We start from the raw sequence: 61919 nt of genomic DNA, 5'->3' as shown, positions 1-61919 counted from the left end.
CGGGGCAGGCGTTGGCGCTGCCACGGCAACGGGACGGGGCGGGCGCGGCCCGAGGGCCCCGGGGGTCGTGCCGCTTGGCGTCCGTTGAAGCCGTTGGTGGTTCAAGCGAACGGCCTCGGAAGGTGCCGGTCACCCGGCGGGCGTTGCTGGGCCGATGGCTTCGGTGGCCGGGGCGTGCCGGTCCCCAGCAGGGCCCGGGCCTCTCCCCGGCGCCGCCCGCCTCTGGGCACCTGAGAGGCGGCGGGCAGGGCAGTGGTCACACAGGCCCTGCTTTCCTAGAGATCGGGAAAGAACACAGCAATGGCAGGAGCCGCTGCATTCGTTGTGGCCATCGTGCCAGAGCCCTGCCCGGCTGCCCCCAGCACGCCACACAGAAGACACAACGCCTTTAGTTGAACGCCAGGAAAAAAATAAAATACTTAATTGCCACTCATTAAGCACGTGGGATGGCTGCTCGCAGCATCCAGCTCGTGCAGTGAGAAACGCTTAGGCCCTCTGGAAAAAAAGAGGAAAAAAAAGCAGTATTTGATCTTGTGGCCCTCAAACGCATACACAGGAGCAAAATTAAGGTTACTCATATCGGTCTGGTCTGGCATTTCCTGCCTTTGGAGTGCTGCTCTCTGCCGTGTCCGTGTCTCCCCGGGCAGACAGCAGGCAGGCGGTACCTGCTGTGCCCGGACCCCACGCCAGCCCTGGCCAGAGCCCCTCTCACCGCACCAAAGGCCTTCCCATTGCTCCCTGGCTTTTTCCTGTCCCCTACTCTGTTTTAATACTGCCTCTTACTCTCCATCGTCTTATGCTGGACATCTTTTCCCATAACCTTGTTTACCTGATTTTTCTCTTCGAAGCTGTGTGTTAAAAACAGGTGCTTGAACTGACCTGAGTCTCTAAACCTCCTGCCGGGACAAGGTACTGGAGGAGCACTCTCGTTCTTCAGGGCTACAGCCAGGTCCTGTGCTCATCAGCTGAAGCTCCACACCTCGGTCGCTGCCCAGCTTAGGCTTTTTGTCACAAATTGGCAGGGGTGTTTTTGCAGAGAGCCACCTCCTTCACCCGTGAGCACCTCCTCCCTCGCAGAACATCACTCACCTTTCCCACGGAATGACAAAGCAGCCCTGTAATAAATACATAGATAAATATGCAATTCGTTAATTAATTTAAACTTTATATTCCCGGAGCAGGCAGGAATTAAGTCTGCATGAGTAATCTAATTCTAATATTTTCATCTTGGTAAGGTTTTCTTTTCCTAAGCCTACAAAAACGTGCGTGCATTCTTTGCCCTCTACAAAGGCAATAGTGGTGCTAAAAACTTTATGGATCTCTGCCCCTTGAACTAAGAGAAGGGAGATCCCCTCCCTCAGAGCTCATCCATATCAAGGAGTTACAAGTTCCTATTCCGTGGACCTATTGCTTGTTCTCCTGGCTTTCTCTTTCATTGCGGCGTTCTCCCTCTGCCAGCTGAATAAGAGCTTTATGCACAGATCAAACATATGTGGGACACTGGTACCGAGTACTCAGCACTTGGGAGGGAAGGGAAAAGTTGGCTGTCTGACCGGTGTAGATCCCTGACAACGGCAGATGCATCACCAGCCAAGAAACAGACAATCACTGCCCTGCCAGCGCTGATAATAGTGCCGGGACTGTGTGTGGATTTAATGAAAATGTTACGATTTTTTATTAGTCACAGATTAAAATGGTTCAGCGCCTAGTCTTTAATGGAAATGTGGTCATGACTGACTGCACTTCAAACAGCGGGGATAAAAATAGGAGTCGTACTGCAGATCGATGCATTGGCAGAACTAAGCAGGGAGATTAACACTGTCATATGCCAGACTCTAATGCCACCACACATACAGTTTCAATAAAACTGATTTTAAAAATAAAACATAGAACAGTTTTGAGTGGAACTGCATTGTTTTCAACATTCAATCCAGTGAGAACACCAAAAAAAAATCTTGCCAGAGGTTATTGCTGCGCATGAAATAGTGACAGAGCTAGAGAAACAGTTTTCAAGCACTCTGTTTAGAGGCTGAAGGGATACCTGCTGACTGTCTGCATGTACTTTCTTCCCGTGATGTTTTTAATCTTGATGGACTACCATCTGTACCAGAAATTGGTATTAAGCTTAATGGCAAGACTGCAATCTATCATTTTTTTATTACGCCTAAAATGCACATATAAGAAAAACTGCACTGAAAAACATTAAAACTTCCCCACGACCTTGGTAGCTGAAAAGACTACATGCTAAAAGGCATAGGAAAATTAGATGATGATTTGAAAATGTGCGTTAGCCAGGAGAGAGGGGGCACATGCATTAGTAACAAATCTACAAGAAAATTGTTATTATAGAGGAAAGCTGACCCTGAATTGTACTATGTCATCTTTAAAATGACATAAATAATAAGGTGAAATAACCAAATGAAAGGAGCAAATTCAAATACTAAACCACCATTTTAAAAATCTGATTAATTTGCCCATATTTCTGGTTTTATCAGATGTCTATGATAAATTTTGTAAGCTTGAAGTGCTGTTTGCAGATAAAGGGAAGCATAAAGGATTTCTTTGTGGGGGAAAACATGGACCCAAATGAAGTTAATGCTGAAGGAGGCCTTCTGTACAAGGTTTACTTCATTTTGACTAATGCAATTTAAATTCACATTGTTAGGTTGGTGGTTTTGGTTTTTTTTGGTTTTTTTTGTTTTGTTTTTTTTAAGACCATTTGCCCCGAGTGTTTACAGAGAGATGTGTCCTAATGGCTGGCAGCGCCGTGCGTCACGCCGCCTGGAGAAATGAGAATGGAAACCGAGTGCTGTGTCAGGCGGGTGTTTCAGCTCCTCTCACCTGCCCGTGCCCAGGCACACTGCTTGTCCACGTTTCGGATCCCCCACAGCTGGGGCTGTGGGGATGCTGAGCTGTTGTGCTGCAGGTGTAGGAGGTGGCAGGCATCGGAGCAGGGGATGCCGGATCAGCAGCTGTCTTAATCACAGCACGTTCTGCTGGGTGAGGAAAAAAAAAAAAAAATCCTCAAGAGCAGACAAAAGGTAGCAAAATGGGCAAGATAACCGAGTGACAAGGGACTAGAGCCACGCTTTTTGTTGTTAGTGAAATATAGATCGGTTCGCATGCGTCAAGCTTCCCTCTATAGCTGCAGCGTGTACATTGCACCTAGGTTGTCAAGACCTTCATACTAAATCTACTAATTCAGACCGCCTGCTGCGACTTCCTAAATGGTATGAAACATCCTGTCTATCTGCTTCACGTAAAGACTTCAAGTAAAGAAGCGAAGAGCTCCTTCTTTTGCAGGCAACCTTCCTGGCAAAGTCACGGTTAGTTCTGCCTTTAATTCCCAGGAAATGAAACCACTGTCCTAGCTGACCTTGGGGAGGTCATTCTAAATACCCAGCTTGATGGAACTGAAACCTCCCCCCTCCCAGCAGCTAGATGTTTGGCTCATTTCTGTTTTCCTGCTTTTCTTTTCAATAATGTTTTTAGAGTGACTGGTAAGGCATAATTTGCATTTCTCCCATGGTTTTACTGAGTATTGTAATGCTGTGCACAGGCAGGTTGCACCAAACTTCAACAATGAAATCGTGGCCGTAGATAGCACCTCTTGCATTCAGACAAAATAAAAAAGATACAACAGCACTGACAACAAGAAACCAGGAAAGAAAATCTTTCGTCTTCATTCCTATAAGAATTTTCTTATAGAAAACAAGGCCTCACTGACATACTGAGCTCAAGCACGGTTATAATGTAATCTTTCTGTTCCAATAAAAGGAACAGCTAGTGAAAAAAGAGCTACCCAAGATCTCATTTTCAAGAGCTGTAACAGCCTAACATTTCCCAGTTGCGGATAGGAGGTCTGGGAAAGACAGAAGAAATTTCTGAGGCAGATAAGGCCAATTTTCATGGATGCATTCAAATAACTGGAGCCTATTTCCCAAGCCTCCTCCCTGCTTGGGAGACAAAGGGAGTAAATTTACTGCAACCAACATTGATGAAAGTTTAGCCAGACATAACTACAGCAGAGCCAGGACCAGGCTGCAAGTAAAGATAAAGGCTGATGCTGCAACAGCACCCGCTCAGGAAGCTGATAGCACAGATGGTCTCATCACCAGGGAATTTCAATCTCAAATTATAGGTCTTGGTGGCAACATCATCCTTTGCCATGGACATCTACATATAAATTTCATAGCAGTACTTTATCAGAGAGGCTTTGTGAATTCTTACCCTTACTCAGGAAAACTCAGGGAAGAAAAAAAAAATCTTACCCTGACTGAGGAAACTCAGTTTCTTTACAGTACTGTTGAACACAGCGCGCAAAACTGTACTTAAAAGACACAGCTTTAAACAAAAACACTGGGTTTTGTGAGATGTTTGGACCTGAACCCCAGTTTGACCTGACCTGTGCAACACTGCAGGCTCAGATCTCCATTCTTAGAAACCTTACGGGCGGGTATTTAACTCCATTCCTACTACTAACACACCTGATAACACACTCAAGTGAACTGGTTTCTGAACGTTCTCCAAATAGGCACCAAAACACAAAGTTTGTCGGGTCCACCAAGGGCATGGTTACAGCAGGACTAGACCAGCACTAGAACCTTGTTTAAAATGAACTGCATCCTGGAGAAGCAGGGGCAGCCCTAGCAAAGGTGGTACAGATCAATGTGTTGGCAAAACTACATCGGGCAGCTTGCCTGAAAGCTCGCTGCTAGCAAGCTTTGTCAGTCTCTTGCTGCTCTTGGACCTGAAATTAATAGCAGTAAAAAGAGAGCTCAGATATCTAAAAGCAGCTACTTGTTCCCATAAAAGCCTCAGAGGGAGCACGGAAAATTCCCATGGGAGAGCATCTATTCTGTGCCTCTTAAGTACTAGTTTACAAAACATCAGCCTATTTATAGTATTCGTCTAAGTGTATACTTGAACTTGAAAGTGTTAGCACCTTTCTTCTATAATCTATATTTAGCCATGGTAGTCTAACTGTCATGGTAAGCAAAGCAGGTTTGGTGGGAGCAAATCCTAATAAGGTATCCCCTAGTATTGAAAAAATCACTGAGTCACAGCTGTAATATTTAAACTATAATACCATTAAACAACAGCTCATAGGAAACCACTGTGGAAACCTGTTTCCAGTATCACTGCTGTTTTCTGTGACAAATTTATCTTAGTGCCCAAGCCACAGCAAAGCCCATTTTTTTCAGAAATGTCATTAATTCCTTGCCCCCGTTCTCCAAAATTTAAGATTCATGTTTTGACTTAAATTTGAACACCTATATTTCATCTTTATTTCAAATACTATCTGAGACTGTCCTGCTGTCTGGTATAATTAACATTTTGTTCAGCCATCTTACTTTGGCCATCAGCAGCATACATTTTATAAAACAATTATTCAGCACATCAGCTCCTGAAAAAATGTTTGCACAGATCTAAAAAAAGACAGTATTCAGAAGAAAAAGACATTGGACTCATGTGTTCAGCTAACTCAGAGAATAATCACTAACTGTAACAGGTAACACAGCATTCTCATCAGAGTTTCTGAAGCTGTTTCTACTTTTTATTTTAATTATGTGGCTTTAAAGTGGGACACTAAAGGTTTCAGCAATCAGCACCTGATCCTCCAAACTAAGAGTCTGTGGAATGGGGGTAAAGGCACTTTTCCAAAGGCTGTCTGAGCAAGACAGCTCTCAATTTATCTGTATTTATCTATAATTAGGCTATTAGTAGTGCTGTGGACTATCAACAGTATCTCATCAAATTCTAGGCTTTAAGGCTTTTCTGAGACTACATTTTGCAATCAAAAATACTGGCAAATGAATATAAGCCTAGAATTTATTTCAAATAGCTAACGTGCTCTCCATTTAGGAGCTTGTTTCCTACATTGCTCTTTTACTTGATAGTACATTCTTACTTCTCCCATGTCTGAACAAATCAAACTCTCCCATGACTGAAAAACATATAATCAAATTTTGTAGTTGTGCTGCTCCAGAATAAATAGACTTTAATTTAACTACATATATTTTAATAATGATATTTTAATTATATATACATTCAGAAAGAGAGAGAGAGGGCAAGAGCAACTTCTGGAGTACTTAGCTGTATACTGAAAAGATCAAGGCATAGATGTTGCATGAAAAATTGTACAATACAATCTGAAAACTATTCAGATTTGTCAAGCCTTGTGAAAAAGGATAATCTTCCTATCTCTTAATGGTGCAATCCAACATAATAGTTTTGGTTAACCAGTCATTCTGCTACCCTTTTTTATTTAGCTTCAGCTAAATAAATCCAGGCCCCTAGGAAGAATGGAAAGACAGTGAGGTCTAACACTTTACACTTCCTCAGTGCTCTTTGGGATATTTTTTCAATAAATTAGCAACAATTTAACATGAAGCTATTAAATTATATAATGAAGAATGACTTTAAAGCACAGTGCTACTCCCTCTGGCTTCTTATAGAAAATACTTTTTCTCATCAGATAAACTTGTATCACATTAAGTCAAAAGGCAGTCAAAGGCATTGAGAAATAGAAATATTCATCACGTAGGGAGCACTAAACATTGAAAGTATCTTCACCCAAGAGCTCAGCTTCACTGAGAAAATTCCCAGACTTGCTTTTCAAAGGCAGAACCCACAGACGTTACCTGAGGAACCAAGCAGACGGCTGCAGGTTTGTTCATTCTTCAGAGCATACTTTTGCAGTAGGCAGGTAACACAAAGTTTTCCAGAAGACAGTAGCACACAGGGCTAAATAGGCTTCCAGGGAAGACCCTGGTTCAGGGGAGGGGAAAAAAAATGATACCATAAATTTGTGTTGAATACTGTCTTTTTCCCCTGAAAAAGGAAACCCTGAAGAGAGGAGGTGTTACAGCCCTAACTATTGCTACGATGAGTGATCCCTTCAGATTATTATATTCCATCTATTTCAGATATAAAAGTTAGCAGCACAGCATAAAGCCCCTTTTCAGAAGGGAAAAGCTGGAGATCTCCAAGCATCAGCAGGAAAGATGGTCCTGAAAACAACAGAGAAGAGAAAAACCGTTTTTGATTCCCTAGTGTTTTCAAGGGTTATTCCAAGGATCACCATCTCTTTCAGAGATGATACTTCTGTGCAGGCTATATAATGCAATGTAAAGTGTTTTAAATAAAGAAACCAGCCTGAAAGCACTTGCTCATTGGACATAAGTAGCCTCAGCTGCCTGAAAGGGAAAGCTGAAGGCAATTCCAGGATATTTGGAGGCAGTCCAAATGAGTTTCCAAAAATTTACAGGATTCTTATATAGTTGGACCCTCTTGCTAACCCTGTCTTTATAAAAGCAATTTTTATTTTTATTAAAATGAACGTGTTTATGGGAATCAAATTGTTTGTCTGAGTATCCTCAAATATGGTTCTCATTAGCAAGGTGTTACCACAGCTTTCTTGACTAGTAGCTGGTATTCCTTTGGGTAATATTAACAGCTGCAATCAGAGACTGTTAACTATTACCCAGATTAAATAGCTTGTCATTCAGATTTATGTAATTGGGGGCAGGAAATAAGAATGAATTCCATTCTAGCACTCACAGGTCAAGTATTTATTGTAGCTTAGCTAGTATAATGGGCTTGAACCGTGTCATAAGCTTGAACAAAAGCAAGATAACATAACATCTCTTCTGCAGCTCTGCTCAGGTCAGGTTCTTCACTGTTTCTATTAAGCAAAGCAATGAGCCTACGCATGTTATTTTACAGAATTACCATCTAGCAGAAGCAGTACAAGCAAACAACTTAACAAACAAAAATTTCTCAGCCAGAACATCTCCTCAATTGCCATCTCCAGTTGCTTTACCATGCAATAAAACTTATCCCAATTCAGCAGGAAACCTCAAGACCCGTGTTATTTGTAGAAAAAAATGCCTAGAGTTATAGCACTCAATCAGCTGTGTGAATATTAATAGTGCTGAGAGCCTTAAATGTAGATAGGCCTCAAACTTTGCAGACTTGCTCAGTGTTATGCTCGTCAGGCTTCCTGGGAGCGTGCCTCAATGACACAGAACCGAAAACGGCTGCTGGAGCTGAGGAAAAGCTCGTACTGGTTCCTGACGCTGCTCGTGCTGCAACTATGCACCATTCAGCAGCAGAATTTGGGAAGGGGGGGTGTTAGGAAAACCCACAAACTCCTGTATACAAGGCTGCAGAGGAAAAGCAGCATTCCGAGGCCGAGCATGCCGAGCCTGGCCAGGTGCACGCCAGCAGACTGCATCCCTGCCTTCCCCTGGGAGCCTGGGCTGGGCTGCAGCAGGAACCTCTCCTTCAGCCTCCAGTTTGGTGTGTTAATGATGCTGCACACAAATCCTGATGCTCCCTAGCAACTGCTGCCAGACCGGGTGTAGCCTTCTGGATTTTTGTTAATGCCGCTAGCAACAAAAAAGCCATCATTCTGCTGTCTGATCAGCCAGGTTAGCCAATCTGAAAAGGTATAAACAGTCACAGAAGCTTGGCTTTTTCTCTCAAGAATTGAGGAGAAGTGAAAAATGCTTTGAAATCTCAGACCCTGCTTTGGGTACTCTTTATAAAAAAGTCAGGTCTTTCAGGATTTCTTTGTGGGGGAAAACATGGACCCAAATGAAGTTAATGCTGAAGGAGGCCTTCTGTACAAGGTTTACTTCATTTTGACTAATGCAATTTAAATTCACATTGTTAGGTTGGTGGTTTTGGTTTTTTTTGGTTTTTTTTGTTTTGTTTTTTTTAAGACCATTTGCCCCGAGTGTTTACAGAGAGATGTGTCCTAATGGCTGGCAGCGCCGTGCGTCACGCCGCCTGGAGAAATGAGAATGGAAACCGAGTGCTGTGTCAGGCGGGTGTTTCAGCTCCTCTCACCTGCCCGTGCCCAGGCACACTGCTTGTCCACGTTTCGGATCCCCCACAGCTGGGGCTGTGGGGATGCTGAGCTGTTGTGCTGCAGGTGTAGGAGGTGGCAGGCATCGGAGCAGGGGATGCCGGATCAGCAGCTGTCTTAATCACAGCACGTTCTGCTGGGTGAGGAAAAAAAAAAAAAAATCCTCAAGAGCAGACAAAAGGTAGCAAAATGGGCAAGATAACCGAGTGACAAGGGACTAGAGCCACGCTTTTTGTTGTTAGTGAAATATAGATCGGTTCGCATGCGTCAAGCTTCCCTCTATAGCTGCAGCGTGTACATTGCACCTAGGTTGTCAAGACCTTCATACTAAATCTACTAATTCAGACCGCCTGCTGCGACTTCCTAAATGGTATGAAACATCCTGTCTATCTGCTTCACGTAAAGACTTCAAGTAAAGAAGCGAAGAGCTCCTTCTTTTGCAGGCAACCTTCCTGGCAAAGTCACGGTTAGTTCTGCCTTTAATTCCCAGGAAATGAAACCACTGTCCTAGCTGACCTTGGGGAGGTCATTCTAAATACCCAGCTTGATGGAACTGAAACCTCCCCCCTCCCAGCAGCTAGATGTTTGGCTCATTTCTGTTTTCCTGCTTTTCTTTTCAATAATGTTTTTAGAGTGACTGGTAAGGCATAATTTGCATTTCTCCCATGGTTTTACTGAGTATTGTAATGCTGTGCACAGGCAGGTTGCACCAAACTTCAACAATGAAATCGTGGCCGTAGATAGCACCTCTTGCATTCAGACAAAATAAAAAAGATACAACAGCACTGACAACAAGAAACCAGGAAAGAAAATCTTTCGTCTTCATTCCTATAAGAATTTTCTTATAGAAAACAAGGCCTCACTGACATACTGAGCTCAAGCACGGTTATAATGTAATCTTTCTGTTCCAATAAAAGGAACAGCTAGTGAAAAAAGAGCTACCCAAGATCTCATTTTCAAGAGCTGTAACAGCCTAACATTTCCCAGTTGCGGATAGGAGGTCTGGGAAAGACAGAAGAAATTTCTGAGGCAGATAAGGCCAATTTTCATGGATGCATTCAAATAACTGGAGCCTATTTCCCAAGCCTCCTCCCTGCTTGGGAGACAAAGGGAGTAAATTTACTGCAACCAACATTGATGAAAGTTTAGCCAGACATAACTACAGCAGAGCCAGGACCAGGCTGCAAGTAAAGATAAAGGCTGATGCTGCAACAGCACCCGCTCAGGAAGCTGATAGCACAGATGGTCTCATCACCAGGGAATTTCAATCTCAAATTATAGGTCTTGGTGGCAACATCATCCTTTGCCATGGACATCTACATATAAATTTCATAGCAGTACTTTATCAGAGAGGCTTTGTGAATTCTTACCCTTACTCAGGAAAACTCAGGGAAGAAAAAAAAAATCTTACCCTGACTGAGGAAACTCAGTTTCTTTACAGTACTGTTGAACACAGCGCGCAAAACTGTACTTAAAAGACACAGCTTTAAACAAAAACACTGGGTTTTGTGAGATGTTTGGACCTGAACCCCAGTTTGACCTGACCTGTGCAACACTGCAGGCTCAGATCTCCATTCTTAGAAACCTTACGGGCGGGTATTTAACTCCATTCCTACTACTAACACACCTGATAACACACTCAAGTGAACTGGTTTCTGAACGTTCTCCAAATAGGCACCAAAACACAAAGTTTGTCGGGTCCACCAAGGGCATGGTTACAGCAGGACTAGACCAGCACTAGAACCTTGTTTAAAATGAACTGCATCCTGGAGAAGCAGGGGCAGCCCTAGCAAAGGTGGTACAGATCAATGTGTTGGCAAAACTACATCGGGCAGCTTGCCTGAAAGCTCGCTGCTAGCAAGCTTTGTCAGTCTCTTGCTGCTCTTGGACCTGAAATTAATAGCAGTAAAAAGAGAGCTCAGATATCTAAAAGCAGCTACTTGTTCCCATAAAAGCCTCAGAGGGAGCACGGAAAATTCCCATGGGAGAGCATCTATTCTGTGCCTCTTAAGTACTAGTTTACAAAACATCAGCCTATTTATAGTATTCGTCTAAGTGTATACTTGAACTTGAAAGTGTTAGCACCTTTCTTCTATAATCTATATTTAGCCATGGTAGTCTAACTGTCATGGTAAGCAAAGCAGGTTTGGTGGGAGCAAATCCTAATAAGGTATCCCCTAGTATTGAAAAAATCACTGAGTCACAGCTGTAATATTTAAACTATAATACCATTAAACAACAGCTCATAGGAAACCACTGTGGAAACCTGTTTCCAGTATCACTGCTGTTTTCTGTGACAAATTTATCTTAGTGCCCAAGCCACAGCAAAGCCCATTTTTTTCAGAAATGTCATTAATTCCTTGCCCCCGTTCTCCAAAATTTAAGATTCATGTTTTGACTTAAATTTGAACACCTATATTTCATCTTTATTTCAAATACTATCTGAGACTGTCCTGCTGTCTGGTATAATTAACATTTTGTTCAGCCATCTTACTTTGGCCATCAGCAGCATACATTTTATAAAACAATTATTCAGCACATCAGCTCCTGAAAAAATGTTTGCACAGATCTAAAAAAAGACAGTATTCAGAAGAAAAAGACATTGGACTCATGTGTTCAGCTAACTCAGAGAATAATCACTAACTGTAACAGGTAACACAGCATTCTCATCAGAGTTTCTGAAGCTGTTTCTACTTTTTATTTTAATTATGTGGCTTTAAAGTGGGACACTAAAGGTTTCAGCAATCAGCACCTGATCCTCCAAACTAAGAGTCTGTGGAATGGGGGTAAAGGCACTTTTCCAAAGGCTGTCTGAGCAAGACAGCTCTCAATTTATCTGTATTTATCTATAATTAGGCTATTAGTAGTGCTGTGGACTATCAACAGTATCTCATCAAATTCTAGGCTTTAAGGCTTTTCTGAGACTACATTTTGCAATCAAAAATACTGGCAAATGAATATAAGCCTAGAATTTATTTCAAATAGCTAACGTGCTCTCCATTTAGGAGCTTGTTTCCTACATTGCTCTTTTACTTGATAGTACATTCTTACTTCTCCCATGTCTGAACAAATCAAACTCTCCCATGACTGAAAAACATATAATCAAATTTTGTAGTTGTGCTGCTCCAGAATAAATAGACTTTAATTTAACTACATATATTTTAATAATGATATTTTAATTATATATACATTCAGAAAGAGAGAGAGAGGGCAAGAGCAACTTCTGGAGTACTTAGCTGTATACTGAAAAGATCAAGGCATAGATGTTGCATGAAAAATTGTACAATACAATCTGAAAACTATTCAGATTTGTCAAGCCTTGTGAAAAAGGATAATCTTCCTATCTCTTAATGGTGCAATCCAACATAATAGTTTTGGTTAACCAGTCATTCTGCTACCCTTTTTTATTTAGCTTCAGCTAAATAAATCCAGGCCCCTAGGAAGAATGGAAAGACAGTGAGGTCTAACACTTTACACTTCCTCAGTGCTCTTTGGGATATTTTTTCAATAAATTAGCAACAATTTAACATGAAGCTATTAAATTATATAATGAAGAATGACTTTAAAGCACAGTGCTACTCCCTCTGGCTTCTTATAGAAAATACTTTTTCTCATCAGATAAACTTGTATCACATTAAGTCAAAAGGCAGTCAAAGGCATTGAGAAATAGAAATATTCATCACGTAGGGAGCACTAAACATTGAAAGTATCTTCACCCAAGAGCTCAGCTTCACTGAGAAAATTCCCAGACTTGCTTTTCAAAGGCAGAACCCACAGACGTTACCTGAGGAACCAAGCAGACGGCTGCAGGTTTGTTCATTCTTCAGAGCATACTTTTGCAGTAGGCAGGTAACACAAAGTTTTCCAGAAGACAGTAGCACACAGGGCTAAATAGGCTTCCAGGGAAGACCCTGGTTCAGGGGAGGGGAAAAAAAATGATACCATAAATTTGTGTTGAATACTGTCTTTTTCCCCTGAAAAAGGAAACCCTGAAGAGAGGAGGTGTTACAGCCCTAACTATTGCTACGATGAGTGATCCCTTCAGATTATTATATTCCATCTATTTCAGATATAAAAGTTAGCAGCACAGCATAAAGCCCCTTTTCAGAAGGGAAAAGCTGGAGATCTCCAAGCATCAGCAGGAAAGATGGTCCTGAAAACAACACGGAAGAGAAAAACCGTTTTTGATTCCCTAGTGTTTTCAAGGGTTATTCCAAGGATCACCATCTCTTTCAGAGATGATACTTCTGTGCAGGCTATGTAATGCAATGTAAAGTGTTTTAAATAAAGAAACCAGCCTGAAAGCACTTGCTCATTGGACATAAGTAGCCTCAGCTGCCTGAAAGGGAAAGCTGAAGGCAATTCCAGGATATTTGGAGGCAGTCCAAATGAGTTTCCAAAAATTTACAGGATTCTTATATAGTTGGACCCTCTTGCTAACCCTGTCTTTATAAAAGCAATTTTTATTTTTATTAAAATGAACGTGTTTATGGGAATCAAATTGTTTGTCTGAGTATCCTCAAATATGGTTCTCATTAGCAAGGTGTTACCACAGCTTTCTTGACTAGTAGCTGGTATTCCTTTGGGTAATATTAACAGCTGCAATCAGAGACTGTTAACTATTACCCAGATTAAATAGCTTGTCATTCAGATTTATGTAATTGGGGGCAGGAAATAAGAATGAATTCCATTCTAGCACTCACAGGTCAAGTATTTATTGTAGCTTAGCTAGTATAATGGGCTTGAACCGTGTCATAAGCTTGAACAAAAGCAAGATAACATAACATCTCTTCTGCAGCTCTGCTCAGGTCAGGTTCTTCACTGTTTCTATTAAGCAAAGCAATGAGCCTACACATGTTATTTTACAGAATTACCATCTAGCAGAAGCAGTACAAGCAAACAACTTAACAAACAAAAATTTCTCAGCCAGAACATCTCCTCAATTGCCATCTCCAGTTGCTTTACCATGCAATAAAACTTATCCCAATTCAGCAGGAAACCTCAAGACCCGTGTTATTTGTAGAAAAAAATGCCTAGAGTTATAGCACTCAATCAGCTGTGTGAATATTAATAGTGCTGAGAGCCTTAAATGTAGATAGGCCTCAAACTTTGCAGACTTGCTCAGTGTTATGCTCGTCAGGCTTCCTGGGAGCGTGCCTCAATGACACAGAACCGAAAACGGCTGCTGGAGCTGAGGAAAAGCTCGTACTGGTTCCTGACGCTGCTCGTGCTGCAACTATGCACCATTCAGCAGCAGAATTTGGGAAGGGGGGGTGTTAGGAAAACCCACAAACTCCTGTATACAAGGCTGCAGAGGAAAAGCAGCATTCCGAGGCCGAGCATGCCGAGCCTGGCCAGGTGCACGCCAGCAGACTGCATCCCTGCCTTCCCCTGGGAGCCTGGGCTGGGCTGCAGCAGGAACCTCTCCTTCAGCCTCCAGTTTGGTGTGTTAATGATGCTGCACACAAATCCTGATGCTCCCTAGCAACTGCTGCCAGACCGGGTGTAGCCTTCTGGATTTTTGTTAATGCCGCTAGCAACAAAAAAGCCATCATTCTGCTGTCTGATCAGCCAGGTTAGCCAATCTGAAAAGGTATAAACAGTCACAGAAGCTTGGCTTTTTCTCTCAAGAATTGAGGAGAAGTGAAAAATGCTTTGAAATCTCAGACCCTGCTTTGGGTACTCTTTATAAAAAAGTCAGGTCTTTCATAGAATCATAGAATAGTTTAGGCTGGAAGTGATCTTAAAGATCAATTTAGTTCCACCCCCACTGCCATGGGCAGGGACACCTCCCACCAGACCAGGTTGCTCAAAGCCCCATCCAACCTGGCATTGGACACTACCAGGGATGGGGCATCCACAGCTTCTCTGGACAACCTGTTCCAGTGTCTCACCACCTTCATAGTGAAAAATTTCTTCCTGATATCTAATCTAAATCTCCCCTCTTCCAATCTACCCTCTTAGTTTTGTCTCCTGACTCGGCAGCAGCTTCAGAAATGCAGGCTGGGCTTTACCCCGTGCCGTTGCAGAGGACAGGGCACCGAATGTGCCATCTCTGGGGGGTCCCTCTCACCTCCACGTGGCACAGCCCTGTCCCCACCCCAACTGCCATACCAGCTTTTTGTGCAGCCTTAAGAAAACCAAATCAGAAATAACCCCTTCTTTGGAGGTTGGTTTTGTAGCTCAGTCAGTTAACTGCTCCTTTTTTTCCTATGATGTGGCGATGCTGGGGGCTGGTGCACTGTCTACGCTGGAGAACAAGCAGCTGAGGAAGCAGGAATTTCCCAAATCCAGGCTGCTGTCAAACCTAGCGTATGGCAGATTGTGTTTCATAGAGCCTCCCAAAGGCTTCGCTCAAGTCTGTTAAATGGTTGTTAAAGCAAATGTAAAATAGAAGCTCCTGAACAGTTGGCAGAAGTCACATTGACCTTACTAGGGCTAGGACTTCACCCATTTAAATAAAAGCGTAATTAAATATTTCTTCTGGTGTCATCGTAAACTTACCTGTCCCTCAGCTGCCATAAAGCCTTCCAAGCTGGATATGGCTTGGCCTTCTAATGTGGAAGATGAAAGACCATACGTTTCTTAACTTTTACTTTCCAGCAGGAAGGAAAGTGTGAAACTTGGTTCATTTTTTCCTGTCGGTCACTTAGATTTTAAGCACTTGATATTCAGGGCTGAGTCTCTGAGCCGGGGGGGAAGTTTGTGCCGTGAAATTTAAATCTGTTCCATGTCCTTTGGATCTGAGTTTTAGTTTCACCTCTGCTTTTTCTTTCAGTGTTCGTATTCCACACACAGTGCTAGCTGCTTTTTGTTGTTATATTTGCTGGAAAGTCATTGAATGTCTTCTGATAAACACTGAATTATATGCTTACATCCATGTTTGTGCTTATTTCTGAACTCTGTAACCATAGTTCCTAAAAGTTTAAATACATCAACAAAACACACAGCATTCACTTTCTTCATTTTATCTCTCTCCACTTAGTAAAATTCAGCAAGGGATGCAGGTAAATAACGCGTTGAGGATTACAAAGGATTTCAGCAAAACTGGCTGCAGAGCTCAGCTTTGGCAGGCAATATTGTGATGGAAGAACTACAAGCATTTTGTTTAAGTTGTTACATTGAAAATAGACACCCTTTAAAATCTTGTTGCATAAGAACAGCTGATAATTGTTTACAAAGTATAGAATAAGCTAAAATTTTTAAGTAACTCCTTAAGTTTTTAGTCAGATAACTAAATGTGATGCTTTATAATAACTGTAGGAACCAAGGAAGAATTTTTATTGTTATACACCCATGGAATCTAGATATACTGCAGGAGAATTTATTCTTTGAAGCAGTAGGTATTTGTCACGGATGGAGTCGAGATGCTGAACTTGATGAACAAATTGCTTAATCACATATTTTCCTACTTTTTTCCCCCCTTCGTCTGTCTCCCTTTACCAAAAGTAGGTTACAATCTCATCTATCATTTTTTAAATGAAAATATTTTATTAAGATCCATCTATGACAATTCTAGCTTTAGAAGCATAGTAGGGTTAATGCATTAGGCTTTCACTGATGAAGTCCTAAATTCTGTTTCAGAATAGTTCCCATGCAGCATGAATTTCATTATTTAAGTCTGGTTTCTAATGGCTATAATCAGTAGTCTCTGTTTTAGGGAAGACCAGAACTGAAGCGTCAGACATTTCTGCCTTTTAGGTTGTCAAAGGAAAAACAAGATTTCTACCAAACCAAATGCAAAGAAAATCAGTAACTGAAAACACTGAATGCTTGAAACCTCTCTCACTCTCTACTTTTTCATCAGCCATGAACTTCCTACCTATAATCATAGTTAGATACTGGAGCCGCTAAAGAATTCAGGTGCCTGAGAACTGGGTAAGGCAGTGACCAACCTTTGAAGCTTTATCTGCACTGACATCAAAAGCTACTCTTCAAACCATCCTTCACCTGAGCCAAACAACAGCCACCTGCAGTAGAAGTTCTGATATCTCAGCCCTTGGGAGCAATTCAGCCCAGCCCCAGGAACGGGTATCACCTGGAATGACCTTGCCCACCAATTTGTTTTGGTGTGGTCCTGTTACGCTGTAGACTTCAAGCAGTAGTGCCACAGCTTTGTGTTCCTGGCTCTCAGCTGTGGCTTGAGATTTGAGATAAACAAGGAAATAAAAGCAAGGCTGAGATGCTGTGGGCTCCTTGCTGCTCGTGGCAGTATGATGCCAGTTCCCATGGCTCTAAGATAAGATGCATATTAGTGAGCCTTGGGCTGACCAAACCCCAAATAATGGCTTTTTATGAACCTGTTGCAACTTGCATCAGAATTATGAGTTAGGTGTGTTGATCTTGTGTGGTGCCAGGAAAACAACAGAGCCTTTGGAGGTTCCTTTTAATAAGGTATGTTGGATTAGAAGGAAGCTGTTCTACATGAATGCTGAAGATGGATCTTTCAAGGTCTCTTTTTTCCCCATGTTCTTGGAGTTGTTTTCAGTTGGTCTGCTTTTGTGTTAGTGTAACAAAGAGCCAGGTAAGAAATTGGACATTACCCAGTACTGAATGTTTCTGTTGGTCTGCTCTCTGTGGCTCCTGGCTCAGCACACAGGTTTTCTGGACTGTTGTTCAAAGGCCCCTTTGGGGGTCAATTAGACTGTGATGTGACCTAAAGGGAAACCAAAAAGAGAAGACATAAGGCAACAGATGTCCTATTGCCTAGGTCGCTAGTGCTTCAGAGCGATGGTTAGACTTCTAATGTGACAAATAGTGACTGCATCATATTGTTATTATTCATTGTTGCTACTAAATGTTTCTAGCTGCCTGGTGTTGCTTGAAATTGGGTATTTTGAAGTATTTCAGCGGGGGCGGGGGGAGGCAGAGAAGAACAATTTTATGTGTATACCTAGAATCCATTGTGCTCTGATTTGTGTAGCCTGAAATATATTGACAAAAAGGTATCTGTAGCAAAACATTTGTTCCAGCTCTGCAAATTGCAGGAACAGCTCTCTGATCCCTGAAGGTATTTACTGAGTCAGAGGGAGAGATTTATAATGCTAACTTCAATAGCACTGCGCAGATTTACATCAACCAAGGAGACTCTGTGTGCTTTTTAGCCTTATCTGCTTGACAACTTGTCCATCTTCTCATGTGACTTGACTGTTTTCTGTTCTTAGGCTCTAGTCTTCTGCACATTTGTGGGTGTCATGGTAACTGAGGAGCAACCACATGCACAGGCTAGCAAAAAACCCAGAACTGCTGAAGGTTAAGAAATAACTGGAAGGAATATTTCAGTAATGTGAAAATAAAAACAAGGAAGACACTTCAAACTGATCTTTGTGGGTCTTTTTTTGTAAAGTAACAGTAAATGAATAGCACAGATAGAATGTCCAACAGTGATGTGATGATTCAGTTAAACATGTTGGCAAGCAACAGGTTATGGGTTCAAATTTGGGCAACTTCTGCCTGCGTAGGAAGGAGGCTGGAGGCAGTAAACTCTGGTTCACAATTTAAATCCTGATAATCTACTGATTCTAGATAATCTAAAGATAAGTGGAAGACAAGGAATGAGCTTTGCCTATAAATCCCAGATTTTGGACCTTCATCTGTGGTGATATCTTCCATCTATACCCATGTGTCCTCAAAAAAATAACCTCTTTTTGAAATGCAATGAAGACTGTGCATGGGAGGTATCTTCATAACTGCAGGACCTTAGGGATGTTAGAAACTCTTGTAGCTGTGTTTTAGTCAACAAATGTCTCTACATTAGCCAACTGCTGATGGTGGTTCAGAGTTCCCATGTCATGGAGGGAAAGTGAGATTTCTTCTTCAGAAGTCTCAGAATAACAAATGCATCCTTGTCCTAGGTTAGTTGTCCTTTTTATTAGAAACGCTTCTTATTTCTGCTTTGCATTGGTCTAGCCTCAGCTTTCATCCATTGAGTCTTTTAATATAGACTACAGATTCAAGAACTTGCTGTGGTAAATATCTTCCGGTGTTGAGAAATGTAAAATGCTACCATTTCAACTGGAATGTGTCACATGGCAAAATAATACCTGAAACATAGTATCATTTTTTTGTATATAAATAATTCCTCACTGAGACAGTCTTGTACTTGGAGAATTACAGGCTTTGCGTAAGGCACCTGTCTGGAAACATCCTCTAACAGCACCCAAACAAAGCCTTTTAGAGCTGTAGGCACTTCCATTGCTGAAGAAACATTTACAGGAGTAAGAAGGCTGAAGAGCCTCTCCCAGGTGCTGTAATAATCCCTTTTCTCTTTCTCTGTTGGTCACTTTTCAGGCTGGACAATTTGAAATCACTGTGGTGTTCTGGTTTTCTTTCACAATAAAATTAGTTACTGCTCTGCTTGCTTTCTATCAGTCACTAGAAACTACCTCTATCTATATGAAGGAAGCTATCACAGTGTGTAGATGTCATCTAATTTCAGTGTCTTTTGTATGGAATTAGAATTTCATGAGACAGGAGTTGGCTTCTTTGGCTCTTGCTCTTCCTCTGCCTCTTCTCCTGGACTGTTACACCAGGGTCTTTCTCGCACACTTTCTTTTGGATGCGTACTTAGTCTTGGCTTTCCATCCCTCCCCATCCCACTATTTCCCTTGGGTTAATTGTCTTCAACAGTAAAAGTGGACATATTTGCCTCTACCTGAAGCACATTGCTTTAGGCATGATCTTGGGATTGAGAATATTTATGTGTAACTGGGAAAAGAATAGCAACCCTGTTGGCTTTATCTCAAAACTAATGATGAATACAGGTCTAAACATGCTTTCTGCGTACAAAAATCATCTTCTGCCCCCCTCCCGTGGCTCTGTCTTTTGGATGCTGCTGCTGCTGTGAAGCTGAAATGCTGTCTCTGCTGCTCTTAGCAGCCCTGCAAAGTGTGAATCCTGTCGGTAGTTCTCGGGGGTGACAGATCAGGTGCTGAAGCAGTGGGGTCAGGCGAGAGGAGGAGGACGGTAGCTCACCCTGGGAAGCTGCATGGCTGCCCAGGAGAGCAGGGTGGGAGCTGGGGAACCACCACGACACAGCCTGGGGAGGTGGGGGGTGTGTGTGTAATGCCTCCATCGCCTTTGCCTCTGAAAAAGTAAAGAATTGAATTTTTGGTTGCGGTATCCTTTGTATGGGTGGAGTGAATGATAGCTTTAGGCCATACTTCTGCTTCTCCCCAGTTCAAATCCAGGAGGAGTAAGACCAGGCCCCAATATAACCTGGCACAGACTCGATCCTGCTCTGAGTTATCCCCTGTGGAGGTGGCAGAAGCTCTCTGCAGCAGCCCTGTGCTGTTCCTGTGTGGGGAACCGGGGTGCAGGGTGAAAGGGGAAGGAAAACAGAGTAGCAGATTATCCCTGGAGGAACTCTGTATTGTATTTCCAAGGCAGTCAGGTTGGTAACCAAGGATGGAGGTGCTTATGTGGTAATGGAGTAAATACTATAAACGCAGTTTAGAATGGATGGGACGATGAAAGCAATTAATTTATTTTATTATTTTTAATTTCAGCTTTATTCAAGTGTAAAACATTTTATATGCACAAATGCAAGAATATGCAGGCTGAAAATAAAAATGTGGATTTTCATATTAATCTGAAAGAGGTTAAAGGCTTCTTGCTGGAAGAATCACTGAGGGAAGTGATCTTTTTTTTTTTTCTTTGAAGCAAAAGGATGCAGGCCGTGTGTGTCTAGGGTCAAGGATTGTGTTATGAAGGCAGATAGAGAAACACAAGGAAAATAAGGCACAAATTGCATGCAAGAAAATGGCAAACAAAATCATAAATTTGGGGTCCAAGGTAAGACAAGGGTAATAAGGTGGTGAGCTACTGGGAATAAAGTGCCTATGTGCATGGATGTGGTCAAAACTCTGAAAAGGATTTCTAGAAGAGAGGAAGAAATCATTAAGTTCTTATATTTGGCATTTTGAATAGACTTGGAGGAGGAAAAAAGACATAGATACTGGGTAGGTCAAAGAGCTGATGGCTATCAAGTTACAGATTGCTTTGATCCAGTTCCCTGATGTAAGGTGGGAAAGACCCTAATAAGAAAACTGTAGATGTCCAACCAGTGTGTCTCCTGTGTGGACGAACTCCCTGCCGCTCTGTGCCTTCACAGTGTTTCATGAGTAGGGGGGCAGATGAACAGAGACGGGATGCCATGAGCTGGGCAGGGAACTTGCCAAGGCCTGCTTGTCAAGTCATTATTTGCTGCAGGGATGGAGCCTGAGGTGGGGAGAGGGACCGACTTTGGTGTGGAGGCACTTGCCAAGAGCCCACCCGCTGCTAAGCCCTTGGAGTGGTCCTGCCTGGGCATGAGGAGGGGACAAGGGGGCTGCTGGCAGGTGCCCGGGGTCGCATCAGGGAACAATGCGACCCCAGAGCTGGCGTAACTGCAGGGTCAAATGTTATTGGTTTTAAACAACAGTTTGGGCTGGCTGATTTTTTTGGCCTATGTTTCCCAGAACTACACACGTTTAGTCAACTTTCCCATTTGATAGATAATGATGTGGGGACAGGGGGGAAGTGAATCACTGAGGCTAAAGGAAAATGTATTTAAAGGAGAACAATAATGCCATATATAAACAATTTGTTGCCCTGTCACTTAATAGTTCATCAGCCATAAAGCAGCAGCTTGGGATCTGTGTAGACTGAGAGCAATGGCCTGTCTATACCTAAGTTATTTCAGGATTAAAAAGGGCTTCAGGATACTTGTGTGAGAGTCATAGAAAGAGTCCTATAGAGATGAATGGTAGCTGGACTGAGGCCAAAACCATCACATGCCTCTTTGTAGTGGTTGCATAAACAGAGGATGAGTAGATCATTTCCCGCTCTCTTCTTCTCTTGTTTAAGTTTTTTCTTGTCATAGATAATTATAAATCAAAAATAATGAACTTCCCCTTTAATGCATTTGAAGCTTTGGCATGAAGTGATGTAAACAAGTTCTGAGGTCTAGTGTGCAGGAGCATTAAACCTAATTATTAACAAATGTATAAAACTTGATAAAAAAACTGAGGCAGCAGTTTAGGGCTGGTGTTATTGTATATTAGTATTTGTATAGTATTAGTAAATAGTCTCCTGTGGCTAATCCCATCTTCATAGAATAGACTCAATCAGTGCAAAATACGTAGAACAAAAAGGAGCCAGTTTATTGTGCTGCCTGCCTGGACCTACGAGTCCTCCCCCAGACCTCAGCTCTTCCCGTGCTCCTGGAATGCACAAGGATAATACTTTGATTCATGCCTCCTTCTGGTTTTTGCTTTCAGTTCAGCAATTTGGCTCAAGCGAGGTAACACAAGGATCTGTCCTCTTTAGACTGTAGTCTTTTATGACTTGACTAGTTCTGGTTTTATTATATTTTTTAAGTTTTCCTACAAGGCTGCTCATGATACTGAAAATTAAAATGAATTATCTGTGGTTAAATTAACTGCTACCAGTATGTTTAAGTATTTAAATTACAGTAAAGAGGGATTTTTTTGTTTGTGTTTTTTCTAAAAAAAAAAACCTTGCCTGTGAAGCTAACTAATGCATGGCTACACCAATCCTTGTTTTTCCTCTAGGGTTATAGGCTTCTTATTTTATATCTACTCTATTTCTCCTTGATTACCCCTTTTATCCGTGTGCTCTGACAGTCGCTGCTCTACAGACAGCGATGCTCTTTGCACGTATCCCTGTAGCACTGTCATCCAAACACTGGATGAACCAGCTTCAGAGGGCTTTCCACTTTACTGTCTCCATGAGTCCTGTTTTCCCTCTTTGCAGTTTGTGAATAAAGCATTAAACCCTTTGACAGGTCTGGCAATATAGTGACTGAGAGAAGCCAGTCTTAAATCAACTTGCTCCTGAAAGTTGCTGTCTGACTTCTTCTGCATTAAATTTGTGTTCAAACACCATACTGCCTAGCAGATAAGAAGTATCTATTTTCCCCAAGGAAGATGCTTCTAGTTATTCTAGGGGTTGGAAATAGTGTGTTTCTTTGCTTTCTTAAACTGCCCCTATTGTGCTACAAAATACCCCTTAGATTTATTTTAAAATCATGTAATACTTGGGAAAGTAAATGCTGCTGTTAAGGACTGCAAGGTTGGCCCTGACTGTTTACTTGAGAGGAGTCCTATTTAAGTTGGAGGAGAACTGTCAAAATACAGATTAAGTTGAATTTTCTGTGTTTCGAGAAGAGTCTTCTTGTATCGTTTGGATTGGTCTGCAGGACTAGTATCAAATAAGACTGAAAAGGTCTGGCTGAAGATCATGCTGCTCTAGTGCTTCTTACGCTGCTTCTTTCTGCAGAAGAAGCTTGGGCTGTGGGTGATGTTCCCTCAGGAGGAGTCTTCCCCTGGTGGTGGCACTGCCCAACACAGCTTCATGCCCCGTGGCCATCACCCTCACAGCTGATCCCAGCAGCACAGGGAACCATGTCACTGCCCCACAGCTCCAGTGTGCCCTCAGGGGGATGAGCAATAACTAGGGTCATGGTGCTCCCCAAAAAGTGTTGGGTACCTGTTTGTTGGGGTGAGAGCGGTTGCCTTGTAACCCACCCGGGTTAAACTCCAGGGAGCAAGCCAGCCAAGCCAGTGTGGCCTCCCACTGCCACCAAGACCAACTACCCCCAAACCCTGGCGTCCTTTTTTGGTTCCTCCTTTCAGTCCCAAGAAGTGCAGTTCAGCAGGGAGTATGCACTGCGGGGAAAAGCCCTCCTGCAGCTGCAGGTCAGGATTCCCTCCTGGGGGTGGCACTCGGAGTATCATTCCCAACCAGAGCTGGCTGTGACTAAGGCAGAGCAAAGCGGGGGAACACTTTGGTTCATCGTGATACTGTGCCCAAATACATATATATTCAGGAAATCTAAACTAGGGCTTTTTGGCAACATTATTCCATCCTGCACATAATTCTCTCATTTCTCATGGTTTACTGGACGTTTCCCTGCAGGGAGTGCTGCTTGCTCTGTTCTGCAGGAAACGTGTGAAAGCAGGACAAGCTGCAGGCACTTCAATCCAGGAAGGGTGGATGCTTATTCTTAGTACCTACAGCCTAACTGCAGTACGCTGAATAATAAAAGTTACAGCTAATCCACAGCGAATGGTAACCTCAGAGGTCTGAGGCTGATAAATTATTGCTATCATTACTTCTACTGCCTGAATGCATTTGCTGCAGACATTGGAGGGACTGTAAAGTTTTATGTTTTCTTTCCAGGTGTTATTTGAACCTGTTGTAAAAGAATGAAAATTTTTCAACAAAAAGCCCTACTAGCATCCCTGAGAGTAGAAAGTCAGTAAAACTAAACTACTATGTTTATTTAAAAAAAAAAAATTAAAAAGGAGGGGGGCTGAATCTGCTAGAATTACTTGAATAAGAAATTAACAAAACTGCTGCTTCTGTTGGGGAAACCTCCTAGTTTTGATACCTTGTCATACAAATCCCAATGACAGCAGCATAACATGCTATTTGCTCCATATTTCAGGTTATAAAATAGAACAGAAGTCTGATTACAACAAGCAAATCCCATGTATATTAATGAAACCCGTCAAACCTGGTAAACATCAGAGATTGTAAGGCAAGTCTTCAACTTCTGCTCTGTATGTGTGCATTATAAAAGCATATAGATCTCTTCAGCTTATGAAGAAAGTAAAAATTGAGATTATGCTGCCTGATTATACTGCCTTCCCGGTGCTGACAGTAATGTATGCAACTTCATTAGGTATTGCTTCCCAAAATTAAATATGTAAGTTCAAACTCAGATTTGATCTTAGGTTTCTGTCTTGGTATTTTAAGTAATAATATCTGGGTGGGTATTTTTGTAGCAGGCTTTATTTCCTCTGTTTTAAGGAGCGTAAGTCTCAAACATTAGCTTCTCCTGTGAATTGAAGTAAGAATAAATAAAATTTGAGTTGATTGGAGGCAAGACAGAAAGTTAATTGAACTGTATTACTCCACTTCTGAACTTTATATTGGTACTTTATATAGAAAACCACTTTTGTTTCAAAGCTTTCTAACAAAATATGTTGAGAAGTCCCCTTTCAGTAGTTTTTAAAGTTTTTGTAGAAGTTAAAAATCACTGAAGTGTCTGTAGTTAGAATTGTTTGGTTTTGAGAAGAATCATCCTTTTCATGAAAGAGCTGCTAGTCAAAAGGTGTCCTGATCCTTCTATTGAGGCATCTTCTTTATTTTTTTTAATTAAAATTAGCTGAATGAGCTAGATGTATTTATGTTGCCTTTTAAATAAAAGTTATAGCAATCTAATCTCTTCAAAGAATGGGGAAAGGAAAGAAACTTTATTTTTGTGCCAAAACCTTCTTAGTGTGTCTCAAATGGCTTCCTGTGTCTTTCAGGTGCCTAAATTAGCAATATTTATTTCTCTGGTTGCCAGAACCAATCTGACAATTCTTAAACTACAGTTATGCATGACTGGTGTACAAATAACCATTGAAAATGTGCTAATAAAAAAATGCAATTTAATATACAAATAAAAACCTGTAGGAGAGTGTGGATGGGACTGTAATATCTGCTTGGGTGCTCGGAGGGTTGTGTAGCAGCAGGGAAGTGCTCCCAGCCCTCAGCTTGTGGGATCCCGCCCAAAATCAGGCTGATCCAGCATAAAACCTGACCCGAAGCAACCACGTGCTTTTCACCACAGAGTGAGTGCTTGGGATTTGTCCTTTGCCCATCCCTCATCCCGTCTCTGTTTGCCAATCCAGCTGCCCCGTGACCCCTCCAGCCTCCCTAGTGCACCCTGGAGGAGCCCCTGCTCTGGGGGGGCAGCACGAAATGGGGCATGAGGTGTCAAAACAGGTCCTCGGGCTCTGTAGTAAAGTCCTCTTTTGAACCTCCCTAGAGGGCGCCCAAAATACGGATTTATTTTTGTTGTTGTTTTTAAGAGTCTGCGCTTGTACCAAAGACAAGTTTCTTGCTGATGTGATGTTTAGGGGAGAGAGAGAGGGAGAGAACTAGTTTCTGCCTGGTCATTGCTACGATGCTCTCATATTGAGGTTGTTTGAACATTAAAGACATTACATAGAATCAAGACTGGCTTGAGCTTTCTGGATACCCCTGGGCCATTCTGCTCCCCTCTACTGAAACTGCTACAAATATGAGTGAAAGTAATGCTCTGCTTTACTAATCTGTTCTAAAGCTCTATCTAGAAATATGTCTCTCTTTTTTTATCGCTCTATCTAGAAATATGTCTCTCTTTTTTTCCTCTTCTTTTTCCTTTTTTTTCCTTTTTCCTTATATCCACTGAAAATTATTTTAGCAGCTTTATCAATTTGGAGACTCTCATTTTGGTGCTTAACTGGAATAACCTGAGAAGTGATTGATCATTAAAGAAAGATGGCTACAGACACTCAAGGAGAAATCAGAGGGTGTTTACCAATTTCACTGGAGCCAGAATTTGACTATTGATAAAGACAATTCGGAATAGCCACTCAAAAATATAAGGAAATATAAAGCATCATATTTTTGCTTAGGTAAAATTAATTTCAAAGCTCTTCAGTAATTTGGCAAGGGTATTGAGCTAGCCTTTAGGCTTTCTTGCCTGAATTTTAGCTAGCTGATGAGAGTAACATATCAACATACCATATATATCTTTGTGTATCTTCTATGGCTTGAGTAATCTTGACATCAACAACAAATAATTAGCACCCATTGACTGGAATGGATTAGCAGGACTATGGGGAAAAAGAGGACCTGTAGACACTCAAACCTGCTATAAACCTTTATTAGAAAAGATTCTTTAAAATCTCAAACTCTTATATACAGTTGAGCAATACTATGACTTTTAGATATTTAAATTACAAAATAATTTGAAAGAACTATTTGATAAAACAAATGCACATACAGCAGTTTCATATACAGAAAGTAAACAAAATTTGGAGATTTTTTTATAGCCCTCCATCAGACTTAGCATTGCAAAAATATTTACTTTATCTCATAGATCAATAGCTAGCTATGGATTCATGACTTACGACTACTTAGAAACTAAAACCAGGATTCTTTTTTGCTGAGATTAGCGTAAGGGTTACGTGCTTGAGAAGTGCATGACTCTTATGGTCTCAATCAACTGCTGCTAATTACACTCTTATGGTCTCAATCAACTGCTGCTAATGCCAGTAACGTTATGTTTGTAACTTTAAGGACAGGGTATTTCTATTTTGTTGAAAAATTCTGTTTAGATACTAGTTTTCAGCATATGTAGAAAGGATACTGGTTGATAATTACCCTTTTTCTTATGCATATATCTCTCAACCAATTCTTCCTTTGGCTTTCCTGTCTTCTGTAGGACAAAAAGTGCTCACGCCATAAATTAGATGTCAAATTGCCTTGAGCAGTGCTGGGTAACTACTAAAACACTGGAGGTAACTGGAAGAAGAGGGAACAGCTCCTTAGGGGTCATGTTTGCTAAACATTTTAGAGAAATACATAGTGCATGTGACTTTCTATTTGTATAGTTTTTGCTCAGTTTCTAATGAGGGATAATAACTTGAGTTATCAGTTGGTGGTAGGTGTTGCAGGATGGTGGTGAGATGGGCCAGCTCAGACCAGGCTGCTGCTGAGGGTATTACAGCAGAGATACAAATACTCTGTAGTGTATGGCAATATTAACATAATTTTTAAAATCTGCTAGTTTCTTATCTGCTGTCTGGTTGTCTTGCTCTTTGTGGAAGAGAGGACTTGTCTGTGTGCATAACTTAGGGAAAATTAAGGTGCATCAACAGAAGGTGTGAAGGTAGTACTTCTAAACTGGAATATTACAATGTTTTGGCTGTACTAATACAGGAGTTAAAAGGTCTAAATCCCCTGTAATTCAATCCACCTACAAGATTGAAATATTGAGATAAACTGTGTGCAAAAGGAAACGCCCAGGAACTGATGACAAGTGTAAAACAAAGAGGAGTGCAAGGGGCACACAAGTAAGCAGAGGAGTGGAATCTCGAATGGGGTGAGGGAGGAGAGAAGCTGGGGCCACACTGGAGCTGTGCCCACGGACTGGGGCTCCACGGAAAGACTCGACTGTTGCCAGAGTGAGTGGATGCTGGGCGGTGGCCCTGGCAAATGCAGAAATCAATGTTAAAATAATGATCAAAGGAAGAGACCAGAGGGGTGAAATGGGGCAGCGTGGAGCAAGGGTGAGGTATCAGATGGAGTGATCTCCTAACTGGAGCTGTGCCCACGGACTGGGGCTCCATGGAAAGACTTGATTGTTGCCAGAGTGAGTGGATGCTGGGTGGTGGCCCTGCCAAATGCAGAAATCAATGTTAAAATAATGGACAAAGAAAGAGACCAGAGGGGTGAAATGGGGAGCGTGGAGCAAGGGTGAGGTATCGGATGGAGTGATCTCCTCCATAGCTTAAGGCTGGCATTTCTGTTGGGAGGGGAAGAATAACAATGTTGTAAAAATGTTTAGGGGAAAATAGAAATATTAAAAATTGTATTTGTCTAGCAGTAAGGGAAACTACTAGAAATATCCATAACTATATTGAAATGCAAATTATTTGACAGGTGGGCTGTTTCACACAGGGAGGATAACATTTGATGAAATACAACCTTTTTCAATGGTAACTCAGCAACTGTGAGACTTTTTGTTTTTAAAAAGATAAGATAACTTATACCCAAAATTGACCAAGTGTCCAATCAATTATTTTTTTTGTATTTTGCAATGCTTAGAAAGTTCCAGAAGAGGAAAAGAAATTTCCTGACACGCCAAATCTTGAAGACGGTAAATGGCATAACCTGGATAATTATAGAGCTCTCACCTAGACATTAGTTCTGGGCAAAATTGATTTTAAAGCTTGACGTAGAAACTGATTAATCATGAACTCTGGAATAAGAATTAATTCTTATTAATTTGAGTTTATGGAATATGCATTCCCTTAAGCTAAACTTAAATATTTTTTTTTTAATGAAACTAAATCTCTGTGAGAAACTTATTAGGAACTGTACGGCATTTTATCTAACAAAAGGACCGACTGGTATTAACATTAATCCCAAACAAACAACAAAACACGCATGACACAGCCTCTTCTCAAATGCCATAGCAGATTGAGTTACTGCATTATGCTATTGTAGCTGCTATGCATAGCTAGGACAGGGTGAAGGATCATCAGCGTGTCAGAACTGACTTTTGCTATATATTGCCATTTTGGAGGGCACTGGGTAAATTTCAAAAGTAAAAAAAAAAAATAATAAAATAAAACTTTAAAAAAGGCAAAGCTTCCAGTTCTTCTTTGTTCCAGCTGTGCTTCAGGAGCTGTGCTTCAAGGAGAAGGTGGTGGCTGCTGGATGCGGAGCTGCGTGGCCCGAAGCATGGAAGGGCAGGAGTCACCGCTTGGACACTGATGCTGCAAACTGCTGGGTCACCATGGGCTTCTCTCCAGCCACACAGCTGGTAATGGTCTCAAAGTACATATTTTTATCTTCGACTGTTAAAGAAAACATTTCTGTTTTGAGCGTCCTCAGGCTACCGCTTTGCAAACTGTAGGAAGTCTCAGCATAAAATCTTTGTTGTAAAAGAGTTGCTAAAAAGGCTGCTACCAGAAAATATTCACTTCCATTTTTAAAAAATTTCCTATATTTCAGTCTTTCACTCTTCCCCCTAGTGACTGCATTATTTTAAATCAACACTCTAGAGAATGAGTTTACCATCAGAAACGTGTGGAAATATAAAAATTAAAAAAAAAATAAAAATTCTTGTGGAAGATTAACTTAAAACATTTTTTTTAACGTTAAAAATCATCCAAGCAGGGAGAATTAATTTACCATCACTCAAGATTAAATCCAATATTTGCAATAAATTGTTTTGGAACAGTGAAGGAATCTTTTACTCTTTGAGGAAATTACTAGTCAAGTCATATTCAGTAACAAATGAATATGGAGAGCTGTAAACAATTTTTCCTTTTAGAATTTGGCACATCCTCAATTACTCACAAAGCTGAACCCCCCTCTGTATCTGTCAGCTGTTAGTGACACTTAGCTGTCATCCCAGAGGCTTGGAGTGTTTGTTTGCTCTCTTTAACCAAGCAGTGCCTGATAACATATTAGTGAAATATTTGCAGGCAAACCAAAACTGATCATATTAAACATGCATTGAGTGGGAAGAAATTATACATTTAAAAGGAAGATGAGGATGGGTCGGATATAAAATTTTAAATAAGGCAAGGGAAGCTTTGCACAGACAAGTATCCACTTTCATGTGTGCATTACATATTTAAACTACACCCATAAGAGACATGCCACCTAAAATCAATGGATGCAATTACAATATTCATATTCTCACCTTGAGGTATCTCAGGAGTCTGAAATTTTTTTTTTCAGTGTAATTAAAGTTGACCAGGCATACTTAGAAGTCAATGTCTTTCAGATATTCCAAGCTCAATATTCAAAACCAGAAGAAGCAGAAATCTTATTGCATCTGAAAACCTTGACCAAGCAGTTTCGCGTAACACATACTCATCTAAATAGGTGTTTGGTGTGAGTACTCAATTGTTAGTTTTTCAACCTTTCTTATTTTTAAAATAGAAATATTTTCAAGTTGAATATTCCTGAAGTAGGTATTTGTTAGAGAACAGCACCCAGCAGGGTGGAGGCTTAAATAGTAAGAGCTAACCCAGGGTACTAACCTGTGGAGATAACGAATTGAAAGGCAGTGTAAAATTATTTTTTTTCACTTTTACAGTGCCTTTAATTTGAAAATCAAACAGCACGCTACAAAGACCATGCCCTTGCTGGGCTGCAGTTGCTTCCATCGAATCCTCTGAAAGGCTTTTCAGCTGCTCTGTCTGTCAGTCCTAGTCTGGTACCTCCCCAGCAGAAGTCCTGTGCAAATCAGTGCACTGTTACCAAAAAGCAAATTGAAAAGCAAACATTGCATAAGCATGAGCTTCACATCCAACAAACCAGGGTAGTCCAGAATTATGGATGCTGTTTATATCTAAGAAAAAAAAAGGGCACAAAAAAAAATACAAAGAAACCCACTGAACTTTGGACAGAAGTGGTTCTGCATGATACACAGCTGAAGAATTAGACAGAAAGGACTATTTCAAGAACTTTTTTTTGGGGGTGGAGGCTTCTCTTCATTTGTGATTAATCTCATTGCGGAAGTAATTTAGATCAGCCCCTGCTCTTACTGTAGTGCTTTTCCTTTTTTTCTTTCTTTTTCTTCCTCTTGGTGATGTTTCCTTTCTGAAGATGGTATGTGGCAGGACAAAACAAAAGCTTTTGCTTCTCTGGCCTTTTGAGATGAATTATATTTAAATCCAGTTCATCCAATATCTGGGGGGAGTTGGGGATCGTTCGCTTGTGCGCCACTTCCCTTTAATCAGTTCTTTGCTGTTCTGACTTCATGATTCACCATCGCTGCGTATACATGGAAAAGAAAAAAACAGACCAGTGTCATGCTGTTGGGTTAGTTGTCTCGGCAGGAAATAATACACAAGAGTATCTCTGCAGTCCGTGAGAAGGTGTTATCAGAAAATGAATGTGTCAGCCATGCAATGTATGAAACGACCCCATCTGTGGTGCTAGATGCTGGCACAAAGGGCTGCTCTGATTTCTCTGCTGGTTAGTGGCCACCCAGCGCCCCTTCTCCTGCTCCCAGGCCAGGACTGAGCAAAAAAAAGTGTCCTCTTTCCACAGGGGAGGATAATTTTTTACAGATGGAATTTGTGTATTAGAGCTGGCCTCGTAACAGGTGAATTTTCTTTGTCCTGCTGGTTTCTGCCTAGCACTTTGGTGTTTGTGCCAACATTAAAAATGCCACATTTTTAATCAGCTGTTTAGACTTCAGTCAGTATTAACAGCAGGGCTTTAAACCACCTCTGAAGTTAAAAGGGCTACTCATAATATTTTGCATTTTTTTAAGTATCTTGCCAAACCGAAGCACAGCCTGGGAAAGGAGTATTTCTTTTTGTGCTGACTTATTCCCCCTGCCCCAGAACACCTCTCCATAAGGAGGCAGAAAGACTAGGAGGGTGCCCAGCAGCGCCCAAGGAAAACCAACCCCCCTCAGGAGGTGTGGTAAAGCAGGGGGAGGATTGCTTCATGGCACTTGACAGCCTGCAAAGACTCACGCTGTAAGGGGACAGGCTGTGCTTCTGTTTTGCTGGGGGAGTAAAGATCCCCAGAGAAGAGCCTGGTCTTCACCCCCTTGTGCTCCACAGGAGCATCAGCCCTCACCTGCCCGCTCCCTCCTGCATGCACAGCACGGGAACCCCAGCCCCAGCGAGGCTGGGGAGGCTTTGGGGTTCTCTGCTCAGGCACAATCAGGGTTTTAGCACTGGGTTTCAGAGGCAAGATATAGTATTTTAAATATATATATTAAAGAATTTATATGTACATATATATTTTTAACTTAGCTTACGCATAAGGCAGCTGACCTCCGCCTACAAAGGAGCCCAGGCTGTCGTATTTTGCCTCTCGTGCACAAATCTGCAGCCTTGATGCTCTTGAGTACAAATTTTTGTCATAATAATAGCTTATTTCATTTTACTTCATAGTCTTTAATTTTTCTTGCCTAAAAAAGCTGCTGAAAACACCTATTTATCTGTATGTAGTTCTCTCTTTGACATTATTTGTTCAGCTAAGAGTTTGGTCAGGAAAGCAGCCGATATTGGTCTGATAAGGTTCAATTGCAGAAGTAAACAGGAAACAATGATTTATTTTTGTTTATCTGGAAATCCCACCACCTCAGATAGCTTTTCACTTTGAAATGAAGCATGTTTCAAAATTTCATGTAAAATGAAATTTGAAAAAGTAGTTTTGAGTGAAGGGAAACACTTAACCTAGAAATATTTCCCCACCACAGGGTTCTGTTCTTTAAACCTTTTAAAAATTTTATATTAAAAAGTCACTTACTCTGAAAAGTAGTTTTGGAACAACTTTCATTCTGAAAATGTCAAAATGTCATTATTGAAACCTTTAGTCTGAGATTTTATCAAAATCAATTCATCGTTCAAAACATTTGGGTCTTGATGAACTCCCCCCAGCATCTTTATGAAGCAGGAAAACAACACTCAGCCAGCTGTGTTCAGTGAGACCTTGAGATGTTTCCTATATTGAAATGTCATCACTAAAATGTAAAAAAGGAATTACCATAATCTGAGAAGAATTTTGCCCAAGCAAAGCAGTCTTTCAGAATCTGAAATTGAACCTAATAATCTTGCACTTTGTATTCAACTAATATCCTTTGTCTGAGCAACTATGAACATTTTGGAGATAAATCCTCCCTTTTTATTTGCATTTGTTTGCCTTCCTACAATGTAATGGCATAAATTTCTCTATGGTGATGCTAAGATACCAGTCATGAGGAAACATGGTTAAATAATGTGTGTACCCTCACTTGGACTGAAGCATACTTATCTGAACAGGGCTGTCTTTTTGCATCAAGGCTTAAGCCTCACCGTAGTGCTTTGAAGTGACAATATCTCTATTTTACAGGGGGGGAACTTGAGGTAGGGTGTAGCCCAAAGGTACCTTTTGCCAGTCAGGAGCAAAAACCCCCACCTTCTGATGGGGTTAATGCAAATCTAGCACAAAAGCACTTTAGCAAGGAGCACATTTAAAGTGTTGACTCAAGCTGGTAGGTCATGATGATTTTTTTTCTGAAAATGAAACGTTTAAGATTTGGAAAGTAAACTTAATGCTCAGGGTGTCGCTATCCCTAAAAAGCCTTTTATAGTGCGACTAACTTCTGCTGGTGTTAGCATATGGCTCAAGCATGCTTTGTCCTGTGCTCCCTCCTATAGTCAGTGGTACGCTCAGCAAATCTGTTTGCAGAGAACCAGTGTGCGGCTGCCTCTCCTTAACAATTTTCCCCTTCTGAATTATCATTTAGAGGCTGGAAGGGAAGACCCAGATGGCTAGAGAATTCAGCATCTTTTCCAGCTGCTCAGGGTAAAATTATTGTTGGTGCTTGTACCTGGAACCTAGGATCTAAGTATTTAAATAACAAAAAAGCCAAAACCAACCAAACAAAAAACCCCCAAACCACAACAGAACAACAATGATTTCTCATGCAATAGGTGTAAGCAGAAACCTTTTAAATACAAATAGCTGCTGTGGAGAAGCCCCATCAAAAAGCTGCCCTGAAACTGCAGCTTTGGAGCAACTGAATTGCAAATTCTCCAGCAGCAGTGGTTTAGCATCACTGCTATTTCACTCTTGAGCAAGGAAACTCAGAAAAGAGGGAGCCCAGGTCATCTACAGTGGGAGGTGTAGCTTTGTTAGACATGTTGAGCTGAGTTATCCAGTGTCATAGGAAGGGGAAGAACTAGGTCCTCCTCCTGCCACCCCTCTCTGCTCCCAGCCTTGCCTACTTGCATCCACTGCTTCCACTGCACCAGGGATTTTCTCGGCACACAAGATGGTTTAATCATTTGTTATCGTAACCTGACACAGAGGAGCTGCTTTGCCCACTCCCCAAAATGCAGCTGCCACACAAACGTGCAGGCAAGGGTGATGTACAGCCTCTTGCTTCCAGAGGAACCAGGATTTTTAATTGGTGAAAATGTGAGTTTGAGAGGGGTTTAAAGGGTTCTGGTCAAAACCCTCAGGAAACCAGCTAGAAAGTTTTTCAAGTTTGCAAGCTGTTCATTGCAATTCCTCTGAGATCTCTGCTTGGAAGGGGAAGATCCTTTGGGTTTCTCCTGAGGTCTGACAAGCTCCTGTCTGGCAGGTCACAGCTCCAGCCAAAACATCTGGCAGGGGTTCTCAGGGACCTATAGGCACCTGGTGGCAGAGGGGAGCTGGGTGTCTGTGCCGGTGAGGAGTGGCAAGGAAGCTATGCTGAATGCTTGTATTAGCACCTTAGGAAACTGTGATTAAAGTCTGATCAGCGAGTGAAACTCCATCTGTGCCATCTGGTTGTCTGTCTCGCACAGGTTTACAACTGCAAGATTATTTAGTGGTGCAATTCACAGGCAGGAACCGGTTTAGAAATAAGAGTGTCAAACCTTTTGTTTAAGTTGAAATCAGAGTCCGTATATATATAAAAACTTTAAAACTTAAATAGACCAAAGAATTACTCTATTTATAATTATATATTAAAAATCGGATTATTTGGAATGACATTGACAATATTTCTTCAAATAATATAATGAATTAAAAGTACCTTGGGTTGGCAATTGATTCTTTTTCTTCTTCTCTGACAGTAGGCAAACATTCACAGTCAGCTGAAAAAGGGTAAGAAACGAGAATATAGTTACTCTTGGCTGTTCTACATTTATTTCAAAATTGCACCAACTTTTATCATGCAGTCTCTCTAGAACGTAAAACTGCGCATGCTCTTCTGCACCTTTTTATCTGTAAAATCTGCATGGTCCCCATAGCAGAAATGTTATGTGTTTTAAATCCTCCTTCCCTTTAATAGGTGTTGCCATAATTTCTTTAAATATATTTCAGTTGTTTATGTGCACCTATACAAATGAACTACTTTTAAGGACTGTTTCCTATAAACTGCTATAGGGAGGACTATTTGTTAATCTTCCACTGCTTATCATTGCACCTATGCCTCATAGTCCAGCTGGAAAACCTGTACATAAACTATTTACTTCCATCTGTCCACAGAATTTAAAAAAATATTTGACAGCACAATTTCCCAGTGTACTATACGCACTGTCTCTATTTCTCTGCTGCTGCTTAGCACATGTTTTCTGCTCGAGCTTACAGACCATGAAGGTCAAAACCCCATCATGTGGAGCACTGTGCTAACGCAAAGAAATGCTCCAAAGAGTTTTATGTCCTGAAAAACAAAGCATCCCTAGGAGGTCAGGCAAATGAGCCATTTGCACGTAAGGCAAGGGAGCAGGAATGAAAAAAATAGCAAGGCTTCAGCATTTCCTAGCCAGTGAAAAGCTGTTAGCAGTTCAAAATTGGGCCTGGGTTAATTCACATCTTGCCTAGGACCTGCATTTTTTGAGGAGATCCTTGAAGGGCTCTTAGACATTTTGATCAGGAGATTTCAGTTGGGAGGAAAACGGGAAAAAATACAAGACTTGTAAAAATACAAGTAGCTAAGAAGCAGCTGAAGATGCTGCTGGCAATAGTTAGTGCAGGTACTAATTGCTGTATGGGCTGATGACTTACAAGAGAGGATGTAGATGGTGAACAGTGCTGGCAGCAAAGAACAGTGTTTCATGCAGTAGAGATGGTAAGCGAGGAAAAGGACACAAATAGGGGAGGGATGTATTCATAGGATCTCCACAGCAATTTTAAGTGGTGGTCTTAACTATCAGTAAATGCACAACATGGAGCACAGAACTGTAGTAACTCTGACTGGAAAGACTAGATGCTTCAGAGAAACGAGTATTTCGCATTAAAAATCTGTATTTAAAAATATACATGCCATTCACAGCTATATGTGTGTTTAATAGAAGTGTCTACTGGAAACTCAAAACATTTATGATATTCCATCATATGTTAAAAATAAGCTCCCACACAAACTAAAATACTTCTCTGAACAATTCTACCCCTGACATTTGTGCTGCTATTTTTGTAGCAGGGAGTCAAGAACACAACTAAAAATGTTGAGAAAAGCAGTGAAACTGCCTTACACTCATTTTCTACACATGGTATTTACGTCAGCTAGAAAGAGAGGGATGATGGATTGGAGGGGTTACCGTGTACCGTTTTTGTTCATACTGTTCATCCATTTATCAAGCTCTTCCATTTCTATTTCCATAACAGAGGGTGTGTCTTCTTCAAAAATAGGACTTGAGAGGAGGGAGAAAAGAAAAGAAAAAAAAATGGCATTACACAAAATGCTTAATTCAAACAACTCACAATGTAGTAATTTTGGAATCTTTCATAATTCCAGACACATGTATAAGCTCTGGAAAGCCATCTTAGCCTAGTAATCTGAGAAGATGTCAGCCCACTGGGTGTGAATGAAATGGAAATGGCTGCAAACTCATGTGAAGGAACGGCGGCGAGATGCTGGACCTGGGCAGAGGTAAGGCTGGCTGGGACATCACATGCTGAGGGACTCAAACGGTGCAGTCTGGGGTACACCAGAGCACAGGACCACTGCAGCTATTTGAGAACTGTCCTTACTGTAAATAGAAAGCTGAAAAATAAAATAGTTTGCCCTGCTGGAATACAAGCAACAGTCCCATTGCTCCAGTGATAAAAGCAGAGGGCCTAAAGTTTCATCCTAGCTGTGACTGACATTGGCAGTGACTTCAAAAGGAAAGGTCATGAGCAGAGTAATTCCACATTTATTTAAATGCCTCTGTTTAGCTTCCCTTTGCTGATCATTCCTGGAGTCACATGGTACAAAAAATACTTTTAGCAAAACTCCCTTTTTTTTTGACCCTGTGAAACTTCTGGCATTGGATTAGCAAGATGGAGCTCGATAAAAGATAATGATAAAAATTATCACTCTGATAAGAGCCATGCAGCTTTTGGCTTGTTTTCCCAGCAGGTAAGGCATTGGTTCCAGGGCAGCTGGGCAAGCCTTTCTGCCTCACCTCAGAGTGGGAAGACAAACTTGAAAAACAGGGGAGTGAGACACAGAGCTTATTCTGAATAGTAAAAGCTTGTGCTGAGCCTGGGAACAGATCCCCTTTGCTTATGGGGCACCTCACACGTCCTGTGGCTGATGGACCTGGGGGTGCCCAGAGCAGGCATAGGGGTGGCTGTGGGCAGTGGGTGCCTGTGGGGCAGTGCTCCCCTCGGCCACTGTAACTCCTGTTCTCCTGCTCTAGTCTTACACCTTCAGCTAAATACTGAAGTCACGCTTTAGCCACCTCTAGAGATAGTTAACTGGAGCCACTGATGGCAAAAGGTAATGGTGTTCAGTGTACAGTTAAATTAAAACAGGTGGTAAAGGAGCCAAAGATCATAATATCCTGTTAAAGTATAATAATAATAAAAAAAAGTTATGTTCATAAACTTTACCTTTTGACATTTTCACTTCCCAGCTCATCTGGAAAAGAAAAAAGTTGGTGTTCATAGTTCTGCTCTTTGTATATACAGGGTTCAGACTGCAAGCAAGCCTTCAATAGGGTCCCGTAAAACAGATTGCATTTTCAAAAGGCATAATAGTTGACTTGTAGATGAAAGACAATATTTATTCCTCTTTGTAATTTTCAGAGGAACTCATTATTTTTAATCTTGGCCATGCTAAAAGGAGCTCATTATTAGCTCAGCCGTGCTGGGAGGAAACTGACTGTTAGCGCCGTGGTGGGCAGGCCACAGCAGATGCACGCTTCCCTGAGCAAAACAGATGTTGGGAGAGAAATGGCATCCCAAAAAGGAGCTACTGCTGCAAAAAAGTTGTTTACTGGAAGCATGGGGACATTTTGTTGCAGACTCCACGCAGGCAATCCAGCTCTGCCTGGAGACTCTGGGAGCCGCTCATGGAGAGAAAGGGGGGAATGGACTTGCATGGCAGATTAAATCTCAGTTAGGCAAATGAAGCTGAACTAGCCAGATGTCAAAAGGAATCCAAAACTAGCTATGACCCCAAGACAAAGTAAAGATGGGGGAAAAAGAAATTGTAAGAGCCATTATTAAAAAAAAAATCTTCCCCCCAAGGAATCAAGTGGCTGAAAAGCCTCAGCCCTCAAAAAAGAATGAAGAACTACATTTAGGTTTCACATGGTGTACCATCTTAAATCAGCTTATTTTTAACTCAGTGTCACCCATGGGTGCTGACACTTGTTCCAGCACATTCCCTAACTGCAGAGTCACCCCAGGGCCACAGAACCTGGGGATGCCCAAAATCCCAGCTCCAAGCAATAGGCACAGGGCAAGAGATCCCAGTCTTGTGCTCCCACAGGGCACCACAGTTCCCCTCCCTCTGAACGCTGTATCTGCATTTCAGGTCATCCAGAAATAGGTGGGTAACTAGGTGCCTGGTTGTGAATTCAGAGTTTGCTACGAGGGTGGCCCAGTGATAAGGCAGGTGCAGCCTAAAAATGTCTTGGAAAATGGACTTGAAATCTATGTTGAACATTTGTCACTGTCTGCAGGCTGAGGAGCTTACAGCTGCACTCTTGTTCTGTAGAGACACCAATATGACCATTTCAGGACTTCACTTGCCAACTGCCTGGTTATAATATGACACCCCAGTTTGTTTTCTGTAGCTTGACACTCCAAGTTACCAATTTTCTTTGCTAATTCAGTAGCTTCCTGAAGCACTGCTCTCCCTATTGCAGCACCCAGGCAGCCTGACCATTGGATCCCTAGCTCATTTACTGAGATATCTTCATAGCTGCCACCAGTCTACAGGATCCCTTAAAAGCATTCCTTAAAATGGTTTTGCTTGTCCTTATTTTATTGAAGTTCCAAGCAGCTTTACCTTGTGAGCAGTACAGGCAACAGAAGCATTGAATTCACCTTGTATGAAGTTATTAAGCCTAAAGACAGAACAAGCATTTGCAGCCACATGGCTCCATCCATACGCTGTTCCCGGCACTGCCAGGAGCCACAGCTCAGCGTGGTGGCTCCCATGGGTGTGCTGCAAGAGCAGGAGGTGCCAAGAAGCCGAACAAGCTCCCACCCAAGGAGAGCTGCGTGCCCAGATACCTCTGGCCAGGGGTGGATCCCCTTCCCAGCTGTCAAACGTGCAACTACAACCAGAGAAGTACATCTTAAATGTAGCATCCTAGGCCTCCGAATAAAGTTTTGTTCATGTCAAGTACGTCCTAAAAATATCCTTGTGATGCGCGAGAATACAAATTTACCTTGCTTAGACTTTTTCCTTTTGTGATTTATTACAAAAAATATGATGAACAAAATCAGCAGGACCAGCAGCACGATGGGAACAATGTATATCAAAATAGACTGTTCTGTTGCTTCTATGCTGTCCTGATTGTCCACGAGATTCAATTCAGTACTTGAAGTACTTTTTGTTTCAAAGCTGCTTTCGGTAGCACTTGCAGTGGAAAGTTCTGACTCGTGGTGATCCCCAGTTGAAGAATGCATAGCAGGAGAAGTCGTTACTGTAACGGTGGATAACATCGGCGATCCATCTCCTGAACCATAATTTTCAGAGCCTGCCAAATATATGGGGACAACTTAACATTTCGTGGGTTACGTTGATATTATCAGTGAGTCAAAGTGTACAGCTTTAATATTTACTTTTCATTTGACGTCTTAAAAAGACCCCAGGAAATGCCCCATACACACAGATTTGAAGTCCCAGGCATCAGATGTAAAGTTAGATCACAAATTCGTCACAAAATCTTACCAGTCAGTCCTGACCATGTTCTTCAGCTGGCTTTTACTGGGACACGTCATCATGCATGGTCTGTCTGCGTGCAGCTGTCTTGCACAAACAGATTTTTTTATCCTGCAGGTTGGCAACCAGTCTCACTCTCACATAAAAGTCTTCTGCTTCTCAGTAAACCACACCATCCTGCTTTGCTCCTCAGCCTTGGCGCGTACAGCTGCACCCTCTCTCATCCCACCCCTTACCCAAGGAGTTAGTAATCCCTTCAGGGAGACTATTATCCCTGATTCACCAATTCCAGCTCACTCATCTCCCTGTTTCTGTGCCTTTCTCAAATGTGTTAAACGTGTCCACTGTGAAAAACAGAACTGGTGAAAGGAAGTCCGAGGCCTGCAGAAGCTGCTGACTTTCACTTCTGCGTGGACTAGAAGAGGGTGTAATAATGCAGGGACTTTAGTGGATGCAAATACACTTACCTGCTCCTCTGTCTGACCCTGCAGGCTGTACAAAGGAGCCTACAGTAAAGAGTCAGTGCTGGGTGTTCTTCACAAATGTTAGAATTGGGGGTTTTCAAGCCTGAGTTGGGTTTTGAGTTCATTTAGCAAATATTTTGCAAAAAAAGTGGCTAAATTTGGCTGTATTGGTAATAGTGAAACAACCTTTTTTTTTTTTTTTTTAGGTTAATTAGGAGTCTGTGTTGACTGCCACGGAGTTTAAAGCTTAGCAGAAGCACAGCAAATTCTGGGCTCATACTGTATTCCGTATCAAAGTGAAAAATTCTCCTGTAGCCAAAGGTGCAGGAATCAATCCCTAGATAAATTACACCAGCATGTTTCAGAATACAAACCCTTCAATAATTTTCTTAGCATGAAATTAAATGATGACTTTTTGTGTTATCTGTCCTTTCAGATACAATGCTGGCACGGTGCAGCTCTCATTTTATGCAATAAAGCAGGGCAAAATTTCATGACTGTACAAAGACATGTTTCTCCCTGTTCTTTTAAAGTGCTGGGCAGCCACAGTTTCCACTAGAGTTAGCAAGAGCTTAAGGTTTTCAGCACCTCAGTGCTGGCATTTTGAATCTCACAGGACTGAAACCAGAAGTAGTTAGCATTTTAAATGCTTTTGTAAACACATTAATCTTCATAATGGCCCTGAGAGATGAGCAGTTATCAACCCATTTTACAAATGAGAAATCAGAAGGACAGGGATGCTGTCCTTCCCAGGGACACCAAGTGAGAAAGGAAAACTGGGATTAGAGCGCTATCTTTTGCTTAATCCACTCTGCAGCATCTCGTCTCCTGTCAGATTTGTCTTGAAGAGGAGATGAGGGTTGCGTAAGACTGTATTCCAGGAAAGCTAATTTCAAATGAATGAAATTATTTGAGTGTGACAGCAGTGATTTATCTAGATTTTTATGCCACACTTGCCACTCAGGCACCAGATTGTTTCATCCTTTCCTAAAAACTAGGAAAGAATTTTAATACTTAATAAATAATACCTAATACTTGAATGTAGTATTTAATACTGCAAAGCACACCAGAATCTTTCACCACAATATGGCAATGAAAATGTTAGCTGGCCTGTGGCAAAGCACTTCATATCCATAATCTCTCTGTCACTTGCTTCTGTATCTAGTGTTTCAGCCAAGAGCAGAACACAATCTCTGCCTCCCCTGCAGGTAATGACCCGTTATGCGTGTGCTCCTCCACCCTGCTCCATGATGTGCTGCCTGTCCTTAATCCTATTGCAGAGGACAGGAGGGAGAGCTCCACTCCCTTATTAATTTGGCCACTTGACTTTTCTTTCCCGAGGTAGCTTATAGTCCCCCGGGGCCTGCTGCTACTCCATTTTGATTGCTGTGAGAGGTATCGCTAGAGCCATCCGCGCCGCAGACTGCGGTGTGTGGTGTGATGGACTGCCGTGTGATGGACTGTGGTGTGATGGTGTGATGGACTGTGGTGTGATGGTGTGATGGACTGCGGTGTGATGGACTGCGCCGCTGGTGGAGCCGCTGGACCACCGCAGCCTCCCTGAACCGCATCGATGACCTTGCTTTGTTTTCCTCCTCTAGCCATTGCCCTTGAAACCCCTCGCCTGCCACATCTGATATATTGACAAGGACAAGCCCGGTTGCTTAGAACAGTACAAATGGGAAAGGGTGCGGAGAAGATACCTGATTTTTCATTTACTCCTAGAGCTAAAATGGATTTTTCAGATGTCTAAAGCCTGGTGTGACTTTAAAGCAAAAGCAAACAGTCACACCTCATTAACTGCAGGGCTAAACTTTCAGCTGCAGCGTACGCTGTGCTTGATTTCCAAGAGAGACTCTTCCAGTGTCTCTGCTAGTTTTTATTTGCCCATTTTTGAGCTATGAATCAGATTTCAAGTAATTTATCTCTGTGTGAAATAAAATTACCTTTTCTAGTCTCCAAGCAAAGAAAATGGCAAATGGCGGGAAGTGACCTTGCTGCCACGTATTTTTCTTCACTTTGCATAATTCTAGGGACAAAACAGCTTCTCTTCTGCGAACACCATTCTCTCTTACAGAGATCTTTTCTCCAAGTGAATTAAATATGCCTTTCAGCAGAAGGGCAGCCAATTGCACAATGTTCTTGGAAGGATATTGCTCTTATTTCCTGTGTTTCACCTGCTGCCTCTACACATTTCCCTTCAGCGTTTCTGCCCGTCACCTCTGAGGACCAGAGCTCAGGCCCGCAGAATGCCTTCCCTACCTGTCACACAGGGGCTGCTCTCGCTCTTGGGCCACCCACACATCACATTTTTTACACCACAAGAAAATCACCACCTGCACCTAGGTGGGCCTGGTGGCTTGCACCAAAGGAGGATTTGTACCTCAGGCAGGGGAGGGACGGATTCATGCCTCCCGGTGCAAGCCCAGCGCTTGCCACCGCCAGCTGCCTGGGCCACATGAGACCCATGTGGTCGGCCCTGAGGTAGATGTTGTTTTTCATAGAGTTTCAGTTTAAAGTGTTCAAAATAGCATGTGGGCTGCGCTGCAGATGGCCCAAATGGCTGTTTTGTAGGGTGAACAAAAGCTGGACGTTGTAAGGTTTGGAGCAGGGCAGGAGAGCATCTGAAAGTCAGAGATTTTGTGAGATGCTATTCAAACATTTTCTCCATGCCTGCAGGGAGCCAGATTTGCGGTGGTCATTCATATCATGAACTGTCTTGTCAGCTGTGCTTGTGTTTCATCTTGCAGAGATCATAGAATAGTTTGGGTTGGAAGGGACCTTTAAAGGTCATCTAGTCCAAGCCCCCTACAATGAGCAGGGACATCTTCAACTAGATCAGGTTGCTCAGAACCCCATCCAACCTGACATTGAACATTTCCAGGGATGGGGCATCTACCACCTCTCTGGGCAACCTGTGCCAGTGTTTCACCACCCTCATTGTAAAATATTTCTTCCTTATACCTAGTCTAAATCTACCCTTCTTTAGCTAAAAACCATTACCCCTTGTCTTATCACAACAGGCCCTGCTAAAAAGTTTGTCCCCCTCTTTCCTGTAGGCCCCCTTTAAGTACTGGGAGGCCTCAATAATATCTCCCTGGAGCCTTCTCTTCTCCAGAATGAACAACCCCAACTCTCTCAGCCTGGTGTCACGGGAGAGATGCTCCATCCCTCTGATCATTCTGTCCTCTGGATCTGCTCCAACAGGTCCATGTCTCTCCTGTGCTGAAGGCCCCAGAGCTGGATGCAGTACTCCCGATGGGGTCTCACTAGAGCAGAGTAGAGGGGCAGAATCACCTCCCTTGACCTGCTGGCCACACTTCTTTTGATGCATCCCAGGATACGGTTGGCCTTCTGGGCTGGGAGTGCACATTGTCAGCTCACATCCAGCTTTTCATCCACCAGTACCCCCTACTCCTGCTCAGCAGCCCTGCTCTCAACTCCTTCATCCCCCAGCCTGTACTGATACCAGGGGTTGCCGCAACCAGATGCAGGACCCTGCACTTGGTCTTGTTGAACCACAGGAGGTTCACTCCCTCTGAAAAGTAGTAACACACATTCAGGATGAAAAACCAAGGCCAATGGAGCAAAACAAGGAGCAAGACATGTACGACCATGGAGATATCTCTTGACTTTACAGAGCACACACCCCTCCTCTTGCTGAGCTCAGTCTTGTGTTTTTGGCCACAGTCTGATATCTGTACTTGGGCATCTACACATCTCAGCCAAGGAGCAAGTGCTCACACAACAACTGCATCCACTTCAGGTTTGACTGGACAGCCTGGGGCATGAGTGCTGGCAACTTCTCCCCACGTGGAGGGATGTGGATGGGCCACATCTTCAGCCCAGCCTTTATGACCACTTTCCATGCTTTCAAGAGCAGAAGCGAGAGTGACTGGCATACTGCTGTGTCCCACCTTGGTGGGGAGCTGGGCACAGCTGGACCTGGAAGCTAAGAAGCTGGAGCTGGAAGCTAAGAAGTCCTCAGGTTCCTACCACTGAGATATTAGAGGATCTACTTCTCAGGGGACCAAAATGCCTGAGCAAGCACTAGCAGCGGCTCAAAAAAGGTTTCATTATAAATTACAAAAAGGCTACGTCCCTGTATGCAAATACCATGGTATAAGGTATTAATCAGTATTTTCTGCTTTAAAAATATGCTCAGATTACTGATGGACTTTGTGTGAGTTTTGAAGCCTTTCAAGGGAGACAGAGGGAATTGAAGATACCGAGCAGCTTTACAGATTGGGAGTCCAAACAACCACATCTCAAACAAACAAACAACATTTCTGTTGTTGCAGCGTTTCTTCCTCTGAGGCTTGTGCTGTAGCCCTCGGAGGTGGCGATATGAGCTTCTTGATGAAGTAAGTGGGCAAACAGGTTTCTGATCTCAGTTGGATGCGAGGCAAAGGAAAGTAGCCAGCAGTCAGCACATTTGGTTCTCCTGTAAATCATCAGTCTCCCTGCTGCCTTCTCATCAGACTCGCAGATTGGGGGTCTCTGAAGGGAATTTTTTAAACCACACTATAGTAACTACTTATGGAAGAAGAAGGGATGGGACAGAGGAAGAGCAGTAGCTAAGTCGGTGGGATAGTCAAGCTTATTAATTCGAAAGGGAATTTATTTCTCCAAACATTCCTATAAGGTATAAAAACGCAGTGAAAGGAAGGCTCACGAGAGGGTGACAAAAGGAGAGAAGGCTGTAAAGCCGTGCACACTGGAGTCAAGTTACCACAGCCTATATCACTCCGCTCCATATACACATTCCTCCTGCTGGTATAGTCATACGGCTCCACGTGGTCCGTATGATCCTCTCTCCTATTGCTTGACTCATCCCTGTTCTGTTCCTCTCCCTGCGTTTCATGTTGCTGTAAGAAGGGCCGTTCCTTGCCGCGGCCAGGGCTTGCCCAGCTGCCTGTTGCGGCAGGTCCTGCCTGTCAGTCTGGCTGGAAGAGGAATCCGTACAAGCCTGCAGGCTAGCTGTCGGGCGCACACGCTCTTCTGATGAGGGAGCAGAAACATTTCAGGATGGCTAATCTGCAGACAAGATCCTATTAAAATGGGGTGCTTAGAAAGTGTTATCTAGGTATAACCTGAAAGAGGAAACAACTGTTTAAGTTCATTTCTAGACGACGGAAACTGCTTTCTCCTTGCCGTACTTCCATCCAGCATTAACTGCCAGTGTTGCAAATTCAGTCACGAGTCTTAGAATCAGACTGTGAACCTGTAGTCTCATTTCTTACCCCCAGTACTAAAGGTTTTCTGTAATTTATGCATTTAGTTGCATCTACTTAATCTCGTGGCCTTCCAGCTCTGCACCAGGGATACCCGTGTGACCTCACTGTGATGCAAATCTCTTGGTGCTCCTTGCTCTCAGAGGACCCTGAAATTAAAGATGCAAAAGCTCCAGAGGCTCTCCAACTATCTCTTCAGGGAACACAGACTGGGGTCACTGGCTGAAATTTATTGTACGATCTTGCTGATGTAAAGGAGGAATTTTCTGAAATGCCCCTGAAGCACTTGAATAAAACACAGTGGAAGTTTGTGTGTGTGGATAAAAGGGATGAATAGGAGTAAATATGTACCAGGAACTGATGTGTTCAGTAGAAAGGGTATTTCATCTGCTTTTTAGGAAGCTGCACTTTGGAAAGAGAGGATGTAGCAAATCCTCGTTTCCTATATTGTTGCTTTGCTAGAAAATTTTACCAGGCAACTATTTGACGGGTTTGATGTTTGATTGATTGGTTCAAACCCATTCCTGAGTTCATTACTCTAGGGGGGAACAGGTCAAAAATATCACTCCCTTAGAGACCTTGGCTTTGTAGGGGACTTTACCTAAAGGGCACTTCTCTGCCAAAGGGAGAGGTTACGGCTGTGCTTATGGCACAAGCTACTGAATATCTGGATCTTTGATAGAAACAATTTTTTGAATAGCAGCTCAAAACAATAGCACAGAGACACAGCCAAAATAATGCACTACCTGCTCTTCCACTTAACGACCTCTCCCTGCTCCTCTCCCTCACATGTTTTCTTGCTCCCCCGTCAGACCACTTCTGCTGCAACTTCCCATGTGTTTCACCGAGCACAGAGGGAGACGCCATACCCTGGGAAATGCCCATAGGGTCACAGCCTTTTCCTATAAGCTGTACTAAGGACCCTAATACTTGTTCCTAGAGTCAGCACACACCTAGGTAGATCTTCAGGGCTACTACGAGGCTGAGCAGCAACCACCATCACCCAGGGCAGGGAGGACCACTGCTGGCCCTCAGCAGGTCATCGGCAGGGCTTTCTGCCTGCATAAAGCAAAGGGATGAGCAAGGGGAAGGGGACTGGTGCAAACCCTGATGTCCCCTCACTGTTGAGCCAGGAGAGGGCCTGCACCCACAGCTGAGACCTCAGGCACGCTCTTAGAGCTACCGGCTTAGAGTGATTGTAGCATAGCCGGGAGAAAACTGTCTGTTAATCATAATCCCAATGGCAGGGCTAGGGTTTCACAAGGCTCCAGTAAGGTATGGGAACAGAACTTGTATAGGCTTCAATCTGTCTATGCTGCAAGATTTAATCATACTCCTATCACCTATTTTGTAAGTGGTTTCTAGACAGTAGAGGTGAGACCTGGGAGATCCGCAAGAGCTTCTGCTCCCCTTCTCCAGCAGATCTCTTTAAAGGTGAGAACTGTGTCTGAGACTGGAGGAAAAAGGCAAAAAAACTCCTTTAAAGGTCCTGCCTTGTTGATCTGTGAGCAAGCAGAGGTGGGAGCAAAGGCTGTCCCCAGCTGGCTGCCCTCAACAGAGGGGTCCCAACCCACCAGTGCCTGTGAGGTATATAAGCCTCATAAGTAAGGTACATAAACTCTTCCCCCTCCAGTTCAATTTCTCCCCCAAAGTCCAAGCTCACAGCTCCCTCCCTTCCTCCCTCCCGCCCTTGCAGTCAGAGTAAGCCCCAAGTACATTTTGGGGCTGGTTACACAAGCAAAAGCCACCTTTCTGTGGGGAGCAAGGGTCCCTGCTCTTTCCTGGGTGGATGCTCTCCTGCCTTTCCCCCAGCAGCTGAGGACTGGCTCAGGAGAGCTGGGGCTGACAGTGATTGGTGAGAGCTCTGTCACAACTCACTCATTTGGAGGAACGCTTCCAAAATCAAACAGAATTTAAAAGTGGACCTACCGGAAGGAAGTCGCTAAAGGCAGTGGGGAGTAGGTGGGGGTGCCCAGTGCTTTGTGCAGCCCTTTAATGCCCATCATAAAGAAGGGCAGGAGGGCCCAGCCGTGGGCTGGGGGAGTTGGGGACTGAGGCATCCCTCTGCCCTTCGGTGATGGTGATGAAATGCTAGCGGCCGGCACACTGCAAGTGAGCCAAGGAGCCTGGAGCCTGGTCACTCTGCGTTGCTCGGGTTGTGCCCCTCTGTTTCCCTGGGACCTCTGTTTAGCTCTGTCCATGGCGTGATTTTTCCCTCTGACCAATTTGATTCTGAGCTACATCCAGTGCTCACAGCATATCTTCTCAATGTGTCTGTAATGCAGCGGGGCTGCAGTAATGCAGACAAGACCAAACCATTTCATACCTTGCTTAGCTCACTATTACAGCTAAGGAAGACTGCTAACTGTGAGCAGCTTGGCAGCACACCAGGAGCCCAGGTTTACACCCTGCTTATACTGCTGATTTTCAGGGAAAAAACACCCATATCAAGCCACCTATTTCACCAATGCATTTTAAAACTGTGATAGAAGAAGTCCAGCGATAGCTGAGCGTGACCATCCTCTCTCCCTGCTTTCTGGAGAACCCCAGCGGCACCAAGCACTTCTTGTCCATACTGAGGCACCTGGGCAGTGATTTGTTTGACACTGAAAGGCATATAAGCACTGCCTGGCAAGGTATTACTAAAAAACTGCCTGTCTTGTGCAGTCATTGGCTGCCAAAATGCCAGTGGAACAAACTACCCCCTGCAAATGGGTGAGAGCTTCTGCAACGACACCCCAACGCTTCAGCATTTTATCACAAGCGGCTTTTCTACTTGTGGTTCTTCCCTTCAGGTCAGGACCTAAACCCATGGTGCCGACCACTTTGTTCTGCAGCTGAGAATTCAAAATATTTGTCTCCGGAACCGGCTGCTCTTTTGTTAAACCGGTTTCGGTGCACCGGGACTACGGAAATCGGCAGTCAGCTTTTGAATGGAAGCGGTGCTCCATCTTTAACCTTACTATTAAACGTTCATAGTATGGGTGTGGGGTTAAAAAAGTACAACAAATAATTAAAATTAGAGCCAAAATGCCTGGCAGGCCAGCATGGAAGCTCTGGTTCCCTACACACCTGAAATTTAGGAATTGTAGGATTCAGTTGCTGCTATTCGGGGTTAGGTCTAAGGAAAAAAAGTCAAAGCTTTAGGGATTATAGGATTCGGTTGCTGCCATTCAGGGTTAGGTTTAAGGAAGAAAAGTCAAATCTTTGAAAAAGCCGGGCAGCTGAAAACAGAGAGGATAAGCACAGCTAAAAGAAGGGAAGAGCAAGTCCCCACAGATCTTCCCCAAGCGCTGAGTTGGGAGGGTGTTGCCCTCCGACTCGGTCCCGTCGCTGCAGGCACGAAACGCGGTCCCACCTCGGGAGGCAAAAAAAGGCGCTTTCTTACTCACTGTTGTCGGCAGATCCCCCGGCCAGCAAGAGGACAGAAAGCAGGGCGACCAGGTTTGGCTTTGGCATGCTGCCTCGGCGGCGCTCCCACCCGAGGGGCGCTCGGGCCGGCTCCTGCTTCACCCGAACATTGACGTTTCCTGTTTCCTGCCGGGGTGCATCTGAGCCGCATTTCTGCAGGAGATGGACTCTCTTTGATGGGTTTTAGGAAGTGATGTAATTCCGTCTGGGCCTGTCAAGCGAGCAACGATTGCAAAAGAAAGAAGTTAAAAAAAAAAAAAAAGTTGCTCTTCAAGCAGTAACTGGGCTGAAGCACCTTTACGCTGTAGGTGAGCGAGCCACTACGCTCCTCTGCTTTTTTGACTCCTGACTTTACTGTCATCTACTTACATCTACATGCAGTGTCATGGGATGAACCTCACACAAATAAAATCACAAAAGACCATTGACGTGTGTTAGCAGGAAGGTTTTAGGTTTCTTTTCAGGGTGGTTGAGCAAGCAGATTCCATCGTGCTTTCCCCCACTCCCCCCCGCCTCAGTTTTCAAGCTGTAATTCTCACCCCAGCAGGGTGGGACACGGTGCGTTTGCCATCCCAAAAGGCAACCCCCAAGTGGGGCAGTCTCCGGTAAATGGGAAAAGTGGCTGGTTCACTTGGCAGCTTGTAGCTGAGTACTCTGGGCTGGTTTGAGCTGGGGAAGGCGAAAAAGCAGAAAACCACATCATTTGTTTTGAGGAGCAGGTGGCCTAGCTGGAAAGCACTTAGACACCAGTGTGAAGATGGCTGCAGATGGCAGGGGACGGAAGGTACTAAGCTCCACCAGGCTGCAGCACCTGGTGTGGGGGTCCCTGGTGCCACAGTTGATGAAGGTGTCGAGAGGGCAGGTAACTCCTGCCTCCCTTTCTCCATCCTCCTGATTTTTGCCCTCCCCTGCTGGTCTCTGGCTGGGGGGGTAGACAACAGGGCATGGCTGTGCCCCACCATGCTGCCCCATCCTCTGTGCCCACCACCACCTGCTCATTCAGAAACACGTGAGGGTTCAGCAGGGGCTTCCATGTATTGCCTGTTGCTGGATTAGAGCAACGGAGGAGCTCAACATTAAACCCAACATCTTCAATCATCTTGCTATATGGGGTGGGCCAAGCCAGGGCTCAGAATTTGGACCTGGGTCTAAACCATGCCTGTCCCCAGGCAAGGAGCAGGGGAGGCTGGACCGTAGGTTTGGTTTGTTCCACTCTACAAATAAGTAGCAGGTCTGAAATATATCCCTCTGAGTCCAGGAGAGTCTGCATCCCAGATTTTACTCCTGAACATCCCAGGTTTGAACCATTTTAAATACTTGCTTAAAATTTTCCAGTAATAAACTGAGAAGAAGAGACGTATGCTGCCTGCGTAGCAGCTTCACGGTACTCCTCCTAGACATTAGTCTGTGTCAAAATCTGATTTTTTTCTGAATTATTTGAAGCTGGCAATGGGACATCTTTCTGTTCAGATTGGTGGGAGCTGCTGAAGTGACCAATTGTTGCTCTCCTTCTGCAGCTAATAATTTCTCTTAACACACTGATGCTTTTATAGGTCATCAGTTACAGTATCTTAGCTTGAGTAGCTGAGAAATAGGTCACTGATTCATTTAATGACCAACTTGTTAATAGATTTAAAACAGTTGAATGGTTTAGTTAACCACAAATCTGAAATGGTTGCTTAGTATTGGCAATGCGTGTTTATGCACTTCATAAAACAGTGGGGAAAAATAGCAAAACAAAGTTACAACATTGCAGCTACAAGAAGATAAAGAGGAACTCTGAGTTAAGAAATGACTGACTAATTAAATATTTCTAGGAGATATTCTTTAATATGATATAGTCCTACAGGGTAACACTTGCCAGACCGAAGAGTTAGAGGTGAGACTTATGACTGATGTAAGATTTTCCCGTTAAAGAATTACAGAAGTTCCAACTATTAGTAATATCGTCTAATGGATATAGATATTTTCAATTATGAAAGTGCTATTGAGGCTAATCAGGCATCTCCTATACGCTCAGAAATGCCATGGCTTTGTCTAGTCTGGCAACGGGAAGACCAATAATCAGGCACTGGGGCAGCAGGGGCAAGGACCATCTGTGTTTTGATGAGTGTAGACTCAGGCCCTAAGGCTATTACTATTGTCCAGCCTCAGCTTTTCTGCATCTTTAATTATAGCGGGCAAAGTCATGCTTTTTAACAGTATTTTTATCTATCATTCATTTAATGCATAAAGGATGTGTTATCCTCCTTGCCATTTCTTTCTCATCTTCTTCCCAAGTTTAGCATTCTCAGTCTTTCCAATATCCCATGGGCTGCATTTTCTCTGTTTGTCCTGCCCCGCCTTTTTGACTAGTTTGCCCCATTCTGTAGAATTAGCCCAACTCACTCATCCCTTACTAAAACGTAAACCCAGACAGAAAGACTGGAATGGAAAAGAGGAAAGGACTTGTTATTTTTGCTTTGTATCTTTGCTGCATTTTATCTTCTATCTCCAATGTAAAAGACTATATCCTTTCCTCTTTTCCCTTCCAGTCTGTCTCTGTAGGTTGTATCATTTCCCACTTGGACTCCCATTAACTACTTTTGACACATGTTCAGCCAACAACTCATTGCTGCCTCTGGAGACCAAGATAGCCACCCACTGGTGTGTACCCAATTAATGACTTCTAAGGCAAATTAAGGAAACATTACATTTTAATTAAGACTTTAGGGTGACACAAAGTCAGCTTGGCATGCATTTGACTATTCTAATTAAAAAAAAAATATTGTAGAGAAAGAAGAATGAGATATTTTGGATGCTGATGAATCTGACTGTCATGGAAGGGCAGCAACCTTCGTCCACCCCCACCAGTCCCACGATCGTGTTCCCCTTAAAACACCCCCAGCGGGATCCCTTTTGGCTGTGTGGGAAGTGGGGTTAGTACCTTCACCTCGGTCACCGTGTTCAGTACTTCTCTTTTCACAGCAGAAATACAGAACCAAAAGCTACAGTGACAACCTTGCTGCAAAACAAACTTGTGCATTTGGAAACCCAGGTGTTTTCAGTCACAGACGATTTTGGTAAGAGGGGTAGAGGGTAATTTCATAGGCCTTAGTGTATTCACTAGGACCCACAATGCACCTTAGCAAAAAGAAATGTCTCTTTGCAGATGAGACAACTAAGGTTCCTGTGTGCTTTCAGTGTATATTACCCAGTTGGAAACATCTGTGCATGCTTTCAGTACTGTTTCATTGATTTTTATGTTATAAAGGGCATTTCTGACCGCCTAGCTAGGCTGTTTGCTAATGTTCTCCCCTAATCAGAGAAAGGTTTGCATCACTGGGATTACAGGATGTCATCAGTGTGACATTTTCAGAAAAACAGAAACATTTTGTAAGACTGCAGCAACTTGACTCACGCTCTTCTTGTTCCTTTTTTCTATGAAATCTCCAACACAACAACAGCAAGTAAACTTTTGAGAGTGATGGAGCAAGCTGCTGGTTAGTTATAGGGCTTATATTATCAACTCTTGCTAGTGCAGCTTGTCTGCCACAGCTGTCAGCTGCTCATCTGCCTGCTCTGAAGTGCGGGCAGGGGCTAGTGCCAGTCAAGTTCTGCCAGTCCCTTAATGACTTATTTCTGCCTCTGACATATGTTGGGAAAGGACAGATAAAATTTTCCCACAAGTCACCGTGAAAGAACGGGAAATTGCACTGTACTGCAATTCACCGCAACCTAAAAAAAAAAAAAGAATATCCCCACAGCAAAGGAGGGTTTGCAAAGCCCACAGGGATCTTCTCAAGCCAGCCTGAGTGCCAGCTTCTGTGGGCTGCAGAGATAAGTAAGAGTTGCAGAATCAAGGCTGAAATCCACAGCATCCTTGTGTAGAAACCTCATGTGGACCAGGAACCACATCCGCGGTTGCACTTTTTTCAGAGCAAACTTTGCCTGGGTGAGTTACAGAAGTTGTCTCTCCAGTAAACTCTCTCAATTCTGGATTACATGAAAAGACAAGCTAGATTTTATTTCAGCTGCAGAGGTGCTCAAGAAAAAGATTTATACCTTTCTGTAACCAATGCTGCCAGTATAAATTAGAACAACGTTTCAAACAATGAGATATTGGCTCTAACTGGATATTGTAACTAAATAATAGAATAACTATAATAACTAAAATTAGAGTGGTAAGAAAAGCATAAAAACAAGCCTGCCAGTTTTAAGTACCTCTCTGCTTAACTGGGCTTGTAAATTTCTGCTTTCTTTTATTGTCTTTTTCCTTATTTTCTTCCTTACATACAACACAGGCCATTAAATCATGGCTATAATATTTTTTTTGAAACTTCAATAGGAACTGAAAGAAAATGCAAAACTGTACTTGAAAATATCCAGATGTTTGTATATAAGTTTCCTTTAACAAAATTAAAAATGGATTCCAAGTCTCTTACCATTGAAATCTAGGTGAGACTCCATGTGATGCATCTTTGTCTCAACGCAGACTGGATAAAGGTGGGATGAACCCCCCAAAGTAAAGTTTTAGGGTTTGTTTTGGGGAAAACCTGTGCTTATCTCAGTGCTACCAGCTTCACGTTCCCTTCGGTAGCTAAATAATAAGGGCTCTGTCCCAACTTTGCAAGGCCCGAGTGCTCCTGAGCTCCGGCAGCGGCTGTGCATCCCCACTGCCACCCTCTTCTGCCCCTAAAACTCTCTGTTTTAACATGGAAAACCTCAGCAGTTGGGCCAGGAGGCTGCGCCCCACTTTATTTCAAAACTATGCAAAGCATCCTCATGAGACATGAAACGTCAGAGAAGCAGCCAAGGTCTGCCTGATGCAATTTTGAGAATCGAGTTTTCAGGCACTTTTATTAATTCTGACAATGCTGCTATTGTGACAGAAATCTACAATTTATTAATCTCTTCTGTTTGGATCCCTCAAGGCCAGTGATGGAATGAATCTGAAATAAAATGCATCAACTTTTAAAAGGGCTTGGGTCAGTTTCCTGATCTTTTATGTACAAATAAACCAGGGTTTCACTTCTTTGCGGAGCAGCACAGGGAATTATTAGTTAAAAGTTTGTCTCGCTCTTTGAAAAGAATTATGTAAATGATGGATTACAATGCTTAGGGTCTAGGGTGGAATTAGAGACTGAATGATTTAAATATAAATTTTCTGCAGGGTTGCAATGTGTCCCAAAGACCTTTGGTATAAACAATCCAAGATAAACTAATTTAAGGAATAAGTAAGTGGTTCATCCTCCAATTCTGTTGGCAGGAGAGCATCCCCTTCCACTCCTCACCAGAGGTTTTGGAAGACACCTGACCAGACCTGGACCTCAAAACTCATGTTTCATGTGTATGGATGTAATAAGCTATGCCTTGTGCTTAAATTCCTGTTCAGAACAGGAGGTGAACTGTCTCCAGTATCAGGAATAAAGTCGTCTTGTATGGAAATGACTGGGCAGGCACAGGAGGGGAGCAGACCTCGCAGCACAGACAGATACAGGACAGACAATAGGCCTGTAATGCTAAAAAGAGTATCCAGGCAATTTGGAAAAACACTTCAGAGACTGGAAATTCTCTGTGACTGCTGCCGGGAGCAAGAGAAGAAACACTGCCTGGGTGTCCAGCACAAGGATCAGAGCCTTGTCTGGCCACAGGCTTTCATCTGCCAGCTTAGCTGGTAGGTGCACAGACAGCAACTGACATGGGGAAAAAGCCGTCGGGCGGTGAATTATCTTTACCTGACACACCACTATTGCATGTCCTACACGGAGGTGCCTACTCATTAGCTGTCACTTTCAAGTCAGTGTTAGCTTAAGATTTGTCTTGAAAAAAACCCACAGTGCTCTATAGAAGCATTTATTTTTGAAGAGATAATAAAAAGCGAGATTGATGAAGTAAAGGATTGAAAAAACAAACATAAATCTGCCTTGTGTGTATTGCTTGGTGAATTTAGTAAAATGAAGAGTAGAGGAACAAGGTACTTGAGAGAAAGTAAACCAGATTTTTTTAAACCCTTCTTATTTTTACTTCTAGGGTTCTTCAACTGATGGAAAGTTATTTTCTTGGCTGTGAACAATTCATAAGAAGAGAATAAAGTCTGAAAAGCACATTCTTCCAGTAATACTCAAACATAAAAAAATACACCAGCACATCCAAACTGTAACATGAGTACTAAGATTTTTCCAGCCACACCTTAAGTATCTGAAGATAAACTTTGATGTCCTAAAATAATGCTGCTTAAGTGTTGCTTGATACTTTTTTAGACTGTGGCAGCTCCCATTTGATCCTCCCATCTAAGCCTTCCTTTCTCTATTCTTGAATTAAAATGTTCTCTACTTTCTCCTTTGCATATTTTCACTGTAATTACTGAACTCTTCTTCACAAATAGCTAATATAGAGTCCAGACTAAAAAGAAACATTAAAGATGAACTTTTATAAAACTACTTAGATACCTAAAACTGCAAATAAGCATTAACTACTTTCAAGAGTATGGGTATCTGATCTGGGGCAAGTTTGGTTCCTACATACTTTGAAAAAGTGTGTTTTCGTAGTTGGTCATTTAAATACCTTTAAAGGATCTGACCCAAATGCCCAGTTCTAGTCTAGCATTATGAGCCACCCTTTAAAATCATGGAGACTCCAGTCCTGCCTTTGTCCAGCTCTGCAGAAGTGGTGCACAGATTTAATCATGTAAATAGTCCCAGTGGAATCAAAGCGACGGCGTCTGACTGAAAACAAGACAGATATTAAAGGAAAAAAGTGTGATAGTCTGTCAAGAGATTGTATTTATAATGTGTATGCCAGCAAGAGGCTAAATTAAGGCTGTGTGGATGGCTTTCAGCCTGTGTTTCAAGCATATGCCTTTTAACTTTAGGTCCCTGTACAGAAAAGTGTCGATGCTCCTGAAGGCATTTTTGCCCACTCTTCTATGCCAGTGGAAACGAGGATTGAAGCAATGAAGCATAAGCATTTTTTTTTAAATGGATCCAAGTATATTTTTGAACCAAATTTAAAAACAAAAAGGCAAATAAAGTATTTTCAATGGCACTATATCGTTAATACTGGTTTGACCATCCCAGATGCTAGAATGTGATACATCCCTTCATCAGTGTGATCGTATTAAGCACACGGATTGCTAACTCTATGAGTTTTCTACAGTCTTTGCAATGCCATGGACACTATTTTAGGAATGTGTAAACTTCTGCATGGTATCTGCAATCATTCAGATGCCATGCTGAAACCTGGAAAGTCACACGCCGGCACCCTCCTTTTCAGTAGGCAATGTGAGCAGTATCTTGCTTACAATTCTTATTTCTCTGAAGACAGTGCCCTGACCCAACACATAGTGTATTTAATCCCTGACCTTCATGCAGGTGATAATATTTTTTTTCCTGATACTTTACTCATCCAAAATGCTGTAAGTCACAACCCAGGGAGGGATATGCTGAGTGGAGTTATGGCAGAAAGCACCTCTTCTCAGCACCTGGTGTTTAAATCTTTCAGTTCAGTGTAGCTGACTATAGTGCTGCAAGACTACCTGGGGAAAAGAAATTCAGAAATTTTGCCTTGTATCTTTTCTGCTACTTTATTTTTGTTTCTTTCTCTCTGAGATATGCCTTTCTTCGTTCCTCATGAGAAACTATGGTGGTTTATTACATAGTTAAAGTAAGTTTATGTGTCTATTCACTTCATTTAGTCTGAATGGCTCAATATTTAAGTTGCAGTATACCTGTCATTCAGTGAAACCTTAAGAATTTGATTACGTTGTGCAAGTGCTGAGCTTACCAAAATGTCACTTGGTGAAACCTCATGAATTTGTATAAATTATAGAAACATTGAGTTTGCCAAAATACAAGCAGCAGTATATGTCCCTTTTCTCCTGATTGCGTCTGGCATGGGAGGAAATCCTTCCCAAACAGCTGGGTTAGATGTGCTGTAGCTCATTTTCTGGTACATTCATGTTTTGACTGGTATCTGTGACAGCAGTGCAAGTTGGGATACCTTTATTAGATTTATATTTTTTTTTGGCTGCTGTAGAGAGTGGTGACAGTGAAATATACCTCAGTATGGGCTAGCATACTGAGACCTTTAATAGCACTATTAAAGGTCTCTTCCAACCCAATGATTCTATGATTCTATACAAAGCAATACCCTTTGACTCTTATGGCTCCTTTTCCATGTACCTGTCCATGCCACAGTCACACCTCTATGCCCAAGTGTAGGTGCACCAAGCGTGGTGTGAAGCGAGAAGTCCCTGGGTCTGACAGGCTGCTGCACAGCCTATATGCTGCTCTCTGAAGATTGATCTGCTGTCAGAAGGTACCATTTTTGTACTTAGGTGTACCTTGCATACAAGGTAAGCAATATTAAAATTCTGCAAGAATTCGCCCAGCTACAGGCAGCTGCAACAACAGTAGAAGAGGTCAGTGCTAATGGCTGGCAATGACAACCATGATGGAAAGAATCATAGATATGATCCTATAGGAAATACAGCCTTCCTAGAAGCTAATTTATAATTCTTCTGTTAATCCATTTTGATTCTGACTACCTAATTGTGAAGTTTTATGTCTCCTACCATGTCTGCAAAGGTTAATCCACACATAGTTTGAGCCTACAACCCCCTTGAAGGTCAGTAAGGGCATATCTCTGGCTGATATAAATTCTTATAATTATATCTCCACAAGAAGAGGGGAACGTGGAGTTCATTTGAGGTCTACACCTCATTCTTTTCCCATTAGAGCTGGAAATACTTTTAGAGAATGCAAATATCTAGAACTCAAAAAAAGCAAAAAGATGCCTGCCAAATACAGGAGCTATATTTAAAGGCTGTAAATCAGGCGGGTGGATGGCACAGAACTATCTCAGGTTTCTGAACCGGGGGACTGATCGGATCGGGCAGGCGGCTGACGGGGAATTTTTCATCTCCAAGGAGCTGTAATGGCAGACAGGAAGGAGAGTGCAGGATGAATGATGAAAAGCAAACCAATACCTGCATTTCTGCTTTCTGAAGATGTAATCTCACAAATATGTGCCTTGCCTGAGGAGTCGGCATCCTAGTAAGAGGCTGGCTTAACCCACTTGGGAGGCAGAGCAGCAGTTACACCTCCAGCTGGCTGGAGCATAAGGGCTGTTTTCCATACGTTGCAGCATTTCCTCCCCGTTCCTGCAGACTAACACGCTGGCAAACACTAGCAGAGCTCCCCACAAAGAAGGCCATTCAAAATGATCATGCTACCCGCTGTGAGACCGCAACAGTGCAAGCCACTGGGTTCTCCCCTCTGTGAGATGAGGTGAGAAGATGAAGAAATCCGAAAGAAGTTTTAAATTCATAAAGCTTCCTAATCCCCATTCTAAATAATCCCTTAGGAAGCTTACATTAATGTAAATTTCATATAATCTCATTGCCCAGGATGATATCTGTCATCCCAGTATTAGTCCTCGACAGATCAACACCAGCACTTAACTAGGAATAGAGGTTTGCAGCTGCACGTGTGCATTAAGGCTGGCTATAGATAATGGTGAAGGTATTGTTAGGGAATTATCAAGTCCAGTTACTTTCCTGAAGCCTCTAGGTTGCTGTTTAACCATGAATATTTAAGATGCAATCACAAGATGGTTTCTAAACATCCAAACAGTTTGCCAAATGCTCTCCTGTTAGCAGTAGCGGGCAAGTTGCTGGCATTAAATTAGATTTTGACAAATCTTTGGAAGTGATGTCTGATTTAGGGGACTGTGCAGGTGGCCCCTGGAAGTACTGCTGCTAACTCCACATGGGCTGAGTAAAGGTCAGGTAAGAACATGAGACATGAAAGCCTACAAGCTTCATTGTGCATTTATTTCACCTTTACCTTCTGTAGTTCTGGTTTCTGCTGCCAACTTCTACACCCTACAAGGGCATGAAGCACGACATTGCCAAACTGGCAAGAAAATCTCAAGTCTTAAATCTCATTCAGTTCATAAGATAATTTCCTTTGCTTTTTGAAAAAAAAAAGGTTGGTAATGGGGTGTGTAGGCAAAACCCTTCTGATGGGATGTAGAAAGATCCTTTATAGTCAATCAAAAAGCGGAGCCGAGACCCTGTAGCTCTGTCTGCCTGTACTTGTCTTTTCCGTCTTGCTGTTGCATGTCTACAGCGTATGCCACATCTGCTCCTGCTTCTCCACAGATGTTCACCATATATGCACTGAGTCTGGTCACCCTCAGCTCTCACAGGGAATTGAGGGCCTATATCTGCCAAAATTTGAATTGTAATGTTTGTCTCTGCCACGTGTTGCATGTACATGTAACGCTCTTTGTCGCATTTTCTCAGTGCTGCAAAATTGATATCCATCGAGCTAACTTTTCAAAAATGTTCAGTAGTTGCTGGGAACTGCACCTAATAAGTATCTCTTTAATTCAGAGATCCCAAGTCCATATGACAAAGTGTCTCTCAGTAACTTCTGAAATCCCACGCCAATTTTCAAGCTCGTCTGACTCTTCCTGCAACTTCTAGACTGTACAGAGATACTGCTCTTACACAGAAATGCCGTTTCAGCCTTGCTTTGTCTCTTGGCAAACTTCTATTTGCTTACTGAATGTAAATGAGCTCTGGGCAGTGCAGGGACATACAGTTCACATAGATCATGTCTCAGCTCTGTGAAAAAAAACCCTGTGTCAATTAATTTTGAAGTCTGCTGAATTATGGGTGGCCATTCCTTGCCATCCTAAATTCAAACATCCCGTGGTGTTATCTCTCATATCAATTTTTGTGGCTTATTTGTGTATGGATGTGGACTTTCAGAGGACTCTGAATATTGATTGCGAATAAAAAGTTCTGCTTAACCTGAGTTACAAGTTCTCCTAAAGTTCCTGCAGGGGATTCTCAATGGATCAGGACCTCGCCTTTTAACTCCTCCTTTTTTATGATCTACCTGTTTTTCTCCATGATCTCAGGCCTTCTGGGCTGGCTACAAAGCCAAACAAGGAATAAATATCTGGAAACTCAACAAACAACTATTGAAATAGGAAAAATCAGAGTGAAAATAAACAACAAAAAATGTAAATTTAAATAAAAACCTTGATAGAAACTAGCTAAGGTCTTTCAACTGATTTATTTTACGCAACACTGTAACACAGTTAGCTATGTAAACAAATAGCCCTGAACTCACCCCCAAAATCTGTGCAGATTTTGTCTGTGGGTTTATTTTTTTTACAACCTTAAAAATGAGTCAAATTAATGCTGGTGATCAGGAGTGCAAAAGAAAGACTCAAGCAAAGGAAAGACTTGAAAGTGCTAGGAATAAAGAAGGGGAGAAAACAAAATGTAAAAAGGCAAATTTAGGGAAAATAAGATACTTTTAATTAATACACAGTCTTTGATCTAAGGGTATCATGAAGACACACCAAGTGAAGTACAAAGTACAAAAACCTGTCTGTCTCCAGAAAGAGTTAAATACTTTGGTTTGGCGAAGAGAAATAGACATTGAACCATGAAAGGAGGAAAAGGGAGTTTGAAATGTAGTCTAAAGATTAGATGGGGCCCGTAAAAGAGGAGGGAAGAACAATCCAAAGAGCCGAGATTAGGGGTTTGATATTTAGAAACAGAAATGTAAAAGTGAACTGTGGCAAAGATGCTATAGAGGCCGATAAGGGTAAGAGATGAAAGAGAAAAGGGAATGGTTCAGATGAAGATACTAAATGTCAAATTGAGAATCTCAAAAGTACAGATCAGAAGGGACCACTGACAGAAGGAAAAAATGGAGACACCTGAAAGGAGAGAAAGGTTATATGTTTTATTACCAATTCTCTCAGACGTGCTGGGCAACTGCTGGAAAAAGCACCACTCACCCTCCTCCACAAAAATAAAAGGCAAAAAGAAATAAGGACGTACTAAATGTTCCTGGCTAAATGAAGCAAGGGTTTGGGAAGGCCACTAAATACAGCAATGGAGAAATTAGGGCCTGAGGTCACGAGCATGTGTACCAAGAGAGTGACACAAGCTGATACATGAGATGATTCAAAAATACCACCCACAAAAGATAATGTTAGAAATAGGGAGAGTAAGGAGAAAAGCAGCATGCCAGAAGGTTGTGCCAATGACCCTAACACTAGCACTACAATTAGCAGGATATCAATGAATATAAAATGATAGAAGGCAATGGATGAAAAAAGGTGCAAGAGGAAAGAAATAAAATTTTGAATAGCAAAACATCACGATGCATCATTTATACAGCTTAGAAGTAGAAGGCACCAACACTGCCAGAAGAAAAGCAGTGGTTTCAGTAATTCGTCGCCTTGTATGCATGATGCGATGGCGGCCCCATGGCACGTGTCTCAAGAGAAGTGGATGACCTCAGATGAGAAAACCAGCAGCTAGTCATCACACATGGAAGTGATTCTTCTTGAATAGTGAGTGTTCTCCAAGAACTCCTCCAGACAGTAGAGCTCTTCAGTTTTGCTACTGAGCAGGGAGCAGGGGAGCTGAGACCTCTTACCGCCCTCCTGAGATGTCTCTATCAGCAATCCCAGGTCTCGCAGAGTTTTCAAACAGCTGATCAATATATTACAAACGGTGTTTAATTTGGCATTTGGGGTGAGGTTGCAGCGTCCCATCTGTTACGGTCTGAGGAACCCACAACAATTTATTATCATTTAGACAATTATTCTACCACCCGATGACCCCTCCTCTACCTGGGAAGGGGAATTGGGAAAAAAACCAAGGAAACCCAAAGGCTGAAATATAAACAGATTTAATAGAATAAGACTAGATGGTTCTGATTTTCAAGAAAGGACTCCCCCCCCCCCCCCCCCCCCCC

The 61919-nt window shown here is 42.5% G+C and overlaps 1 protein-coding gene across 1 annotated transcript; it reads right to left on the bottom strand.

Moving 5' to 3' along the window:
* Positions 1 to 28032: 28032 nt before the first annotated feature.
* On the bottom strand, positions 28033 to 50245 carry TMEM154 (transmembrane protein 154). Its single transcript, XM_014943068.1, has 8 exons — positions 50106 to 50245; positions 49686 to 49815; positions 49128 to 49299; positions 39541 to 39852; positions 37751 to 37778; positions 36479 to 36564; positions 34965 to 35025; positions 28033 to 31213 (listed from the first exon to the last, which is right to left on the bottom strand). The coding sequence occupies exons 1-8, from the start codon at positions 50243 to 50245 to the stop codon at positions 31198 to 31200; spliced, it is 945 nt and encodes a 314-aa protein (XP_014798554.1). The 3' UTR covers positions 28033 to 31197.
* Positions 50246 to 61919: the final 11674 nt, after the last annotated feature.

This window comes from Calidris pugnax, unplaced genomic scaffold (genome assembly GCF_001431845.1).
Source record: "Calidris pugnax isolate Ruff unplaced genomic scaffold, ASM143184v1 scaffold15, whole genome shotgun sequence".
Lineage (NCBI taxonomy): Eukaryota > Metazoa > Chordata > Aves > Charadriiformes > Scolopacidae > Calidris > Calidris pugnax.
This window is presented reverse-complemented; position numbering and strand designations above follow the sequence as displayed.

Coding starts and splice junctions, on each gene's coding strand:
- TMEM154 (XM_014943068.1), bottom strand. CDS start 50,245: ATGATTGAAGATGTTGGGTTTAATGTTGAGCTCCTCCGTTGCTCTAAT. Junction 49,300..49,685: donor CCGTGTCCCACCCTGCTGGG/GTGAGAATTACA, acceptor CATCTCCTGCAG/AAATGCGGCTCAGATGCACC. Junction 37,779..39,540: donor AAGGAAAAAGTCTAAGCAAG/GTAAATTTGTAT, acceptor TTTCTTTTCCAG/ATGAGCTGGGAAGTGAAAAT.